We start from the raw sequence: 72,089 nt of genomic DNA on the forward strand, positions 1-72,089 counted from the left end.
TGTTTTCTATTATGATGCATCATATGTATTCTGAAGACACTGGCATTAAATAATCTGCTCTTCAAATCCTGGTTCTCAGATCTACTAACTGTGAATTGAGCAAATTAAATAACCTTAGTATGCCTCAGTTTTCTTGTATTTAAAATGAAGACATTTATGGTTTCTAGTTCAAAAAGTTTTATGAGAATTAAAAGAAATAGCATTTGTGAAACCCTTAGAACAGGTTCCTGACATACAGAAAATGGCCAATAAATGTTAGAGATGATTGTGATCTTTACTGTTGGGGAAACATAACTGTGAAGTAAGGTCTAAAATTAAATCTACAATATTATGTGCAGCCTTGTCATCTAAATCTGGGAAAGGCTTGGATGACCTAACCCCAAGTTCCCTCTGTCTCTGTCCCCCTGGATAAAGTCCCCTAGCCAAATAACCCTCTTTGTCAAGTGATCAGCACAGTCTGGCTGATCTCTGAGGACTGGGTTTCAGTTCTCTGTCACCCCACAGAATTATTCAAACAAGATAAGCACATCCTCCTGTGAGAATCAGCAGTCATCCCACCCTCTTGACCATACAATATCTGTTCCCTACAGTCCATGGTTGTTCACTCTGTTCCCAGGTGCTACTCCTGTGTGGCCTATGTAGTGTCTTCCTCCCCTGGGCTGTGAGTATTCTTCCTCCCCTGGGCTGTGAGTATATGTGACCAATAAACTGTTATCTATCTTATCTGTCCAGTGTCAGATGTCACACATTTGGCCATCCCCATAGCCAGGACTGCCACTCTCACCAAGTGAGTGACTAGCAGGTGATTAAAACGGTAAAAATATACCCCGATTCTGAGAACCTGTCCTCAAGCCCTTTGATCAACTAGTCTGCAATCTCATCTGGCAATGGCATTTCAACCTATATCCAACACAAAAACATGTGCTTCATTGGGCTATCCTGCTTTGCTTCACAGGAGACTTGACAATGCACAGTATTATATATAAATCTAAAACCATCCATATTTCTTCCCTGGAAGTCCTGAAGGGTCTTATCAGAGAAAACAAAACTGCTTATATTAAGACATATTGTCATCTATTTTCTCTACCATATACCACCATGCACTTTATATATAAATAACATCCAACTACTCCTATAATCTTATTTCATGCTTTCAATTTTTGTGATATTATTCTATCTTCTTAGAACAATGTTCTTGCTTTTCTTTGGTTGAATAACTTTGGTCATATTTCAAGAGTCAACACACACATAATTTTTTCTAAAAAAATCTTTCTTGAATTGAAAACTTGGGCCAACATACCTCATTGCTAGCCTTTAATAAACATCATGGATTGACATCTTCTTTCTCCTCGTCTTCTTTCAATGAGAAGCTGTGTCTTATTTAACTCCGGATTCCCAGGGCCCAGCAAAGTTCTCCGAATGACAAACACTACCTGTGGTGAAACTGACCTGATTCACCATTTTCCTCTTTTTGTGGAAGCGCTTCTCATCCACACTACTCTCCACTCTCTATTAGTCCATCACTTCAAGTATATCTAGACTAAGCTCAAACTCAGTCCCACATTTAACTTCAATTCACTCTGTGTCCATATTCTATGTTCAAAAAGAATCAAATCTTTTCTATGAGAAAACACAAGTATAAATACAATGAAAATATTTTAATACACTCTATCATAGAAAAAGAAGCTACTTTTAAGACAATTTATATCAAGACAATGTGGCAAAGTTACTTTATACTTTTTCCAATAGCTTTAAAATAAGATTTGGTATATGAATAGACTCCGCATAGATGTGACATCAGGAATACTGGGAGTCTGTGAATAAATATTTTGATTGACTAATTTCATTTATTCTCATCACCTCTCTACTTGCTTGCCCTGGCCTTGGTAAAACTATTTGGAAAGAGAATCAAACCTCCTAGAATAAAATTAAAAATTGATTTTTAGTAAAGTTTCATGTATTAAATTATACTCAGTATCAGAGAAGTGAATTTTTTTATGTTTTCTCTGGGAATATGACTACTTATAACTGTGTATATTAGTGTGTATATACATGGTGGGTATATATACATATCTATTAGATTTAATGTAAAAAGTCATTGCAACTATTTAAAATAAGTGATGGGTTGAATTATCTGCAGAGGCAAAATAAAATAGCTAATTTCAGAATGAACATTTTCAACTTTTTAGGCCTGACTAACAGTTTAAAAAACAAGAGTTTGGAGACAAATTGGTTTACTAAACAATCAAGAGTTTGGGGTGGTAAGAAGTAGCCAGTCATTTTATTTTGGCAATATTTTTTATTTGCTTCATCTTTCCCCATGAACATGTGGAGTTAGGTATGGCTGATGGGAGTCTTTTTCGACTTCTCAGAAACTCCGTTTCATATCCTCAATCTATCATTTCTAAATGTCCTTTTTTTTAACCTGTCTTCAGATCATTCATGTGTTTCATGAGAATTAGACATTCATTTTCCCCGTTTGAAGAAACACTGTGTTGACTGACACATCCACAGTTTTAAAATAACACGGTTTACATTATTTAGGACATCCTGGTGTATTTGTAGAAAAAGAGAAGCAAAAACTAAGGATGGACTGTATATCCAGTTTTTCCTGAAACTACTCAGTGTTGACGTGTTCCCATGAGAATGTGCATTGTTGTTCAAACTCTAGAAAACCAGTTATTTCCCAGAAGAATTTAATTTTCTATAATCCTACCAAACAGAAACATTTCCTTGCTCTGGAGAATTAAATCATGTAAGACTATTTGTTGTTTTCTTTAAGAGTCACATCTGGAGAATAACTGTCTTTTACCCTCTGACCCTTTTGATAGAGATAATAATCCAAATTCTTTTTTTTTTTTTTTTTTTTTTTTGAGACATGACCTCTGTCTGTGACCTAGACTGGAGTGCAGTGATGCAATCACAGCTTACCACAGCCTCAATCTCCCAAGCTCAAGCAATCTTCTCACCTCAGCCTCCTGAATAGCTGGGACTACAGGTGCATATCACCACACTTGGCTATTTTTTTTATTTTTTATTTTTATTTTTATTTTGTACAGACAGCATCTCTCTATGTTGTACAGGCTAGTCTCAAACTCCTGGGCTCAAGACATCCTACTGCTTCAGCCTCCCAAAGTGTTGGCATTACTTGTGTGAGCCACCATGCCCAGTCTCCAAATTCTTTTCACACAAATTCATTCTGTACAATGACTTCTGATTATTCTTCCAGTAGCATCATGTTTATCATATTTATGTAACAAGCTAAATTAATAAATGATGCAAGGCTGAATAAATTAAGGTCATGAACAACAGTACAGGCTGTCCAGCAGGGCTATGGAGGTACAAAGAAGTAAGAATGACTTTTCACTGCTTTCATGAAGCAAGATTGTACAGAAGACTTTACATGGACATGTAGGGAATATATACATACATACATATGTGTGTGTGTGTGTATATGTATTTATATGTTTTATATATGGACACAGAAATCCCAGGAGAAAATATACAGTTAATCGCCTGTAATCCCAGTGCTTTGGGAGGCCGAGGCGGGCGGATCATGAGGTCAGGAGATCAAGACCACGGTGAAACCCCATCTCTACTAAAAATACAAAAAATTAGCCAGGCGCAGTGGTGGGAGCCTGTAGTCCCAGCTACTTGGGAGGCTGAGGCAGGAGAATGGTGTGAACCCAGGAAGTGGAGCTTGCAGTGAGCCGAGATCACGCCACTGCATTCCAGCCTAGGTGACAGAGCGAGACTCGGTCTCAAAAAAAAAAAAAAAAAAAAAAAAAAAAGAAAAGAAAATATATAGTTAACCAAAAATATTGAGGAGGACAACAACATCTAATTAGGTAAAAGGAAGTTGATAATTTGGTGCTCCGATAGATTTTTTAATCTTTATTGTTGTATAATTAACATTCAATGAATTGTACAACCATAAAGTATACAATTTGATAAGTTTTGATACATGTATACACCTATGAGACATCATCCCCATTAAAATAATAAACATATGCATTGACTCCAAAAGTTTCCTCACACCTCTTTATAATCCATTTCTTCCCCAGTCCCCAGCCAATCAGTTGTACGCTTTCTGGAACTATAGATTAGTTTGCATTTTCTAAAATTTTATACAGATAGAATCATACTTTCTGTGGTCTGGCTTTTTTCATCTATCATAATGACTTTTAGATTCATTTTTTGTTCATGCATCCAGTGGCATGATTATAAATATTTAACCACCAGCTCTCTGGTGGCAGTGTTGGTAGGGGTGGGTGTGAGCGATCTGTAGCATTTGTTGATTTTCATGGTGCAAAGATTCCCATCATGATGGATTTTAAGCTACCAACATGATGTCTCTGAACTCACAGTAGGAAAGAAATGCACACAATCACATCTTGTGAGCTAGTTCTAGCCAAATCCAGCTCATCACTATATGTGTCATTGTTTCATTCCTTGTTATTATTGAATAGTATTTTATTGTGTGGTTTTACCATAATTTGTTTATCTATTTACCTGTTAATGAACAATTAGATTGCTTCTGGTTTCAGGATATTCCAAATATGTAGAGATGTTGTGAATATTCTTGCTCAAATCTTAGTTTGGACATATGCTTTCATTTCTCTTAGACAAATACCTAGGAATGAAATAGATGAGCCATATTGCGGTAAAATATTTCCAAGGTGGCTGGATTATTTTATCCTCTCACCAGCAGTGTGGAAATGTTGTAGTTGCTCCACACTCTTGCCAACACTTAGTATCATCAGTATTTTTTATTTTTTCATTCTAATGGGAAGTAATATATCCCATTGTAGTTTTAATTAACATCTCCCTAACAATGAATGATGTTGAATATCTTTTCACATGTATTTTTGCCACCTATATGTCTTCTTTGGAAAGTGTCTACTCAAATATTTTGTCTGCTTTTTTATTGGGTTGTTTGCTTTCATATTATTGAGTTGTAAAAGTTCTTCATACATTCTGTACAAAATTCCTGTGTCAGTTATACATTTCATAAATATTTTCTCCAAGTCTATGGCTTGGTTTTTCATTTTCATAAGTTAATAAATCTCTACCAAACTTAACATCACTAAGGTTTTCTCCTTTTTTTTCTAGGAATTTTAGAGTTTTCGTTCTCAAATTTTGGTCTATATTTCATTTTGAATTAATTTTTGTATATGGTGTGAGTTGAGGACCAAGATTCATTTATTTGGATAAATGGCTAACGAACTGACTCAGAACCATTTGTTCAAAATATGATCCTTTCCCTGTGGTTCAATAGATTTTATTTTTAAATTCAAGATACTCATATATGACTCTAATAAGTTGAGAAATGCTAAAGCTATATCAATATTTTTAATTGTATTCATTCTCCATCTAGAGATTCGTGTACACGAGGTTATGAAGTACAGAAGTGTATCTATTAATTTAACACAAGAAAGTTCAAATTTAAGAAGGAGATGGACTGATACATGTCCTAAGAAGTCAGGCTGCTTAATTTTCACTCCTCTATTGTATAAGGGACAGGGAAGAAAGTGTGCATGCTTGGGATAAGCAAAGATGTGGGAAAAAATTGACCCATAGGGTTGCAATGATTGCTGCACTCCAGTAGCACTCAAAGAGGTCTCACAATATGATAAGGATTGTTCTAACAAGTCTTGCTTGACTTCTGCATCATGAACCTCAACATACAATCCCTCATCTCCCTATACTTCTCCCAATTCTGCAACCTAGTCATTAAGAATATGCAAAGTAATTGCATATCAAAAGCCACCTATGAAGTATTAAAGACAAAATAAACCAGTGTAAAAACCCAAATGAAACAAAGCTATTATGATTAGCTTTTCAAAATGTTTTGAGGTAATTGTTTAATTGAGCAGACATCTGTTTGGTACCAGCAGTAACACAAAACAGTTTTATTTGGTAACTTAAAGAAAGTTAACCTCAAAATCAAAACAAAGCAAAACAGTTAAGATGGTTGCAATTTACTGCTGAAATTATTGTAACTCTACTTACCTCCTTCCCTTAGAGAAAGTCAAAGTAAGCTAGCTTTTTATTTATGCTGGTTTCAGATATCCTTACCTATTTTCCTCATATACTATAGACATTCCCTGAAAATTCAAATATCATAATTAGAATAAAAATAATTTATCTTAAAATATTTATTTTGCAGACTGAGTTTTCAACATCTGTATCAAAAAGTACAGCAAACCATGCAATTGGTTTAAATACTCATTTTAGTGATCATTTTATAATGTAAATATATAAGTAAATGTGAATTTAATTTTATAAAAATTTAAGAATTTTCATATAAATACATCATTTATTGGAAGAATTTTCTTTGCTAGTCCCCATGTTTTGATTTGTAAATTGAAGTTACTGTATCTGAATAGGTTGTCAATTTGTTCTACCTCTTTCGTAGATCCTAACTGAATAACTTCCAATCAAAGGATTACCTACAGAAAGAACTAGTACTTCTGAAATAACAGAAAACCGATAAGACATGAAGCTATACAGCAAGAAGCGGCTGAATCAGTAGATGAGAAATAAAACAGTAAATAGCAGGTAACAACAGATATGATATATTCTTGAGTGTATGGGGGCAATTTTCTGCACATTCCTAAATCAGTGAAGAGGAATGTGACAAGGACCTGGGTTTTGTATCCACATGTGAGGGTTACACAGTAATTAGTGCTTGCCCCAAAGTAGAAATAGCCACAGGATATGTGCTTCCAGGACCAGCTTTACTCATTGGCATGAATTGTTGAAGGGTCCTAGACAAGGGCCTGATGCCTGCTTCCTCCCATCATCACATCCATGCACAGGCATGCTCTATCCATCGCATTATGCCTGAAACTATACTCCTACAGTTTGTTTTTTAGCCTTTCTCCACCCCCGTCCTTCTCAACAGTTATCTCTCAGTGTAAACAGATCAGAAAGCAGACTGAGACTCTGAAAGTGGTGATGTTGGGGCTGTGGGTGTCGAGGCTCTAATGAGGAAAGGGAGGAGGTCTCCCTGAAGGGCTCCCTCTCACCTTCTGTCTATAGCTTCCGGAATAAAGCCCTGTTAAAGCATTTGCAACTCTGCTGTTTTCTTCAGTGCAAGTTGTTTACCCGTCTGTCTCCTCTTACAGCCTGTAAACTCTTCTAGAGTAAGAAATACGGCATATGGTGAGAGCCTGGTTTAACCAATACATTAATTTTAAAAACTTTGATTTCCAAGTTTTAGTGAGGATCATTTTAGAATGTCCTTAGAAGACTCATAACTATCAGTGTTTAATATTAGACATTTGTGGGGAGGAAGGGAAGAATCTCAGGAATTTACTGTTCAATATCCATAGTTGTGTTATCTTCTTTTGGTTGTATGTGGTTGCAGGTGTGTGTGTGTTGCAGCTGGGGCAATGGTTCTGAAGAAGAGAGAAAGAATCTGAAAGACAATTTTTGTGTCCAAGGTATTTCAGTATCCAAATTCCTTATTTCGGAATGTTACTTGAAAAAATCTCTCATCTTGCCATGATAAAAATTGGTTCAGATTTAAAACACCCCCATCTGGAACCAATGTCTTTCTCTGTGTTTAACTATTTAATTGTCTGCTCAAAAACAGACACCCCTATTTTCTGTGAAGAAACCTGCTCTTCCTCATGATAGATTCTGGGCCACAAGTACCTCAAAGCTTCCAAAGGACTCATAAGCACACATTTGTTTTTTATCTGTAAAACATATCCAAGTGGTTTCTTCCCAGCTTAATGGAAGGTATGATTTAGAGCTAAAAGACTGTAATCCATATGGCTTTTAAATAGGTTATTTCTTTGTTTTGGTTATTTTGAGAGTACATAAGTTTCAGCTCCTGAGTAAATTACAGGCTTTTAAGGCTTCACATAGCTATTTTGCTTTTAAGCAGACAGGATTTCACCTTTATTCCTCCTCAGTTTGCTTTCTTATTTACAAATGAAAAACAGCAGAGGGTAGCATTTATTTACTTTCTCCTGAATATCAGCCACGCAATATGCATGGGAAGCCTATGGAGGTGGGACACACGGGCCTCCCTTCTTAGATGCTGGCTTCTGAGGCTCCTGTCTATAATATCAGAGCAAGTGCATAGGAAAAGAGGCCTGTAGAAAAGATGGCTATGAGATGTGAATAATAGTTCTGCTATGTCAATAAGTAAAAAAGTAAGTGGATAAAAACCAAAGGAAAACAAATAAAAGGGCTGAAGGAAGAGATGATGAACTTTCTGTGATATCTTGTCCAGCTTTTCCTTCTTCAAGATAATAAAAATTAAGAAAGTAATAACAAGAAGTCTACTCACCTATTGTTTGCGTGGTATGTATTAGGAACACTGTCATGTGAATCTAAAGAGCCATTTGATTGAGGAATAACAATAAATAAAAAGCAATTACATCCATTTCTATAATTCCATCTAATTGATGCTGGCAAATAAATGAGGATATGCAGAGAGAAGATTTTTCTGATGGTGAAGGTTGAAAATGGATAAAACAGGAAGCACTGAGATTTTTCTATTTTATTTTTACTAGTAGACATTTATCTCAGTCTTATCCTTCTGTAGTGCTACATGACCTCACCAGGCTTACCTTCTCAGTGTGATAGTGACATCTTGGGAAGTCGTGTCTCCAGGCCTCACGCTGGTAGTCCCCTTGATCTGAAGCATTCTCCCACCCCTTGCTGCTCTTTGAACTCACTCGCTTATGAGTATATTAAAACCCCAGTTTCTCATCAAAGCTTCCCTTCAGTTCTACCACAAAGAAATTATAGAAATTTGAGAATGTCACTTCTCTAAGCCTTCATTTCTCCAACTTTAAGATTAGCAAATGGAAGTGATCTTTAATATCACTTCTGCTTCTGGTCCTTGAGTTAATTCTGCAAGTGTAACAATGTCCATGCTTCTTGAAAACTCCTACCTCTCCTGATTTTCTAGGCACATTTTCTAAACTACTTGTGCATAACTTATACCATGGTTAAGTAAGAATATTGCAAGTATTTAGGAAACTAACTTTTCCCTTCACTAGAATGTGAATTCATTTTGGTTGTACCATTTTATATATTTAATTTTTTGTTCTCTGACATCGTAAATTTTTAAGGTCCCAAATGTTGTAGAACGAATGATATACCTAATCAATTTTGAGATTAAAGACTATTAGTAGATACAATGATGTGTCAGCACAAGGCTTTATGTTTCAGGTTTACCTGGAAGGGAGAGCAGGTAGGGAGAAAAATGGCTGCTTCAAATATCTTCAAATTTCAGCCACAATATTATGGTTTTGAACAGATGAATAACTAACATTTAAAACTGTCTTACCATAGGAAATAAAGCAGTAAATGTCTGTCTTTTGAGAAGATTCATCAGGGATTATATGACCACTTTGTGGAGTCACACATGAAATAAAGGAGTATAAGTGATTTCTGTGGCCTCTTTTTACTACAATTCTTGCAGCCTATGACTCTATCATGTTTCTTAGAGTGACACATACCCATATGAACATTGTGCCCTGTTGAATACCCACAGAAGATGCTGTCTAGTGGAAATAAGAATAAATGTAAGTGAATCCAGAACCATTTGGATATGATTGCTCATATCAGGGCATGGAAGGCAAAGGTGGTTATGTCTTTGCACTGGTCTTGGTATCAGAAACTTGAACCCAGCTCAGGCTTTGCTAATAAAGAGCTGTAAGCTTTGGGCAAGTCATCTTACTTTCCATTGTTTCAGATTTATTCTCAAGAAAGTGAAAGAGGTTGAACCAGATAAGTTCAAACATTCTCATTAACTTTAAGTGATTGTATATCAATAGAAACAGAGATATACTGCATTTCTAAAAATCCTAAAAGATGACTATCCAAAATAATAAACCATAAACATTCATTTACTTCACAAAATTAATCTTTGTTTTATAAAGGATTGAAAAAGCAATCTCATCTGCATTTATTTATGCCAATTATATATTTAATAAAGCTCTGCTATCATGAAACAAAGTTGGACAGCGTAGGGTGAGGATGAGAATATTATAAACATTATCATTTACCATTATTGTATGATTTCCTATTTATAAACTACAGTAATTAAAATCATTTTACAACTCTTCCATTAGTCACAGAGCTATTGATTCATTACTGAGTTTATACCTGCTTCATGAAAAATCCTGATGACTGAGAAGAAGATGAAAATATCGTGGATGCTTGGAATGAACTCTAATTGAAAGTGTTGGCTTCAATGAGCTTTATGGTTTGAAGAAGGCGTTCATTTTATGGCTTGCTTTATTTTTTTCAGGGATAAATGTTACTTCATTTCTCTTATGGATTGCATTTTATCTTAAGAAATTAAAAAATCTCTATCAGAATAAAGTAAGAAATGACACACTTGGGATAGAGAGAATATGTTAAATCATGGACAGATCTCAGAAAGATTGGAGATCAGATGGTAACCCTTTCCACCCTAGGTCTACTTTCCATACCTTTACAAGCTTCCAGTATCCCTACCTCTTTCTCAATAGTTCAAGGCCTCAAATTATCCCAGGTTTCCATGTCATTGTTAAACGTGGTCTTACACATTCACACTTAGCTATTAATGGTTTAAATTATTTAAAATAGCAAATCCATTATCCACCTAGAACTGAAGGAATTATAAACAAATTACTAATATTTGCATTAATCTTTAGAATTTACAAAGTGTTCATACATACACACACACACACACACACACACACACAGTGTAATCTCATGATAATCTTACAATATTCCCTTGAGATATGGTACGTATGTTAGATATTATTCATACCACTTATAAAAGGTGAGGGAAATGATTCAGAGGGTTTAAGTGACCTATCCACAGCCACTGAGCTACGGATATCAGTGGAAGAAGATAAATTGAAACTCAAGTTTTTCCATTCTAAGACCTAAGCCTTCAAAAAATGTGTTTCCTGTAGTTATCTATGCCAATCATAAGTGATTTATTTCAACTTATCTTCTCAATGTTGTTTGACTTTTTTCTTATTTATTCATTTATCACATGAGCCTCCTTCTTTAGGATCAGAAAAGTTCTAAACTAGAAGAAACATACACAAATAATGTTTGGGCCAGACATCTAATTTTCAGCAATAGATTAGTGAAACACCCAACATGTCACCATCTATGCTCTTATAGATTTCACGAAATATTACAATAAAGTGACATCTCATTGCTACCAATGTTTAACAAATTAAAAAACAAAAACAAGCCCAAAGATTCTAAACGCCTTTGGGGTATGAGGTCAGACTCATTTCTGGAGGTGAGGCTTGGACTCTGGGGCAGAATGAAGACTAGCTGAAACGTGGAAGAGAAAAAAAGAACCCCTCTATAAGACATGTCCACCAGTGCCATGTTGGTTTACCACTGCAATGACAGCACCTGGAAATTACCACCCCTCTCCATGGCAATGGCTAAGGAGTACCACCCTTTTTCTAGAAATTTCTGCATAATCTGCCACGTAATTAAAAGTAGGTATAAATATGACTGCACAACTGCCCCCAAGTTGCTACTCTGGGCACAGCGCCTATGGGGTAGTTCTGCTCCACAAGGAACAGTGCCTCTGCTGCTGCTGTGCACTGCCACTTCAACAGAAGTTGCTGTCTAACACCACTGGTGCATCCTGAATCCTTTCCTGGGTGAAGCCAAGAACCCTCCTGGGCTAAGCCCCAGTTTAGGGACTCACTTGCCCTGTATCACTTTGAACAATGTCATACATCTAACCCATAGAACTAAGGCAAAAACTGAAGTTGCCAATACAAAATCTTATAGATGTTTTTAGTTTTTAATAAAAAAATTATTATTTTTTCCCCTTGAAATTCTCTAGAAAAATAATTTCCACTAAATTTGTTAGTATCCTGTTCGATTATGTTTTCTCACTGGAATCCTTTTTGTCTGTCCAGTGAAACTAAAAAAAAAAAAAAAAAAAAAAAAAACAGTATTCTAGTGGTAACTAAGTTTGTCCTACTCAGAAACCAATCAAGAATTTCTTGAGGGCTTCCTGAGTGTAACAACACTTTGTGTAATGACAGTGCTCTGGGTGTGTAGTTTCTAAGTGCTCTATTGTGGGGAATACACAGTGTAAAGGACCATTTCTCTCTACCAATATTTACAGTTGAGTAACTAGACAGCCTGTGAATAAAATCAGCAGCTGCGGAGTGAGCATACATTCACGAGGACAAGAAAATCAGAGTGTGGCCAACATGGAGATGCTACACCCAGATCTTTTTTTGAGGAAAGACTTACTGCCAGCTGCGGAGAGTGTGGTCAGCTGAGAGGCTCCTGTTAACCCTTCTGGATCAGTCTTAGCTCTAAGCAAGAGCCACCTTTTCTTGAAGTTATGTTCTTTCCACTTCTGGGGAAAGTTCGAATCCTGTGCCTCAGTGAGGAAGGAGTATGAAGGTGCCTGCTGGGGGACAACCCTTATGGATAATCTTGCTCCACATCTCCCAGCTAAGGTGGATAAGGCCCTGTTGAGCATGGGTCACAATTCAACATTTTTCCTCTTCCCAATCCTGTTTTCTCCCCATTTCCTTTGTAGGTGATTCCTGATAAATATCTTGTATCCCAACTCTATTTTAGCATCCATGTCCCAGAAACCTAACCTGCCACAGAGAGCTGCAGGGCAGACAGAGCTGAATATTGCAGAGACAGGCACAGACAGACAAACATCAGAAAAAGAGCCATGATAGCTTTGCATTTTTTTGCTGTTATTCTCCTGAACCTGGCTATAATTTTTGCCTTTTTGTTCTGTTTTCCAATCTTGCAAATTACAATAAATCGCTCTAATTATTCTTAGTGTATTGTTTAATTTAATTCAAATAAATTTCTACTTTTAACAGCAGTAGTCATAACTGTATGACCAAATAAAACACAGTGTCGTGTTTTGCAGCAGTGATACAAAGTACAATAAAATCTAAGAGAAAGAACATATGAGTTTGTAACAGCAAGGAAATAAACATGAATGCCAGGATTTTAACCAGTTTTTCTTCAGTCCCCTTCTTTTCTTTTCTCTTTTCTTTCCTTTTCTCATTTCTTCCCTCCTTCCTTCTTTCCTTCCTTCCTCCATCCCTTCCCCTCCTTTTTCTTTTCTTTTGTTTTCTTGCCTTTCTTTGTCTTTCTTTCCCTCTCTTTTTCTTTCTTTCCTTCCTTCCTTCTCTTTATTTTTTCTTCCCTCCTCCTTTCCTCACTTCCTCCCTCCCTCCCTCCCTTCCCCCTCCTTCCTTCCTTCCTTCCTTTCTTCCTTCCTTTTTCTTTATTCCCCTCTGCTTTCTTCCTGATCTTTGCAACTCACTGTTCCTAAACAATAGCCCAGTGAGATTTCTATGGTGCCAGATCAACAAATGGAGTTTCTAAGAGTAGTATGTCGATAGTCTGGGGAATTATAATGGACAAATACAGCTAGAATTTTAGCAGATTCTGTAAGGCATAGCAAGGGCTTGTATTAGAGAAAAGGAAATAAATCATAGACAACAAAATTCAGATTGTGCTACTTTTCCTTTCACAAAGAGAAAAATATAGTCTATATCTTTTTAAGGCAGCCTGATCCTTCACGTTTTAGCCTGCATTCTTCTGTTCCTCTATCTTCCCAGCTCAATGAAATTTTTCTCAACCTCCAGATCCCCAATTTACTAAGTTGGAAGCTCCAAAGAGGGATAAGTATATCTATCACTGTTATCTCAGTATCCCGAGTGCAAAGCATGGATAATAGGGGACATTTTGGTGTATATTTGCTGAACAGCTAGGTTTATTAATAAGCAAATGTTTAGCCTTTTGTTATTATATTTAATAGAAGCTAAGTGATTCACCCTTAATAACATGGTTCATTGTCGGGTAAATTAAGACGCTGAAATACTTCAGCCCTTAGGCATATTAAGAGCATAAAGCCAGTGGGGTCTTCTGTGTTAATAGATTGTTAGCTTTTGATAACACACTGCCTCCTTGTGAGCAAAAGCAGTAGTGGCTGTGGAGAGATTTCCTCCCTCAATCAGCTGTCTCTAAGAGTGAGTGGTATGTATGACATAGCAAAGCTTCCTAAAATACAAGCAGATTAAAATGACAGGCTTCTGCTCCAAAGATTTAGCTTTGTTTTACTAACATGCAAATGAATGAAAAACAAAGGTAGTTCTTTTCTTTGGAGTAGAGAGTACTGAAGACACCATCAGAGGCACCATCAAAGCTCTCAACTTCAAATGCTCCAGGAGATCTGTAGTCCCTTGGAAACCAGTTAGGTTGGTGGAGCACCAGGGTCTAGGGCAGCTGAATGCAGCAAATGATGAGTGAATGATTAAGGATGAGTAAAGAAGACATCTAGCATCCTAGAAAGTACAAAATATCAATTGATTCTTAAAACAAATTTGTAACCAGACTGCACAATTCACCAACTCATGGAAAACCAGTGCAGAGCCTTTGACCTCCTGTGGTGTCTCCTGATTGGCTGACACATAGATTTTATGCTTTTTTTATTTCAACTTTCAAGCCCATGTGGTAGGTTTGCTCCCACCACATTACTACTCCTCTCTGCCTCCTCAGTGAATGAGCTGGCCACTGCCACAGTGCTCACCCCTGCTGCCATGCCCTGCTTTGAGCCCTCCTCCCTTTTTTGTTTAAAAATGATAACTGCCTTCTATTTAATCTATAGTTTCCCTTATTACTACAGCTCATACTTATAAGAATCGCACATATCACCTGAATGACACGTAGCTCAGCATTTTCATCTGTACTGCTCTTCTCTCTGCCCATTTTTCAAGAAAATGTGTCTACAGTGTATTGAAGGACAGAAGTTGCATCTTTTAATTCCTCCAAGTGAATTAGTATGTTACATGGGTCACTAAGACATATCTAGTATAAAGTGACAGGTTCATGTGTTATCAAGCATTGTATATGTAAAAATGATTTGCTCTTCAGCACTTAAAAAATGTTCCTTATCTCTTTACAAATAAATATCTTTTGGCATTTTCAAGATGCTGTTCAACATGAAAAAGGTCATGCTCTGAACATGAGTAAAACATAATTGTCATCAATAAAAAGACACTGTAAAAAAAAAATGAAGCCCCCTAGTGAATGCAACCATATTTAAATTTTTCTGTAGATGTGGTACATTGTCAAGCCTTTTAATGCCATCCTTTTCATATTAAAGTTTGCACATTAGTATAAATGCACTTTTCAAAGTAAATTTACTGAATAATTTCACCTTACTCTTTTCTTTCCTAAATTTGCACTCAGATTGGTATGGTTTAAAAACAGGTTTTATATGAAACACTTTGAGCTGCCTTAATGTAATGGAATTGCACAAATCGCAGGGTGAGTGTGAGCTGGAGTGTAGCAGGATCTTCAACTCCTGTTACTATGCCAATGATGTCTGACTGCACCATGACGCAATGAGAGTTATCTCGTTTAATAAAAGACAATTTCTCATTCAGTACCTCAGAAGAGAGATTTCAATCAGCTCACAGTCTGGGGCTTACAGTCTACTTGCAGGTTGAAATCATGCTGTTGACAGTATCGCAGCTGGCCACTAAGAGTGCTGTTGAAAGCATGTTTGCTTGGACAAGCTCCAGACTGAGAAAGCCCTCAGCAAAAGATAAACTAACAAGCAAGGACAAGGACGTTTTCCAAGTAGTGATGACTCCTGATTGCATTCTTAAATTCTTCATCCTCTCTTTGAATGTGGGACATATGGACTTTCATGTAAAATCAGTCCAACTCCCAGAAGACTGATTTGTAGGGAAAAGACTGTCTGACGTGATAAACAGCAACTCTCCATCAGTTCAATGCAAATCAAAATTATCTATAAAAAATAAAAATATGAGGAAAAAAGAAACTCTGTACAAAAAGGATACCCTGTGCTTGGCTGAGAGTCTTGCTGACTGCAAGAATGTGGACCACTAAGACCCAGCAACCTGGGCTGCCCTATACTTGCCACACCTTTTCCAAGTTACAAACCTGTATCGGTTTCTTGCTATAGGTGGGAGCCCCAACACTCAAAGGAAAGAATCACTCTTCTTTGAGCCCGTTAAAGCTCACCTCAGAACTTTGTTGTCACAAAGCAAAGGGATTATTAGTCTCTACAATTGCCCATCAAATCCTCTTGACAGATCAGAAGACCAAGGCAGCCATTCCCAGGATGCTGGATCTCTACTGAAGCAAAGACGGGATCATTGAAGCTGATGGGCCACAATCCCCTTGCTTCTCCTACACGTTGCCCCATGGTGTCTGATGCTTGTCATTTCAGAGATAAGAAGATATTTCAGAGACAGATGATGAAGCACCTACCCAGCACTAAGCACAAGTAAGCCTGAGTCAGACATGGGGAGAATAAAGTTTAGATAATACAAGGTTTACCTGAAGAATTCTTATTTTGTGTATCATAAGGGATTCCACAGGGCCAGCTGGGCCATTTTCCCCCTGCATCTGGGCCATTCATAATATTAGCTTAGTAAAGAGAGATCTGCAAGCTTGCTATAACTGGAAGGGTAAATCATTGATAATATATGTAATTCTTAATGTATTTAACTCAGTTTAGTTCCTTTTTGATACTGTCATCAAGACCAGTAATTTTTCTTTGAAAAGTATGGTTAGCAGAGAATTCTGCTAGAAATATGGAAAGCTCTGACTCGGTGTTAAATGCAAACTTATAAACAAAACCAGTTAGAGAATAAAAGCAATGGTCGATCTCAGTGCCCATGATAACAATGATTTAGCATATTTGTAAATATGTGAAAGACAATACAAGAAATTAGAGCAAATGAGCATTTTTCTATGTTTACCTGCCATCTTCATTAAATGTTTTTTCTGGATCCACACAACATATAATTTCTACTGTGATATGAAGTACATAAGGCTCTATGTATATGTGAATACACACATTAATAATTAATTACATTAATTAGTTTATCAAATATGTTATTTGTTCATTAGGTAATCAAATTAGGCTTATCCTTATGGAGGTATCATGTGCCTATGTATAGGAAACAGAGCATTGGTAATTGGTTTTATTATTTTATAAGTCTTTAGAAGTTTACATGCCTCTTTTGCTTGGCCAAGATACTTTGAATAGTGGGCTCAGCTGGGTTGCTGTACCACCCATATCATGTGCAATTGCTAAAATGAATAAAAAAGTATTTTCTCTTTTCAAGTTTTTTGACTGTTGTTTGATTTTCTATATGTATGGTGATAGAAAACTACTGATATGCTCAAATAAACAAGAAATTTCCAAAATCTCTCTGAGTCCAGCTCTCTGTGGGATGCTGTTGCTGGGGAAGCTTAAAGAGAGACAGTGTATAATCAGAGTCCTTGATGAATTCATCATTTACTTCTGGTGATAAAACTCATACATAAGAAACCAGTAGAAATCAATATAGAAGTGCATATATTCAGCTATGGGAAAAATAATACTATCTTGACATGGGAAATTAATTACCTATAGTTGTTCTTGAAATACAATATGCCAAAGTGCCCAACACAAGAATTAGAAAGTTGAATGGAAGATATTCATCACCCATCCCCAGAATAACCTAGAAATGTGAGGGAATTGAAGTGTTTTAGGTCATCACTGTAATAGAAATTTAAGTGGCATGCTAACTTTTTCAGTCAAAATTAGATACAAATTATCTAACTAGTGCAGATTAGGTGGTATATTGATTTTAACTTTTTCATTTTTTTCTTTTTTCTTATTCTTCTTTTGTCGTGGACATAATATCATGCAGAATTTCATTCATTCTTCAATAAGTCAGATGTAATTAATAGTTCTCTTTGAATCTTTGTTTTAAACACCATTCCACAGGAATTTATAACCTGATTTACTCTAACATCAAGTAGTAAGAAAGGAAGATAAATATTTATTCAAATTAAGCATATTAAGCAAATCTAAAAGTATCTAAAATTTTTAAAAATGTTTAGTTTTAGGGAACACACTAAAAATGATATCTTTAAAAATTAGGAAAAAAGCATGATTGGCTCTAAACTGTTATTGAGAACAAAAAGGATTTTATCTTCATAGAATGCTCTTTTTCCACCAAATGAGAAAACTGAGTCTGCTTCAATGAGATTACACCAATCAGTAAAAGTCATACGTTTGTATGTCCTAAAATGAGGACATTTGGCTCTCAAATCAATGCTGTTCCAATTATAATATGTAATTTTAATAGAAAAAGAACCTATCAACCAATTAATTAATCAAATTCATAAAGTAATAAATCATATGGTAATTAAGTAACTTTTAATGGGGTGTAGAAATGCTACCCCCAAACATGGCCCTTTGGTGTTCTGAGTATTTTAAGCTGAAATTAATTGAGGACCTTCTTCCACCTCCCTCTCTCCTGAAACAGGCCATAGAAATGCGGCAGGAAATGCTAGCATTCCTGTACGAAATGATACCCCAAAACATGGCCCTTTGGCGTTCTGAGTATCTTAAGCTGAAATTAATTGAGGACCGTCTTCCACCTCCCTCTCTCCTAGAACAGGCCATTGAAATTGAAATTCCCCTCTTCTTTTTCTTTCCTGAAGTAGGCCATAGCACCTAGGAAGATCCCTCTGACATTCTCCCTTCTTTCTCCCCTGAAGATCCTCATGTTACAGGTATCCTGACTTACATTTGGACAAAAGAAATATTACAGAGAGGCCAAGAAGAATTAGCAAATACAAGATTAGCAAATGCATCTTGCTAATCCTCCCCTGCATCCTCACACCCAGTTTATTATAATTAGATCAAATCCTTCTTCCTCCAATCATACTTCTGCATGACTCTCCATAAAAAATACAGTTTTCCTTGGTCTTCGGGTCTTTATTTCTGAAAACTCAGGTAACATGTAAAATTTATATTGAATAAATGTATATACTTTTCTATTGTTATTCTATGTTTTGTTATAGGAGATTCAGTCATGAACCTAGCTATGGTTGAAGGAAAATAAATGCTACCTTTTCCTCTTACACTTCCATGAATATGAGGGTGGAAGAAAGTTTAGATCTAAAGGGTTGTATGTTTGGGGTCAGGCTATTGTAGGGGACTCTGCACATCCAGGGATTACTAGGAGAGCAGCATCAAAACTAGGAGGCAAGAGGGAAGTGAAGGCACTGAAGGCAGATGTAGAAAGGCAGAAAATAAAAACTGAGGCCGGGCGCTGTGGCTCACGCCTGTAATCCCAGCACTTTGGAAGGCCGAGGCGGGTGGATCACGAGGTCAGGAGATCCAGACAATCCTGGCTAACGCAGTGAAACCCCGTCTCTACTAAAAATACACAAAAAAAATTAGCGGGACGTGGTGGCGGGCGCCTGTAGTCCCAGCTACTGGGGACGCTGAGGCGGGAGAATGGTGTGAACCCGGAAGGTGGAGCTTGCAGTGAGCCAAGATTGCGCCACTGAGCTCCAGCCTGGGCGACAGAGCAAGACTCCGTCTCAAAAAAAACAGAGGGCCAGGCGCAGTGGCTCATGCCTGTAATCCCAGCACTTTGGGAAACAGGAGGGTCGCTTGAGTCCAGGAGTTTAAGGCTACAGTGAACTATGATCACACCTCTGCACTCCTGCCTGGGCTGCAAAGTGAGAACCTGTCTTTAAAATAAAATATAAAAATACAAACATAGGCTAGGTTTATAATTTTTCTAAAGACTGGAAACAAAAGCTGTGGTTCTCTAGGGTTGTAGTGCACTACAAACAAAAGCCAGTGCCCCGTGCTGCTGGTGCTAACACACATACACTGTCACATTTAGTAGGTGTGACCTTGGCTGTTGCTCTCACTTATGTTATCTAATACTAGTCTCCCTGTTGCTATGAAGGCATTTTGTTGATGTGATGAGAATCTACAATCAGTTGACTTTAAGTAAAGGAGATTATTCTCAACAGTTTGTGTGAGCCTCCTTCAATAAGTTGAAGGCCTTAAGAGCAAAAACAAAGGTGTCTCATAGAAGAAGGAATTCTGCCTCAGAACTGCAACATCGACTCCTGTTTGAGCTGTCAGCCTATTGGTCTGCCCCACAGAGTTTGCACTTGCAGCTTGTCAGCACGTACAATCATATAATCCAATGTCTTAAAAATAAGTCTGGGAGGGCAGGGTCTCCCCCACTGAAAGTCAGCTGCATGTACTTCTCTCTCACTTATGCATATTCTGGCCTTCCTATTAACTACAGGGAAGGAGAAATGTCACCTAAAACTAATGTTCAAAGAAACAAGGATCCTTTTTAACGATATCTATGTTTACAGCATACCCAATGACTTAATTGTCATCTTTATTCCATTGCCTTTAGACATGAAATAGTGTCAATAGTCTGAATTCTAAACCTTTGAAAATAATGTCAAATTAAATATTAACAATAATCAAGTCAGTATATTTCATTACCACTAAATGGATTTCAGATATAGTATCTCACTGAGCCGTATAACTTATGAGGTGTATGTTATTATTGTTTCTATTTTATGGATGTTGACATTGTTAATTTGGTTTCTCAAGATTTGAACTTGAGCTTCCATTCATCAAAGTCTAAGCTCTTTCTAAATTTAAGGGACTTCTTACCAACTATCATCTATTAGTAGTTTCTAGTTTCTTGTATCTTACACGTAAGTACTTCTTTATAGCATTGATAGAAAATTCATAATTTGTGTGTTTTGATTCATGATGGTATGAATAACATACTCATTTAATCTAATCTAATCTAATAATTATTTCCAAAAAAGAAGCATGCTACCTCAACAAAGTGCAAAAAAAGAATATTAGAATAAATGTTTACATTATTCTAATATTAACTTTTTTCCCCTTATATACCAGTGAAAAGTGTGAAAATGTTGTTGCATATAAATATTTGGCAATATTATTTGTAGATAAGGTTTTCACAGTTTTATACTGTTTTCAAATAAGTCAGTTATTTTCTGATCAGAAATTGACTGTTACCTCCCTATGACCTCAGCACCATTCTAATTGTTATAAGATATGAAAAAGAATGTCCAAATGGAAATTCCTGGCTTTAAAATTAATAATTAACTCTAACAACCAATGGTTAATGAACATTCACTTTTTGTCGGACACTCTCTTCAGTGTTTTACAACCACTGTCTCCTTTAAACCTATAATGTAAGTGTTCTTATTGCTAGTCCAGGGAAGCTTGCAACAATAAAAAGACTCACTCACTATTACATAAATAATAAGTAGCAGTGCAAGGACTCAGACTCTGGCAATCTGACCTCAAACCTTGAACTTGTAACCACTAAGCTGTATGAACACCCTGGAGAAAAACTAAAACATTTAGTGATGCATAAAGTAGCATGAGATGCAAAACTTTAAATATTCAAATGCCAATATTTAAATGAGGCCAAGAAAAAAGAGACATACTTAGACACAACTTATCCTTCACTGGAATGAAGACCACAAGAACAGGAGCATTTATCTGTCTTGTTTACTGTTATTGTCTTAGCCCCTAATCAATAGCCTGACATATAATAGACACTCAATAGCTATTTCTAAATGAGTTATTTTAGAATAATTAGAAAATCAACAGAGCAATGGGCTGTGAATGTATAGAGAAGAGGAAGGGATCATTACTGGTGGTGGAAATTATGACTTTTTCTTTGGTTATTTTATTCAACTAATAAATATTTATTGAGTTTCACTATGCTAGTGGCCCTTGAGAATAATGAGAAAGTTAGTGTGGGCACTCAACTGTGCTTGGGCTGATAGAAGGACTAGAGTTATCCAAGGTTTTGGAGGAAGCAACTGATGCATACAAGTTTTTATATGGACATCTGTAGACACAGCCTGATCTTGCTTATATCCTGAGCAGCTACCATCACTTGTGAGTAGGTTATAACTTGAGGATTTTGTGTTTCACAATCCGATTTCATATTTGCTGAAATAAAATTCTAGCTAGAAATCATTTAAAAAATGGGCCTATGGTTGCCACAATTGATGAAAATTGAATATAGACTATGGATCAAATGCTCTTATTTTATCAATGTCAAATTTCCTAATGTAGATAATACTAATATGTTTATGTAAAACAATATTTTTGTGTTTAGGAAATACAAATTTAAACGTTTAGTGGTAAAAAAGTACAATACCTTCAGTTTATTTTTAAATTTTTCAGAAACAATATGAATATAGAATAAATTCTAAAGTAAATAGGGCAAAATGTAAACAATTGATGAACCTGGGTAAACCATATACAGGATTTCCTTGCACTACTTACGAAGCTTGTTTTAAATTTAAAATTATATAAAAACAAAACGCTTAAAATGTAAAAAGATGTGTAGATAATATTTTTCTACCCAATAATTCGCTTTGAAAACTTGTTTGATGCTTAAACAGGCAATGCATTAAGAAATCATCATTCACGTTATCATTTTGAAATCGCTTGTAGCCTGCATGGCAATTTTTTTTTGGTCATAACTTCTGCTCTGGCAAAACAGGTTGATGAAGGGAAAGTAAGATATTGTGTTAGACACATTGCATAGATTCTGTTTAAAACATTAGAACTAAGTAGGCCGGGCAAGGTGGCTCACACTTGTAATCCCAGCACTGTGGGAGGCCGAAGCAGGCGGATCACGAGGTCAGGAGATCGAGACCATCCTGGCTAACACAGTGAAACCCTGTCTCTACTAAAAATACCAAAAAATTAGCCGGGCATGGTGGGCGGGCACCTGTATTTCCAGCTACTCGGGAGACTGAGGCAGGAGAATGGCATGAACCTGGAAGGCGGAGCTTGCAGTGAGCCGAGATCTCGCCAGTGCACTCCAGCCTGGGCGAGAGAGCGAGACTCCCTTTCAAAAAAAAAAAAAAAAAAAGACATTAGAAGTATTGAAGGATTAATATGTAATAATCATTTAAGTTAGAACAATTACTCCTATTTTTAGGCGGGTAAAAAGCTGAAAGCTAAAAGTGGCTAGCTAAACTGGTAATTATCCATTGGCAATTATCAATAAATCATAAAGCAAAGAGTCTCAAGTTTGGCGACACAGAAAATGCTAAAGATAACTTTGAAAAATTACCATTTCCTGGGTCTCAACCTGAAAATTCTGACATAGTTTTTCTAGTGTAGGTCTTGAGTACAGTTCTTTTTAAAGGTTCTGTAACCACCCGATAGATTCTTCCTGCCTAGTGCACAAAGACTATATGGCATTGCGTGGTTTAGCTTAACTGATTTGAGGCTATCACACCACATGTAGGATGGAGTTATTACTCGAATCAATCTCATCTAAGCTCATATGTTAAGAGATTTTCAAAGGCAGTTTGGAGGAGGGGTGAGGATGACATAAAAATGGGAGCTTGCTGCTGATAGGATGGGGAAGAGATGAAATCACAGAGGGTCAAAGCTGTCCCCTTGAGCTGAGGTACTTCTAGGTGGGGCCACAGGAGGTATGGTCAGTGGGTCCAGGCAGAGTCGTGGGTGTCAGACATACAAAAAAACTGAAAAGATACCTCAAAAGGCCAATCTATAATAATGATGCAGGACATATCTCATGACAACTTTACAACTTTACATCTTAGCAGAATTCAGGTTCCTCTTCTCCCCCTAGCCTAGTAGCATTTCATTAGCTTTATAAAAGTAGTTAAGTTTTAGGGAAGGGCAGTTATCATCTAAACTATAAACTAAATGTTACCACATACAAAATCCCAAGTAATGAGATCTTTCAACTACAATATGTGCAAGACACTAAATTAATAATTACACCTTACCTAGATAGAGTTTTTAGTTCCACATTCTTAATAGTTTGGATATTGACAAAAACATAGGAAACAACACAAAAACAGCTAAAAATTGCCATAAGACCTATACACAATAATTATTGCAAATATTACTCTCAGGTTGTTACTTCTTTTTATTTTATTTTATTAGGCCTAAGCCCAGGAATAATTAAGGCCACTTGAAAGCTAAAGACAAGTGTGGGGGTGGGCTACATCACATCTATTTCACTGTCACAATTTTCTCACTGATATAATTTTTGCACAGGCAGTTTCAGTTTCCAGGTGACTCTAATATACACCTTGTGTTGAGAAACACAAATGATCTTCAAATAAGAGATTGGATTTTCAAATAAGCTGGTAATCTAACCCCAAATCCTGAGATCCTTCAATCATAATATGTGCAAGAAACTAAATTAATAATTACAACTAACATAAATAGAGTTTATGGTTCCACATTCTTAATAGTTTGGACACTGGCAAAAACATAGGAACCAACTCAAAGGCAGCTAAAAGTTGTCATAAGACCTAAGCACAATAATTATTGCAAATATTACTCTCAGGTAATTAGTTATTCTACTTTCATTCAGTTATACATAGCTTTAATGTACAGTTTCTCAGTTATTGGAATTATTAGAAAATAAAATGAAAATACAAAAGATTATCTGTGGTAGAATCACATGCCTTACCATTGGAACAGCCTAAAGAAACATTTCTAAGAAGAGGCTAAAAGTAGACTGCCTTTGCCAGAGAATAAGTACAACCAATTCTGTTAGAGAATGGAGTCCTGATCCAGACCCCACAACCTGTGCCTTGTGCCGACCTCCAATCTTATTCTGTCACTTAGAATGCCTAACTGTCTGGAATGCAACCCAGTAGGTCTCACCCTTATTTTACTCAGCCCCTATTTAAGATAGAGTTGCTCTGGTTCAAATGCCTTTGACAATTATATGCCTGAAATCCCTGTTTGTCTCAGGTTTTGAAAGAAATGTAAGATCTTTTTATGATCACTAATTACCTATACTCTTGTTACATTGTAGTTCCGAATATATTTCTAAAATGGCCAACAACCATGGCCTTCACAAGCTGCATACTCATTCACAACATCTTCTAAAATTCACTATCCAGCAAAATGTCTTCTTCACCATCCTCTTTTCTAAAATATCTCTGACCTTCTTGCTCTAACTGAAGTCTGGCTGTTCTATGACCTCTGATTCACCATTTGCCTTTTTACCTGGTATCTGCTTCCTCCCTCACAAATCTTGAATTGCTGAGCTTATTATATGTAAAACCTAAATGTCAATGCCCTGTGATTATTAAGGATAAAAATTGTTCTGGTACTTGTTAAAATGGTAAGAAAGACTTTATGAAGAACATTTGAAAAAGGTGTCAAGACGATTGCATTAGAGGTAAGAGATTGAGTTCAACTGTGAATAAACAAAGACAGCTGGAGAATTACATCCAACAGTGAAGGGGTCAGTGGATAAAAAATTAGTAAGAGGAAACTTCTAGAATAAGTGGGTTCTTGCTAAATTGACCTAACAGGATTCTTGCTGAAGGCAGGGTGGGGTGATGAGATATCAAATGTGAGAGATTCTTAATACTAAACTGACTTAGCAAGGTTCTTGCTAAAATGAAACATGTCAAGAATAGAGATCAGGCATATTAACTCATTTAATCACCATTTTAAAAAAACAATTATATACAAGAAAAGTGAGACACAGAGATGCTGAATAACTTGGCAGAGCTAGGGAAAAGCAGTGCACAAATCCAAACCCAGGCCATCTAGCTTCAAGCTTCGAGCTCTTGACCACTGGACTGTGCCGACTTTTTCTGGTAGCATGACTTCTTGAAAGGATAACTGACCACCTTGCTTGAGGAATACTAATGAATACTAATGGGGAGTAATAAAGGTAATTTTATCAGTAGTTTTTAAGAGCTTGTATGCTTGTAGATTAATATTGGGATTACTGTTTAACAATCTCCCAGGGGATCAGAGTTTCCATTGGGTATATTGAAATTTGAAAGTAAATAAAAACTCAAGAATTATTTTGATGTATTGCCATATTTGCAAATTACTTAAGGGTTTGTTCTTGTAAAGCAAAAAGAGGCTATTCGTTAACCTCTATTATTATACCAATGATAGCACAGTAGAAAATAGTTTAACATAATAAATATTGTCATTTTAGAGTGGAGTCTTAGTTCTTGCCAAAGAAATCTGTTTCAGTCATGTGATGAAGGTGAAACATCCCAGGGATATTGACTCTCCTTCTTGTTAGCTTATGGAAATGTTAAGACTATACTTAAGGACATGTAAAACTCCAAGGAGAATTATGTGTCATATTTATTACGTTGTTATATTGATTTTTGGGATAAAATAAAAAATTATTATATAAATATATATTTATCTTTACCAATAAATATTCTTTATTCCAGCTAGCATACAAAATATTTCAAAAGAATCCTAATGTATTATTAAGTGAATGAAGATTGAGCAGGCACTCATAACAATGGGATAATTTAGTTCAACAGACTTAATTAGTATCCATATTCTTCACAAAGGCTTCATATTAACCTGCCCTCCAGGAGCCTTAGGTATCACTTATATATGGTACTCAGTTTAACATGGCCACATACTAATACAACAATAAAGCATATTGTCACTTTAAAATGGACATATTATAGAGAAGTTTACACAAAAATTGAATAATAACATAGGTGATATCAAAAGTCCCTTTTACATTTCAGTGCTAAAACACTTCATTAGCAAAACATGCAATTCTGAAAAAAGAAAAAAACATACACACCTGGTGCTGGCATTTCCACACATACATTTACAAAATGCTTCCAATTAGCATGAAGATGATAATATGACCAGTCTACAGGGCTGTATAATGAATGGTGTTGTTTCAATTAGGAATAATTGATGTATTTATATGCATCCTAGGTGTAGTAGAGCCCCACTAAGGAGTCATCAACTCCATATGACATACTCAAATCATACCCCAATGAAAGCTAATGGCATTCATTAAAATAAAACAGCCCTCATAGAAAGACATTGAGAATTCAAATTCTCTCCTGTAATACAGGATGTGATTACTGGATCACTTTAGCTACAGAGTGACAGGAGAGTAAATATGAATATTTGGAGGAAGGAAATATAACAGTTGCTTCTTTGTTATATTTCTTATCTGTCCACATCAAAATTGACCTTATTATAGTGCTTCCTCTATGTCCAAATTCTCCAAAGCTCTAGAAAACCACCATCGCCCTTGGGATAGCCTCAAATTCATGCTAACTTCAGTATTCAGAAGCATGAACCCTATACTTGTCCATAACTCACCATCATTTTAGATTAATTTCTCCTTTCCTGCATCCAGACAGTTGTGGTGTCCTGTGTATTCTGGGTTACTGAAGTAGCTTCTGATCAGGTTCTCATCATCCCTTACCCTGGAAATTGTGGCAGTGGACTCCTGATTGCTCTGTTATCTCTCCTGTGTAATCTTTCCTGCTCACTGTGGTCCAATTTATCTTCTTAAGTCTCAAGTCAGATAATGTCTGCCCCCTTTAAAAGCACTTGGAGATTCCTTGTTTTCTAGAGAATAAAGCCAAAAATACTATAGTACTCAGTGGTCATGGGATTTCCTTTTTACTTTCAATTATATCCAAATATTTTCACCTTCACTTCCTTACACATCACTCTATCCACTTCCTACTCAAGAAAGAAAGAAAGAAAAGCAGATTTCGGGTATTTCTTTCTACCCAACATTAGAGGCAACTTTAGTTATAAGGACAAACACTGTAATCAATTTGTCAATCTATAGTTATACACTGACCATACACTACTCAATTATTTCTAATCATGATTTCATAAAAGAAATAATTAACTGCCATTACTAGGGGAAACCTTTTCTAATTCGTTGGGAAAGGAAAAGCTAAGATACAGTTACACACACTAAACTTCAGGCAGTTTCTGTTGACCAGAACCTGAGCAAGTCACAAAGTGATTGTGATAGGGAATACACTTAGGACTGCAGGTAGCTGAGATGAGAAGCAAGAGATGGAGGGATATGAGGAAAAACAGTGCATGCATATGTTCTTCTACCCTTCATCTTTTGCCGTCTATGGAGAATCATATACCTGACACAAATGTATGGCTGACACAAGAAGAGCAGGGGTTTGAACTGCTCGGGTCCACTTACAAGTGGGTATTTCTCACCCAGAAATACAGGATTCATAGGATATAAAACTTACATATGCAGAAGGCTGACTTTTCCTACATGCCATTCCATGGGCCAACTTTGGGACTTAAATATGCATGATATATGTGGAAATTCTGAAACCAATTTCCCTTGTAATGAGGGATGACTGTATTTACATAAAACTATATTAATGTTTTAGTGGCTAAAGAGGTTCTATGGTGCAAAGAGGATGAGAATGTCCCTGTGACAAGAGGAATGGATTATGTAATGTTTCTGTGAAAACAACATGGAGCACGTGGAACTGTCTGGACTTGAGTATTCCAGGGTGGCTTCCAGAATCAGAGGCAATGAGTGGAGGAAATATAGTCCCAAGACTATGAAGTAAAGCTCAGATCTAGAGGCCACTGAATAAAGAGGGTATTGGGTACATTCATTACTTATTTTCATAGTCCAACACCATTAATTATCTAATACCAAATTCATAATACCAACCAGGTTACCTACAGTTCAATTCTGCTCTAACGCTACCTGGAGTTAGTGTTAGACTCCACAAGACAAAGGGCTCTGTTGCACAATATCACCCTCAATTCAGATGTCAGCCACAATCCTCAGGGACCATCCAAACTTTTGACAAGCCTGGCTATAAATGTGGGGGTTTCTATGACTCTCTCACTTTTGACAATTCTCTAGAATAACTCAAGGAACTCACTGAAAGTGCTATGCTTGCTTTTGCAGTGTTATTGTAAAGGCTACAAATAGGACATGATTTGGAAGGGTTTTGAACACACAGGTTCTATGCCCCCTCTCTGTAGAGGCAGGGCATATCACCCTCCCTGCACATAAGTGTATTTACCGACCAATCAGGATGCTCCACCAAGCTTCAGAGGCTTTTTGTTTGTTTTATTGGAAGGACATGCCGGCATGATAAATTAGATTAAATCTTGGCCATGTGATTGAGTTCAATCTTCAGCACCCATCCCAACTTCTAATCACATAATTAGCCTTTCTGGGGACCAGCCCTCATCATGAAGCTATCCAGGGGACTCACTTGTCACTTCATTAGTATATCAAAGCCACTCACTCCTATCACTCAGGAAATTCCAAGAGCTTTAGAAGTTCTGTGCCAGGAATCCAGTGGAGAGAAAAATAAGATGTATTTTTTATTATATCGCACCATTGTTTCATCATAGAACTTATTTTGTTACGTACCAAATTTTGCACTACTTTAAACTTTTAAAAATGTGTTCAATGCACATAATGTGGCAGAAATAATAGTAGAAAAAAATCCATATACCCTTTATTGAGTTTCATCTATGATTAACATTTAACCCCATTTGTTCACTGCATCATCTCTCTCATTCCCTCCCACTTCTTCTACACACATGTGCATGCATGCACGCACACAAACCCACGCACATATTTTTGTCTCTCATCTGTTTGAGGATTCATGACATGTGTCATCTGCACTATTCTTAAGGTTAATATAAAAGGCTTTTCTACTTTACTTTCTTCTTTGTCCTTGCAACTGTGGTTATATTTATTAAAGAAAATATTTTTCTTCATTTTGTATTTTTTTTAATATTTTAAATTTCAGGCCAGGTTGCTTTATATTAGTTGTACTAATCAGTTGTTCTCTACTTCTTAAAACAATTCTTTATTAATTTTATACATTGTGAATGCATAAAATTTTATACAAAGTTTATAACTTGTCTTCACTTTAAGGTGTCTTTTAATTTTAATATTTAATATTCATATAGTGAAATATATTCATCTTTTTTAAACTGAAAAGTCTTACAAATTCAAAACCTTTCTCCAGATCAAAATCCAAAATATTTTATAACATCTTTTATGAAGCGTCTTTTCAAATGTTTTTCCCATTATCTATTAATTTTTTTATTTTTTATTTTTCAGTTTTGTGGGTACATAGTAGGTATATATATTTATGGGGTACATAAGATATATAATACTTTGATACAGGAAGGCAATGTGTAAATCAAATTATGTTAAATGGGAGTCCATCCCCTCAAGCATTTATCCTTTTTGTTACAAAAAATACAATTACACTCTTTTAGTTATTTTAAAATGTACAATTTAATTATTATTGACTATAGTTGCCCTGCTGTGCTTTCAAATACTAGGTCTTATTCATTCTTTCTAACATGTTTTTGTGCCCATTAACCATCCCCACTTCCCCACCACTGCTCTAATACTCATTGCACCCTCTGGTAACCATCCTTCTACTCTCTATCTCCATGAGTTCAATTGTTTTAAATAAGTGAGAATATGTGAAGTTTGTCTTTCTGTGCCTAACTTATTGCACTTAACATAATGACCTCCAGTTCCATCCATGTTGTCACAAATTACAGAATCTAATTCTGTTTTATGGCTAAATAGTACTCCATTGTATATATGTACATTTTCTTTATCCATTCATCTATTAATGGACACTTAGGCTGCTTCCAAATCTTGGCTATTGTGAACAGTGCTGCAACAAACATGGGAGTGCAGCTATCTCTATGATATATCTCTTTGGGTAGATTTGCAGCAGTGGGATTGCTGGATTATGGTAGTTCTATTTTTAGATTTTTGAGGAACCTCCAAACTATTCTCCATAGTAGCTGTACTAATTTGCATTCCCACCAGCAGTGTATGAGGGGTTCCTTTTCCCCAGATCCTCAACAGCATTTGTTATTGCCTGTCTTTCGGATAAAAGCCATTTTTACTGGGGTGAGATGATATCTCACTATAATTTTTATTTGCATTTCTCTGAGGATCAATGATGTTGAGCAGCTTTTCATATGTGTGTTCGCCATTCATATGTCTTCTTTTAGGAAATGTCTATTCAGATCTTTTGCCCATTTTTTAATCAGATTAGATTTTTTTCCATAGAGTTATTTCAGCTCCTTATATATTCTGGTTATTAATCCCTTGTCAGACAAGTAGTTTGCAAATATTTTCTCCCATTCTGTGGGTTGTCTCTTCACTTTGTTAATTGTATCCTTTGCTGAGCTGAAGCTTTTAACTTGATGTGATCTCATTTGTCCATTTTTGCTTTGGTTTCCTGTGCTTATGGAATTTTACTCAAGAAATTTTTGTCCACATGAAAGCGGGGGGTTTCTTCAATGTTTTCTTGTAGAAGTCTCACAGTTGAGCACTTAAATTTAAGTCTTAATTCATTTTGATTTGATTTTTGTATACAGTGAGAAATAGAGGTGTAGTTTCATTCCTCTGCATACTGATATCCAGTTTTCCCAGCACCATTTATTGAAGAGATTGTCTTTACCCCAATGTATGTTTTTGGCAACATTGTAAAAAATGCACTGTAGGTGTATCAATTTGTTTCTGAGGTCTCTATTCTGTTCCATGGGTCTATGTATCAAAGCCACTCACTCCTAACACTCAGGAAATTCCATTTTGTATTTTTGGTAGTTATTTTAATTTTCTTTTTACTCATGGTGGTGGGTAAAGATGTTAATGTTTACATGTAGATCTCCAACACCCATTTCCTATTATTCTGAATTGGGGGTCCCCTGGGAGCCAAGGTATCTCTGCTTTTAAAGAAATGCCTCCACATTATCTTGACCCAGGTAATCTTTAAAAACCTGCTTTGAGGAAGTTAATGCTTTTAAATCATCCCTACATCTGTTGTCAAGTTTATAAAGTTTTCCATAAAAACTTTTGTAAAGGAAAATATTTTATAGAGCAAACTATTTACTATGCCCATAAAAAAGAATGAGATTGCATCTTTTGCAGGGACATGGATGGAGCTAGAAGCCATTATCCTCAGCAAGCTAACAGAGGAACAGAAAACGAAACACCACATGTTATCACTTCAATGAGAATACATGGACACAAGGAGGGGTGTTGTGGGAAGTCAGGGACCCCGAATGGAGGGACCAGCTGAAGCCATGGTGGAAGAACATAAATTGTGAAGATTTCATGGACATTTCTTAGTTCCCCAAATTAATACTTTTATAATTTCTTACACCTGTCTTTACTGCAATCTCTGAACATAAATTGTGAAGATTTCATGGACATTCATCACTTCCCAAGAGTATTGATCCAAAAATCAATACTCTTATAATTTCCTATGCCTGTCTTTACTTTAGTCTCTTAATCCCATCATCTTCGTAAGCTGAGGATGTATGTCACCTCAGGACCCTGTGATGATTGCGTTATCTGTACAAATTGTTTGTAAAACATGTGTGTTTGAACAATATGAAATCTGGGCACCTTGAAAAAGAACAGAATAACAGCAATTTTCAGGGAACAAGGGAGATAACCTTAAGGTCTGACTGCCTGCGGGGCCGGGCAGAACAGAGTTATATTTCTCTTCTTGCAGAAAGCAAACAGGAGAAATGTCGCTGAATTATTTTCCCAGCAAGGAATAGCCCTGGGAAAGGAATGCATTCCCAGGGGGAGGTCTCTAAAATGGCCACTCTGGGAGTGTCTGTCTTATGCAGTTGAAGATAAGGGATGAAATACACCCTGGTCTCCTGCAGCACCCTCAGGCTTGCTAGGATTAGGAAATTCCAGCATGGCAACTTCTAGTCAGACCAGTTGTCTGCTCTCAAACCTGGTTTCCTGTTAAGATGTTTATCAATGACAATGCATGCCCAGCGGGACATGGAACCTCATCAGTAATTCTAATTTCGCCCTGGCCTTGTGATCTTGTTCTGCCATTTGCCTTGTGATATTTCATTGCCTTTTGAAGAATGTGATCTCTGTGACCCACTCCCTGTTCATAACCCCCTGCCATTTTGAAATCCCTAATAAAAATAAAAACTTGCTGGTTTTGTGGCTAAGGTGGGCATCACGGAACCTACCAATAGGTGATGTCACCCCTGGAGGCCCAGCTGTAAAATTTCTCTCTTTTGTACTCTTTCTCTTTATTTCTCAGACTGGCCAACACTTAGGGAAAATAGAAAAGAACCTTTGTTGAAATATCGGGGGCCGGTTCCCCTGATAGAGGGGAACAATGCACACTAGGACCTGTTGAGGGATGGGGGAAGGGAGAGCATTAGGATAAATAGCCAATACATGGAGGGCTTAATACTTAGGTGATGGATTGAGAAGTGCAGCAAACCACCATAATGATAGCAACAGGAGGCAGCCAAATGCCTAGGCAGATAGGGGAGGGTTCCCAGTGAAACACCACCTCCAAGTTGAAAACAGTTTAAAGCCTGAAAGCCAAGCTACAAGTTAAATCCTCAGACTGGATTGAGAACTTGTCTTCCTATTTGGTGTGCTTTCCTCTGATTGATCCCCACTCTTCACCTATTTTACATATACGTACTCTTTCCTAACTGGTTTTATACACTGTTGTGTCCACCTTTGAATGGTGTTTCTGCTTTAACCTTTTTTGCATACTCACAAACAAATCAATACACATTCCCCATTCTGAGGTCATAAAAGCCCCGGGATCCAGCCACACAGGGGATTTTCCCACCTTCAGGTAGGGGAACCACCCACCAAGTCCCCTCTTTGCTGAGAGCCTTCCTTTCACTTAATAAATTCTTCTCCTCTCACTCTCTGGTGTCTGCATACCTAATTTTTCCTGGTTGTGAGACAAGAACTTGGACCTAGCTGAGCTAAGGAGCAGAAAGATCACAACAATGACACACGTTTACCTATGTAACAAAACAAAACTGCATGTTCTGCACATGCATCCCAGAACTTAAAATAAAATAAAATTTTAAAAACCAGCATGCAAATGAAACAAAAAATAGAAGAAAACAATTTAGTGAAGTTCTTTTTGCTCTTTATTGTGCAAATATCAATAAATTAGATTGTATCTACTGTATGCTTCTCTCATTTGATGAAATATGGCAGTTTCAGATACTACAAAGTTTAACATGTATTCTCTATAGTAAAAAATACTGTACACAAGTATTTTTAGTTTAATCTCTGTCTGAGGCTGGATTTTCTGTAAGCAAAACCTAAGATAAGGATTTGATTCCATGTGATATTTTTTTAAGATAGTGCTCTCAGTAGGCACAGCTTGATGGAATCAGGACAGAGAAAGAAACTAAACCCATGAGTGTCTCAGCTAGAGTATAGCTCCAGCCTGATCCCCAGGATAACTCTGGACAATAAATTTTACAGCACAGAGGAAAAATCCAAAGCATAGAATCTGGGCTTTTGTAATCTCATGCCAGTTAGTCATTTGATACCACCAGTAGCAAGGGTAAGGGACATAACTTCTCAAGCAAGGCAGCTTCCATTTGGCAGAGGGAAATTACCTAGAGATGAGTGCAGCTGTGTGAGCATTAGCAAACAATAACCATTGCAGCAGGGGGCAGGTGCATCAACTCTATAAAGGGGATCTGGGAAAAGCACCAACCGGGTCCACCACAATCTCAGTATCCCAGTGATTATTTGTCAACTATTTAGCAGAGAACAATCCTGTTCTGAACACCATGTTATCACATCAGATGCCCAGAAAATGTTTAAATTAGGCATCATAATTTTGGGTAGCCCTTGAAATATACCCGTTTGCATGACTTTAGTAATTAAACTTTAAAAATGAGCAGACAGCTACTGTAAGAACATTTTTAAGGTGATGCATGCTGTAATGCGATGTTCCAGAGTGGAAACAGAAGGCTGTTAATCTGTATCCTCAATGTCACCAGACACTGCTTCTTCTCTTTCTACTCACTATCTTTAATTGAAGCTATTTATTCATCGCTCCTCCACTTAAATACACCTGCTTTGTATTTTATTCAAATATATGTTCCTGTTTCTTTTCTATTCAGTAAATGCTCAATTCATGGTTAATGAGCAACTAAATATACATATGAATATACCTAGGTATATTATAAATATACATATATATATTACTGTAACTGTGATACGGCACTTGTCTCCAACATTTCTTTTATGTGACAAAGAAGGAAGACAATCATATAGAACAGTGATTAGTTTAAATAAGATATAATTTACTGCTATAATTGGTTAGATGGGCTGTGACTAGGAAGCTAATGAAATGAAAAGCAGTCAAACTTGGTGAAATATTTTTTCTCACTAAGTATCAACAAGTACTAGAAATCCTGTTGTTATCTAAATAAAGCAATAATATTCCTACTTGGAGGAAAAAAACAGAAACGAATGGAAATTGTTCATTCATAAATTCAGTGTAAATACATATTTTCAGGTGGTGGGCTAAATATGGAACGGGGAGAAGAATCTGTTTTGCTTCTAAGCTAACACGTTCACACATCTTTTTTTTCTTTTCCAATTTTTCAGATTCTTAGTACAGATGGTATACCAGGTGGTTTAAAAATCTGCCTGACAACAACAACAAAACTCAAGTAATCACTCCTCTTCTGCAGATGTTGATTTTTGTTCTCACGGCAGCTACCAAAATCAGAAACTTCTTTTCCCCTTAACATAAAAACATGCATTTTTAGTTTATTTATACTCAAACCTTAATCCAGAAATGATTTCAAGTGGCTTATAATGATATCTAAAAACAAACATTTTGTTCACTTAATTATGTTCTGAATCTGTGTTAGTTTCTATTTTCTGAATATTTTAGCAGTTGCCTAAATATTGATTGTAGAAACTAGGATTTGATTTTTATCTCTGAACCTACAGGGATTCCCATTTTCTATCTTGCACCGTCAGTGGCCAGAGCTTAATATTTATGACTCATCATTTAGAAATAACATCTCTGATGCAAACAGATGGCATTTATAGAAATGGTGTTGGGGCTCTCTGCCAACACTGGGACATTACATAGCAAAGGAGGCATGTCAGGAACAAGCATGAAAGTTGGAGATGAGACAGCCCAGGTAAGCATTAAATTGGACATCTAGACATGTTGATGAGACAACTAGATACTTGACATGATTGGAAGATTATGGAAACATGTTACCAATGACAGTCAATAAAGTACTGCATTCAGCCTAATTAATCTTTTTTCTTTAAATGCTATACCTGTTTGCGTTGTTAGTACCAAACATTAACTTTTATAGGATCATAATTTGATAAATGTTTATTAGCAGTAAACATAGACTAAATATTTTAACCAGTCAAAATGACCTATTTTTATTAAGTTGGATGCTGCATATGCTCATTTGAAATGCACTAGTACATAAACTTGGTATTCCAAAGAACTTGAAATTCAGAGGTTATAGAGAAGAATAGTTAGTTTCTTCAGCTCTTATTTCATGGATACTTATAAGGGATGGGTTTTGAGAGTCAAGGAGAAATGCACTAATGGCTACGACCTCCATCAGTACTTGCTAAATAAAAATTAAAATTCACTTGAACATGCTCTACTTAATTTGAAAAATATTTAATATCCAGTGGTATATAACATAAAAAATTGAGCTGATACTAGGATAAATCCTGCTGTAATAAACAGAAAGCTCTTTCCGTATGGCTGATACTACACTAGGTGAAGAGGATTCAGTAATGAAAGAGTAAGACATGGTCTCCTGTCTGGCTTCATGGGGCTCATAGTCATGTGGGTCACAGCCAAGGGTGATTAGCTTCCTTAGGTAGGATGTGGACGAGAGTCAAATAGTGTAGGTGTGTGTGTGCCTGGGTTGGGGAAAGGCGGTGTGTGCTACTGATTGACATAATGACTGAGCAGTGCTATAGGTCTTCAATAGGTAAGGCCTAGTCATGGTAAACATCTTGTGCTGCCTGGGAGAGACCCATGCAATGAAGAATTGCCTTCCCAAAATGCTTATAGTGTCCCTTTTGAAAAATACTACAGGAAAAAAAGACAATGTGCACTTAAAATATGGTGTACTCATATAAAAAATAAAATACAGAATTACAGCACAAATGAACATTACAGCATATATTAGAAATGTCTAATCCAACCTTACAGCTTTAAAGGATCAGGGATGGTCTTTCAAAAGAAAATGCAACTGAAGAAACAATAAAATTGAATCACATGAAATGTAGTTGGAAGGAGGTAGCTACAGTCTTGAGCAAAAGCCTGCAGGCAGGAGAGATGTTCCATATAAGGAACAAAAGTTAACATGTATAGCTGAGATTAGACTGCCAGGTAGGAAGTGCCAAGAAATGAAACTGGAACAAGGACCAGGGCCAGGTTTTGCAAGGTCTTATAAGGTGTGCTATGGAATCTGCAAGTTCACTGGAGGAAAACAGAAAGTTACTGAAGGAATTTCATTCAGGAAGGAATATGACCCTAGCTGAAGTCTAAAATTGTTTCACTTTAATTTGAAGAAATAATGGGATGTTCTCTCAATAGCTTTTTATCTTTGCACTAAATTATTTCTGCTACTGCTGTCAATAAGCATTAAAAGTTAGGGATGCACAAGAAAGTAGAGAAGAGGAGATAAACGTTGTATCAGAACATCAATTGGATGCCTAATGTGGATGGGGCATTTGTACAGCCAGGACTTACACTGTTTCATAGTAATAAAATGCAAGCCACCTAGGTAATCCTAGATTTACTAGTAGGCACGTTAAAAATTTACAAAGGAATAGGTAAAATTAATGTTAAAATATATTTTATTTAAATCATATATTCAAATATGATCTCAACGTGCAACCAATATAAAAATTTACGAGATATTTTACTATTTTATTATTTACATACAGAATCTTAGAAATGCAGCAAACATATTACACTTGTAGCATGCCTCTGTTTCTACTACCCACTTTTACATGGTCAACTACCACATGTAGATACTGATTCTCACACTGGACAGCACAGGCATAATGCTTGTTCGTGATGAGAGAAGAAAAAGTTTGATTATTTGCTATATAACTGAATAAAACAGACTTTTCAAATGCTGAAGTGGGAACTAAGCAAAAGTAGAATCCCTATTTGTATCAATTGATTAGAAGGGAGAAAAAGGGAAAACATCATGACTCATTGTTTTCTCCCTGCCTATGGATAACTATTAGGCTGACTTTATGTAAACACGGATGATTGTTCTCTTCACAAATCAGGGCACTGTGATTTCTTTTTTTCTTTTAAACCAAACAGCTACTATAAAACTAAACAGTAAGTGAAAATTTGTATTTATTATAGTGCTTTGTTTGATGTGAATGTTCAAATACTGAGATAAGCATAAATAGATTGGAAATAGTATTCATTCAAAACCTAATAGCCTGATACAAATTCAAATATTACCATCATTTTAATTCAAAATATTATATACTATTTGAATTCTGGCTGTGAAGAACAGAAGAAAATTGCCAGTTCTGTGCTCTATCACAGTAACTGAGATATATAACGGTGACTAGAATATAATAAAAATATCTAAAGTTTCAAGAGATTATATAAGGTAATATAATCTTAATATAATAAACATTAAGATTAAATATGTTAATTCATTTAATCTTCATAACTGTTCTATGAGATGGACATTGCCATTAAAGTCATTTTATGGATGAGTAAATAACAGTTCCTAGAGACTAAATTATGTATAAACATAGATACAACTTAATAAAGATCATTAATTTTATTGTAGGTGGGAAATTCAGGGATTTGAACCCACAGAGTTTAGTTCTACAGCGATTTTCTTCATTATTACTGAATATTGCATTCAATAGTTATTTGTTGAATGAATGAAGCATCAATTTTCTCACGAAATGTGTTGCATTTGAATATGACACACAATGATTTTAAGGGTAAGAGAAGGAAGCAATACAGTTGGGTCGTGAATGGCTTCAAGGGAAAAGTAGGACTTAAGTGGAACATTGGGGGATAAGGAAGATTTAAACATGCTGAGTACCATATCCAGTGTATTTTGTGCATAAAGAAGCATAGAAGTAGAGTGTGAAGCAGGTGATTAACTTGGATTTCAGGCAACAGTGCAGTCACAGTTCAGAATGGTCCACATGAAAGACCAGACTTAACAGTGGTTCAGATGTGGGCTTTGGAAAATGCAGTGGTTCCCTTCTGTCTTCTCTGTTTAGTCCAACATAAAAGACTATTTCAAGGGGAGAGTGTCCTCAATCTATGGACCTCCTTGTTGTATAGAATATATTAGCCTGGCTGTTGTCCCTTTTGGGTTCATATGTTTTTGGCATGAATCTTTCCAATATGAAATGCACAGGCACATGATACATAAGGCAAGATTGAGTAAATACTAGGGCTCACAACCTGTAAAGTATCCAAGTGTTCCAGGAATTCTTCTTGCATGTTCCAACCTCTTTCCACTGTACCACCTCCAGATTTGATTTGATGTTCTGGCTTTTGTGTTCTGCTCCACATTTCACCATCAAATCTTATCTACCCGGACAGATATTTTGCTGCGATTGAAAACCCTGTCATAAGCATCCTTGCATTCCCGATGCCTAGCACTGAAGGTGGCATATTGGAATAATTAATTGTACCACAGTTATGAGCAAAGACTCCATGTGCACCCTGTACAGCTTTGGCTCTTGTCACTGCCACTTATCAGCTGTGTGACCTTGAACAAGTTACCTACACATAGAGTTATTGTGAGGACTAGGTGAGTTAAATATATGCAATGCCCTAGATCAGTACCTGGGTCATGTAAGTGTTATATAAGATTCACTGTTATATTCGTTATTGTTTTTGAACTGAATTTTAAGGGGTAAAAGAACTCTCTTTTATGCAGAGATCTGTCTGCCTTACCCTTCCCTTATATGGAAATTTTTAAAATTTTTATGCTAAATGTAGTAGACTTTTACTCTATAGTCATTTGTTTCCATTATTAGGACTGTAATTAGAGGAGAAGCACCAAAATGGCTGTCTAGAAACAGTTAATACACATTGATACAGATTGCTTTCATTGAGAAGAGACAGAGTGGTGAGTAAACATTAGTTCTTCAAGTGGATCATCCAGGGGCCCACATTGGGGTTCATCAAGGAAGCAATGGTGACCCATGGAGAGCAGAGACCAGTGAGACATGATGGCCACCCACCTGGGATTGGCACAGATCCAAGGGAGGCTCCCTACTGGAAGGGAAAGTGTGAGTAAACAAGAGCCCTTAGGTACCCACACTTCTGCCATAAGCCTTTACAACCTTTGGCATGGGAGATTCCCCCTGACCCTCTGGGACTCCAGACTAACATGGAGAGCTGCCTGGAGTCTGGGGAGAGCTGCTGGTGAAGCCCACATGAAGCTCCATGGGTCTTGGATCCCTGAGCACCCCAGCACCAGCTGCCGTAGCTCCACAAAAAAGGAAAGCCAGGCTCTTTCACACATCCCTAGGAAAGGGACTGAATCATGAAGCTGGGGAGCAGATAGACTGCAGGCCCTGGCCCCACTGCCCCTTGCCAGGTAAGGCCTACTGGCCGGGGCCCCAATGCAGCTACTCCATCCTTACCTGAGCACTCCAGCTCATTGCTGTCCTGCATTTCTCTGGACTTGAACCCCCAGAGTTAACACAGGCCTGCTGCAATTACTGCTGCCATGGGCCCCATCCCTGTTGCTGAGAACTGTCACTGACTCCCAGCACACTACAGCTGCCATCCATATGGCCAGACTGTTTTCCATGTGGGTGCCTGTCTCTGCTACTCCTCACTGGGCAAGGCCTCCTGGTCTGGACCACCAGCACAGCTGCCGCATCCCTGTTGACGGCAGCTGTGCCTTTCTCTGGGGTGGAGCTCCCAGAGACAAATGACAGTCTCTCTGCCATTACCACCCTTGCTCATGTCAGGCTAGCGAGAGAATAAACAGCCTGATTGCTTTTGCATGCCTAGAACATTCAGAGGCCATCCTATGGAGAAGAGGCCAGACTATCTTCTGCATGAACTCCTGATATTCCTCCTCTTCACCAGGCAGAGCCCCCAAGCTTGGACCCTCAGCATGGTTACCTTATGCCCAGCTGATCATCTCATTGGCAGAGAGTCTGCATTTCCCTCAAGTGGAGTTCCCTGTGGCAACTGACAGCCCCTCTGCCACTACCCCTACTGTGATACCTGCCCTTGCTACCTCTAAGCAGTGGGAGGGCACAAAAATCCTGATTGCTTTACTCACATCTTTAGCATGCCACCATCAACCTACAGAGAAAAGGACAGGCTGTCTTACCAGTAAGTCCCTGTCCACCACTCTTCACCAGGCAGGGACCCTCAGCTTGCGCCAGCAGCAGCCATTCCATTCCCAGTTGATATCTCCAGTTGATAGTGGCTCTGTGTTTCTCTGGGGTGGAGCTGTCAAAGGCAACTGACATCTCCTCTGCCTTTGCTGCCACTACAGTCCCTGCACCTGCTACTACCAAAGGGAACAAAAAGCCTGGGTGTGATGTGCAGCTTGGGAGTGCTGAGCAGAGATCTGTGGCCAGTACTTGAGCACAGACTCTCAGAGCACTGAGAAGAGTGAGTCAAGTGGGTTCGTGGGCTGCTGCAGCAGTGGGGCATGCCTTCCTCCAAACGGCCAGCCCAGAAAAGGTGTAGTCTGTCTCCCTGACATGATGTCTGCCTGAGGGAACCCTGTGGCCTGGAACACCTAACAAAAGAAATAAGCGAGCACTGCCAGTGAGTGGAGGGGGCTCCCCCAAGGCCTAGGAGTGAACCTGGTGAGTAGGTCTCCTCTCCTCTGTATAATAGAGTCACACGGCTGAGTGAGAGCCTATCTACTGCCATTTACTCTTAAGCACTTTCTACTAGATTACATCCCAAACTACACCACCAAAAAAAAAGTGTTGCTAATATACTCCCCTGTGAAATCAAGGGCAAGAATTCAGCCACACACACATCCTTGGCCATCTGAAAACTTACAGAAATGAAGTACACTGACAATACCCAATTTATATTACAGTTAAAGGAATACAAACCCTCCCAGATGAGAAAGAATCTACAAAGGGCTAATATTCAAAATCTACAAAGAACTTAAACATATTTACAAGAAAAAATCAACCCCATCAAAAAGTGGGCAAAGGATATGAACAGACACTTCTCAAAAGAAGACATTTTTGCAGCCAACAGACACATGAAAAAATGCTCATCATTACTGGTCATCAGAGAAATGCAAATCAAAACCACAATGAGATACCATCTCACACCAGTTAGAATGACGATGATTAAAAAGTCAGGAAACAACAGGTGCTGGAGAGGATGTGGAGAAATAGGAACGCTTTTACACTGTTGGTGGGAGTGTAAACTAGTTCAACCATTGTGGAAGACAGTGTGGTGATTCCTCAAGGATCTAGAACTAGAAATATCATTTGAGCCAGCGATCCCATTACTGGGTATATACCCAAAGGATTATAAATCATGCTACTATAAGGACACACACACACATATGTTTATTGTGGCACTATTCACAATAGCAAAGACTTGGAACCAACCCAAATGTCCATCAATGATAGACCGGATTAAGGAAATGTGGCACATATACAGCATGGAATATTATGCAGCCATAAAAAAGTATGAGTTCATGTCCTTTGTAGGGACACAGATGAAGCTGGAAACCATCATTCTGAGTAAACTATCGCAAGGACAGAAAACCAAACACCGCATGTTCTCACTCATAGGTGGGAATTGAACAATGAGATCACTTGGACACAGGGTGAGGAACATCACACTCCCGGGCCTGTCAGGGGGTGGGGATATGGGGGAGGGATAGCATTAGGAGAAATACTTAATGTAAATGACGAGTTAATGGGTGCAGCAAACCAACATGTCACATGTATACATACGTAACAAACCTGCACATTGTGCATATGTACCCTAGAACTTAAAGTATAATAATTAAAAAAAGGACAGAAAAAATCAATAATTTATAACAATTAACAAATAGTAAGAAAGGTACCAAATTGTATGAGGGTGCTTATTTCTTCAAATTTTACTTTAATTCAGGTTTTTTTTTTTTTTTTTTTTTTTTTTGGATAGAGTCTTGCTCTGTCACTCAGGCTGGAGTGCCGTGGAGCGGTCTCGGCTCACTTCAAGCTCCGCCGCTCCGGTTCACGCCATTTTCCTGCCTCAGCCTTCCCAGCAGCTGGGACTACAGGCACACGCCGCCAGGCCCAGCTAATTTTTTTGTATCTTTAGTAGAGATGGGGTTTCACTGTGTTAGCCAGGATGGTCTCGATCTCCTGACCTCGGGATCCGCCCGCCTCGGCCTCCCTTTAATTCAGGTTTGTCATAAAAATACGGTATTGGCCGGGCGCAATGGCTCACACCTGTCATCCCAGTACTTTGGGAGGCCGAGGCAGGGAGATCACAAGGTCAAGAGATCGAGAACATCCTGGCCATGGCCAACATAGTGAAACCCCATCTCTACTAAAAATATAAAAATTAGCTGGGTGTGGTGGTCCGCATCTGTAGTCCTAGCTACTCTGGAGGCTGAAGCAGGAGAATCGCTTGAACCTGGGAGGCAGAGGTTGCAGTGAGCTGAGATTGCACCACTGCACTCCAGCCTGGAGACAGAGCGAGACTCCATCTCCAAAAAAAAAAAAAAGACATAAAAATGGCCAATAAACATGAAAAAATTCTCATCATCACTAATTATCAGAGAAATGCAAATCAAAACCACAATGAGATACTAATACCAATCATAATGCCTATTATTAAAATGTCAAAAAAGAAACAGATGCTGGTGAGGCTGTGAATAAAAGAAAATGGTTATACACTGTTGGTGGAAATGCAAATTAGTCCAGACACTGTGGAAAACAGTGTGGAGATTTCTTAAAGAGCTTAAAACAGAGGTAACATTCAACACCACAATCCCATCACTGAATACATAGCCAAAGGAAAACAAATCATTATACCAAAAAGACGCATGCACTCATATGTTCATTGCCACATACTTTGCTATTCACTATGGCAAAAACATGGAATCAAACCAGGTATCCCTCAATGGTCAATTGGATAAAGAAAATGTGGTACATGTACACCATGGAATACTATGCAGCCATAAAAATAATAAAATAATGTCCTTTGTAGCAGTATGAATAGAGCTGGAGACTATAATCCTAAGTGAACTAACACAGAAACAGAAAAACAAATGCTCCATGTTTTCACTTATAGGTGGGAGCTAATCACTGAGTACACATGGACATAAACATGGGAACAATAGACACTAGACTACTAGAGGGTGTCAAGAGGGGGCATAGGTTTAAAAACTACCTATTGAGTACTATGCTTACTATCTGGGTGCAATATACCCATGTAACAAACCTGCACTTACATATCCTATATGCATAGTTGACATTTTTAAAAAATCTCATAACTTGAGTAATTTGTATTTTTGATATGTTACTTTTTTGTCATTCCAAATTATAGCAAGTTAATCTCTTATACATTTATTAACTTTTTTACTATTTGTAAATAGGATATACGCTACTAAAAATTGAGACAGTAATTAATGAAGTAAAATTTTAAAGCATTAAAAAATAAGTCAATAAAAATATATACTTTTAATGTAGGTACAATATCTTCTATAAACAATTCACAATCCTGTACATAATTTGTCGATGTTGCTTGAGCATTTTAGTTTCATTAATATGGGCTAATATGAAATTTCTGCCTTTCATCATTTTAGGGAAGCTTTGACATATTTCTTCCTTGTTTGCCAAGAGAACTTTGGTGTCCTTTAATGCCAATGCTTTTTAAAAACATGGGAGAAAATTTTCGCAACCTACTCATCTGACAAAGGGCTAATATCCAGAATCTACAATGAACTCAAACAAATTTACAAGAAAAAAACAAACAACCCCATCAAAAAGTGGGCGAAGGACATGAACAGACACTTCTCAAAAGAAGACATTTATGCAGCCAAAAAACACATGAAGAAATGCTCATCATCACTGGCCATCAGAGAAATGCAAATCAAAACCACTATGAGATATCATCTCACACCAGTTAGAATGGCAATCATTAAAAAGTCAGGAAACAACAGGTGCTGGAGAGGATGTGGAGAAATAGGAACACTTTTACACTGTTGGTGGGACTGTAAACTAGTTCAACCATTGTGGAAGTCAGTGTGGCGATTCCTCAGGGATCTAGAACTAGAAATACCATTTGACCCAGCCATCCCATTACTGGGTATATACCCAAATGAGTATAAATCATGCTGCTATAAAGACACATGCACACGTATGTTTATTGCGGCACTATTCACAATAGCAAAGACTTGGAACCAACCCAAATGTCCAACAATGATAGTCTGGATTAAGAAAATGTGGCACATATACACCATGGAATACTATGCAGCCATAAAAAATGATGAGTTCATATCCTTTGTAGGGACATGGATGACATTGGAAACCATCATTCTCAGTAAACTATCGCAAGAACAAAAAACCAAACACCGCATATTCTCACTCATAGGTGGGAATTGAACAATGAGATCACATGGACACAGGAAGGGGAATATCACACTCTGGGGACTGTGGTGGGGTCGGGGGAGGGGGGAGGGATAGCATTGGGAGATATACCTAATGCTAGATGACACGTTAGTGGGTGCAGCGCACCAGCATGGCACATGTATACATATGTAACTAACCGGCACAATGTGCACATGTACCCTAAAACTTAGAGTATAATAAAAAAAAAAATAAAAAAAAAAAAAAAATAAAAAATAAAAAAAAAAAATAAAAACAGTTTACCCTCAGTTTTGTAGAAACACAGTAGCCAGGGCAGATGTGGGAAGGGTGGAGTTTGGGAGTTAAAGGTAGCCAATGGGGAGGAGGGAAGGGATCCTTTCCTGTGATCACTGACAGATTTCTCTACTCTCAAATAAGATGCCCTGCAGGCTCAATGGGATGCCACGAATTCTCACTGAATTTATGATAATTGATGACTGCCTCTATGAGTCTCTTCATGTAAAGTTTCTTCTCATATATTCCATCCCAACTATTTGGGGAGGAGAAGCCTATAGAACACTATATACACTTTTTTTTTTTTTTTTTTTTTTTTTTTGAGAGGGAGTCTCGCTATTTTTGCCCAGGCTGGAGTGCAGTGGCGCGACCTCCATTCACTGCAATCTCTGCCTCCCGGGTTCAAGAGATTCTCCTGCCTCAGCCTCCTGAATGGGACTATATATACCTTTTAAATATAATACCTTGTGGCTATCTGTGCTTTTACGTTTCAGAATTCCTCCTATTATCTGTTTTAATAATTCTGGCAAATCTCATCTTTCCTTATCCAGACATGGTTTTTATTTTTCAATTTTATTTTAGGTTCTGGGGGTACATATGTAGATTTGTTACATGAGTAAACTGCATGCCACTGAGGTGTGGTGTAGAAATGATCCCATCACCCAGGTAGTGAGCAGAGTACCCGATAGGTAGTTTTTCAACCCTTGCTCCCCTTCTCCTCTTCCCCCTCTAGTAGTTACCCCCTCCAGTGCCCAGTTTTTATCATTTCCACCTTTAGGTCCATTTGTACTCAACAAACGTACATTTTCATGCTCTAATTTGAGACGCAGCTCAGACTTTTTGGCCTCTAAACTAATAAGCCTGATCTGGACTCTATAGCTGCATGAGGTGCTCTATTTGTGTACAGTGTGCATACTGATTAACAGGTCAAAAAAATTTTACCTACTTTGAGGTAGTATTACATTTCATGGATCTCCACTTTAACACCATATTTTGTATGTAGTTATGTTTTATAAATTTTTCTTATAAAATTTCTGAGTAATTGAACACTTTTGTAATCTTTTTATTTTAAACTAAAAGAATTGACATTAACCTACAAAGAATTCTGTACTTGAAATAATTATGTATAACTGCCTCCAAATAGAAGTGATGCGGTGACAGAGGTTTGGAAACTCTGAAAGGCAATTTTTTAAGTGACTCTGAGCAGAGAAGTGTGTTAAACAAAAGCTCCTTCTTCATAGATATATTATCTGTTGGCACTGTGTTTTATATTGCAAGTACTGGAATATATGTATTTCCAGAATACAACAGATAAAAATTCCAAAATGGACTTATACTTTACATGAAAATATCGAATGTGTTGAAATTTTCACAAAGTATGGATATACCTGATGCAAACATATTGGAACTGGGCTATCATGTAAATAAATAACCCTATGCCATAGATGTTCTGCTTCTATGACAATACAACTGTAAATGAGCAAGAGTAGTAGAAACACAGGTAAGAAAGTTGAAAATCCAAAATTGTGCATTTGATCTGAGCAGCAACTCATTTAATTTTCATTTATTAATCTTATGTTTTGTTTTCTTAAAAACATGGAAAGAGAATAAAATACGGAGTATGGAACTGTTTTCATCTTTGGGACTCACTGACTGGTGAACTTAATCAGGTCAATTGACCTATTAGATTTCAGTCTCCTTATCTGTAATATGAGGACAAGAGTGTAAATTCTTCAGGTTCTCCTCCTCACTTTTTAGCCACTTTAAAGGCCAAGGTCATCCATTATAATCTTCTCTTTGCATGCTGTCTTAAAAGTGATGGGAACTTCTCAGTTCCTGACCCTGGTGTATGATGTTAGCTAATCCCAATTTTGGTGATGCTAACTTCAATCACTTGATTAAGGAGGCTTGCACCATAAATCTGGACTATAAAGTTGACATTTTACACTTCAAGATAATCACTTTGGGGGATATTTTGAAAAAAAAATCATGCTTCTTGTCAAATAATCATCTACCAGTTTTAAAATATCTTGATGATTTTCTAACTCAATCATTCCTTTTATTTCTAAGACAGCTTTTCTTTCTTTCCATTTATTTATTCACTGACTTATAACAATATGCTTTCATGAAATCTTGCTTCTTTTTTATTGTCATTATTTATTTTGATGCTCAAGTTGTCCCAGGTTTTTCCAATGGGACCACCTTCAACCTAGTCCCTGTGTATTTTTGATGTGTCCGTGAACATTTCCTGACTTTCTGAAGTTACAGCTCCATCAGTACCTCAATGGACTCAGTGCTTGCATGAGCCTTTCTTGTTAATGAGTTATTTTTCCTTTTAACTAATGATAGTATTTAGAAATGAAGATCTTGGTACTATGAGTACTCTTTGCTTCCAGCGTGTCATTGTTTATTGGCCCTCTTTGGCTAGGGGTTTTCATGATGAATGGATATTTCTGCCTCCAGGAAGAAAGGAGTCTTACTTATGGGGCTTACCTAGTGTTTTTACCTTTTCTCAAAGATCACAGTCCTGTGCTTCATAGTATAACAACAAACAGACATCTTCTACATTTTCTGCATTTTTTACTTTTGTATTTTTAAAAGGATTAGCAGGTACTAATTGCTGTGTCATGAGATTGGAGTAAGCTTTTGTTTATTTTAAAGCAGATGAGAAACTTTGAGAGAATAAAATTTTAACAAATGTTTTGTCTAAATCAGTTCTGCTTATCAGAAACAAAGAAAATAAGTGGGTCATTAATTAGAAAAACTATTCTATAAACATGGAGAATTTCTCATGAGCTAAAGCTCTAAATATTCCACATAAATCCCCCAATGGCCAAGATCTGGCCTCTGTAGGACACCAATTAAAAATGACTCTGCTTCAATTAAGTTAAACTTGTTATTCTGATACAAGTATGCAAAGCCCCACACCTCTTCAACTGTAGGCAGAGAAGTGAAGGAAGTGAAGAATGGAAGTTTATAAATTTCACATCTTTCAGTTTGTCCTCTCTTTATGAGTACATCAGAGTTAGAGGAATTCACCTTTTTTAAGGTACCTTAAGACTAAATAGAGGAAGGCTGGAAGGCTGGATAGATGTAAAATATTTTTCCAGGCACAGCAAGTTCTTTCCTTCAAATAGTCAATTCCATCCAAATGGTAGTTACATCCAATTATTAAATATAATTTTTAATGTAACTTCCTGAAAGATATTGGTGAGTTGTATTATTTTATATTACTAGGTACCTAGTTAATGTACACTAGTCAAGTTGGTATATGCCATTCAATGAAGATGAGAGACATTAATTTAGTTATCTACCCATTATTTAATAAATAGGTGAAGAGTTGGGAATATAAAATTCTGTGATAAATCTTGGTTATACTATTATGGTATTTATTTAATTGGGTAAAATAATTTACTTATTAGCATAATATACTCAGAGTGATTAATTGCTAATATTTCATTAATTTTTATAGGCCAATAAGAAAATTTACAGCCAAGGCAAAATTTAAGGGAAAAAAATGTGGAAAGGTAAAAACCTGGTATCAGTAATTCTTATTATTTTGTATATCTACTCTAATTGTAGTTATTCTGTTTTCATTTATTTCTTGATATTTAGTTTGTAGATGAAATTTGCAAGGGAAATGGGGGAATATATAAGCCTACTATATCATTTGCAAAGACAACTGGGAGCTAAAGTTATATTTATTTAATACATATTTATTGATTCTGTGATAAATAAATAACATTGTTTTAGATACATTGGAAAGCTCATAAATACAAAAGAGAAGTCCTTGTGGGCATTATAATTATATCAAAAAGCTAAATGATACCTTGGCAAAGTATTGCAAAGTATTTTAAAATATTCTAAGTTCTGATTGCTAAGTATTAGTAATATTATCTAATTTTATATTGAAATATTGATGACAGATAATAACAATAATAACAATAGATACCCTAATGTAAGAACATAAGAATCCTTTCCAGGACTACATTATTCATTTGTAGAGAAGCAGAAGGGACATCTTCTGATTTAAAAACCACATACTTTTAAATCAATAGCACTAGATGGCAAAATATTATATGATCCCAAACAAATGATTGTTGAGATCAGTGAGACTTGTGAGTGGTTTCTGGATGTTGCCTGTACAGAGATGATGAGATCTGGACTAGGACCTGAATGGAATTTCAGAGAAAATGGAGAATGAGGATAGCCTTGGGAAGAGGAAAAAATTATGAGCAAAATTACTCAGGAGACAGCAGCTCCTGTATTAATGAGTATGCCATTGAGAAGAAAGAAGCAGTAAGACTAAAGGGCCAGAGATCAGAGAATTGTCTGGACCATGCATCAGTCTTATAAGAAAAGGTAGCCATTCTAAGTTCTGATTCTAGGGAAAGGAAGCCTGTATTAGTGACCATTATAAGGAAGGGGTCTGATTATACAGCCTCAGGATCTTGACTTAACTCTACCATAAGAACCATTTCCTATCTAGCAAAACCACTCTCCTCTGACTCTCTTTTAACTCTTTTAAAATAGTCCTGGGCCTTTTCTTAGGACCACCTGTTTTTAGGGTATGAGAACCTTGATGACAGGAAAGGGTATTTTCAATTTCATCTGAAACTCCCACAGAGTCTCAGCTTTCATCCTAGGGAGAGAATGACTGCCCATTCATTGTGACCCCCAAAGTAGCAAATGGAAAGAGGAGAACCAGAACATGAAAGGCAAGAGCATTTAAAATTGTGGCACCATGAATAAATCACTAAGTTATTTCAGTCTCCATTTCCACATTTATTTTAAAACTAGAATTAATACCTGATATGATTTGTATGTTTGTCTCCTCCAAATCACCTGGTGAGACATGATTCCTAGTTTTGGAGGTAGGGCCTGATGGGAAGTGTTTGTGTCATGAGAGTGGATATTTCATGAATAGCTTGCTTCTGTCCTCATGATAATTAGTGAGTTCCTGCTCTGAGTTCACACAAGATCTGTTGTTTAGAAGTGTGTGACACCTTCTCCCATTCTCTCTTGTCATGTGATGTGCCTGTTCACCCTTTGCCTTCTGCCATGATTGTAAGCTTCCAGAGGTGTCTGAGAAGCAGATGCCAGCACTATACTGACTATAGAGTCTGCAGAATGCTGAGACAAAATAAACCACTTTTCTTTATAAATTACTCAGCCTCGGGTATTTTTTTATAGCATGCAAAAATATTCCAACACAATACCTTCCTGACTCACTTCCCAAATTTTATGTAACACTTAAAGAGCGTCATATAACTGAAGGATTTTCCTTGTTCATGAGTACACGTCTGTATTAGTCTGTTCTCATGCCGCTATAAAGAAATACCCAAGACTGGGTAATTTAAAAAGAAAAGAGGTTTAATTGACTCACAGTTCCACATGTCTGGAGGGTCCTCAGGAAACTTACAATCATGGTGGAAGGCACCTCTTCACAGGGCAGCAGGAGAGAGAATGAGTGTGGCAGGGAGAATGCCAGGTGCTTATAAAACCATCAGATGTTGTGAGACTTACTCAGTATCACAAGAACAACACTGGGAAAACCACCCTATATGACATAATTACCCCCACTTGGTCCCATCCTTGACAGGTGGGGATAATGGGAATTATGGGGATTAAAATTCAAGATGACACTTTGGGTAAGGACACAGCTAAATCATATCACCATCTCATGGTATTTTTAGTTTTGTGGGTCTTGACATAAATCAATCTTTAGGCTCACCTCTCTATAGTAACAAAAGGCACTGTGTTTACACCAACAGGACATATTAAAAATAAATATATCATTACTAAATTTTAGAATAGAGAAGGGGCTTAGTCTTTGTCAATTTATGTTGATCCAAGTATTAATTAAGATTACTGTTTCCTTTTCCCAAGATTTTTCAGTTTCATAAATTATTTACTAAACTTTTTGTATGAGCAGAACTATGTTACTTTGTTTGTGAATCATAAGAGCAACTTGGACAGGTAGGAGGAAAAACTCACATATTATAATTAGAGGTTAAAGTATAATAGCACATAAAAAAGCATCAACTTGAATTCTAAACAATAAAAACATATCTGATGCAATTATGAAGAACCTTGGTCACTTAGTGGGAAAAAGTAAATGAGGATTTCTTTCCCTCAAAGGTATGGGGAAGCAAAATTTTATTAGACCTTAAGCACTATAATGTCTAATGTATGTAATTCTGTGTATCATAGTAATTTAGATGACAAAATTAAGTCTGAAACATTAAGCAAACCAATTCTACATAACACAATGTGTCCACAGTCACTATTTGTGCTCTGCTCAAAAGGATAACTTATTTTAATTGAGTCTTTGATTTAAATAGATATAAGGACATTTAATAAAATTTTCATTAAATATTTCTCTTAAACAGAAAAGACAATTGAACTTATGAGATGATATAAGGGTTATCATAATAAATTTAAAATTGGTAGTTGAGTTCACTGTTTTCCTACTGTAAAAGTAGGATTATTGAGGATGGCATAAACAGGAATCAATGTCCCATCCTATCAAGGGCTTCTGATTCTCTTTTCTCCTCATTGATCTCTTTTTCAACAGGATCAGTGAGGGGAGGTATGCATCATGGGGGAGAAGGGAAGGGTGATTGGAGAAGGGAAGGATGTATTGTTTCTTCTGATTTTTTTAAGTTATCTATCTGTGTTTTCTTGTAGCTCTCTAAGCTTCCTTAAAAGAGCAATTTTAAATTTCTTGCCAGGCAATTTGTAGATCACCAATTCTTAGTGGTCAGTTACTAAAATGTTACTATGTTTCATCTGTAGTGTCATATTTTCTTGATTGTTCATGTTCCTTAAAGTCTTGTGTTCCTGTCTTTCCATTTGAAGAACCAGTTACCTCCTGCAGTCTTTACTGACTGGTTTTAGGAAATAAAATCTTTAACCAATCAGCCCAGCTAGGAATTTTTTAAGAGTACCTTGAAACTTTTCTATGAATGTACCCATTCCATACTTCTTGTTTCCTCTTGGTAGGAATTCTTAAATTATACGCTTTCTATAAATTCCAAAAATCTAGGCCAGGTGTTGAGAGCCTATTTGTTTTTCTTAAGGTGGTGCCCTGTAATGCTCATATTTGTGTAACTTCTCCCAATTCTACAGAGTTGAGCTGGCTGCAAAAAACACTGATATATATATGCCAGAATATATATATATATATATATATATATATATATATATATATGCCAGAATATATATATATATATGCCAGAATATATATATATATATGCCAGAATATATATATATGCCAGAATATATATATATATTCATATTTAACTAAGAAAATGTTAATTAAATCGCAGCATTCATGAATCCAAGTGAGTAGTTCTTGACACATAAATTTTCCTAACTTAAATTCAATTGATATGTTCTAAGAAGAGAGCTTAAATTAATCTTTGACATGAAGATGAAATTTTCCCATTTTCAGAGGAACTGGTGCTCTATAGCCATGCTCCTTCCTGATACTTAATTATCTTCTCTCTCACCTGAATGAAATTAACTGTCTTGGACACCTACATTCAAAAGATGTGTGCGCTGTGTAGAAGAAAGGAAGATAATAAATTTCTTTTCACTACTTTCCAATTTATGTCTCTTGTCATTGATCAGTTCTGCTGGTATATGGGTGAGTATAAATTTCTTATTTGTATAGTACTTGAAAAATTTTTTTCAGTAAAAAAGTAGCTGCTGGCACAGCCTTTGGGAGCTCTTTGAATGTGAATTTACTTAAACCAAACTACTTGTGGACACTCTCCCCTCTGGATTATTGAGGCCAAGAAGGAGTCCTCGTATGAACTTGCTGAAAACATTTCTGAGAATGTTCTTTACAATGCTAATATTTAAAGACAACATGGAAAATCTCATATTGACCCTTGCTTTGCAGAACAAACACTTTGCTTAAAGTGTATAAGTGGGGTCCAGCAGAGGAAACCCTCTGGTGACATCTTTTGGAATTCTGGTTCATTCTGTAAAGTAAAGCATATTCTACAATTGGGTGAAAGATGAACGTTATAACCTAGAACTCAAAGTAATATTAGAATTCAAAGTAAATCAATTTGTGAAAGTGCACGATTATTTTGGAGATAGTGATTAGAAATAGTCAGGGGCTATTATGTGTTTTATTTTTGTTTTGTTTTTCTTCACCTACCACTTCTTGCTATTTACCATTTTCATTTTTTGTAATTAAAAGTTTATTACAGAAATGTCCAAATGCTAAGATAACAAAGGTTCATATACACACTCCTCAGAACAAATATCAATATTTATAAAATATTTTATATTTTATATATTAATAGAATAATATATAACTTGAGATGATACCTGAAATTTGTTACAAATAATGTAGGAGAGAAAATGCGTGGGAGTAGGGATGTAACAAATTGACTAAAGCTTGACAATTGTTTAATACCAGTTATGGATATGTGACTTTCCAGTGGAATTTTGTGAATGTTTGAATTTTTATAATAAAAAGTTTTTAAAAATTATCTAAGTAGCTTCATGTTTTTGCTCTTTTAATATATATACCCTACTTTGTTTTTAATAATGACCCCATTTAATTGAACCTTGTACAATTTGCAGAAAAATAACACCATAAATATATTTAAATACCCCTGATTTTACTCATCAGTCCCATATTCTCTTTTCTCAGTGCACAAATATAATGTTTTTATATCAGTCCATACTTTTTTAGTTTTATTACATATGGTGGGGATCAGAAAATGACACCTCAAAATGAAGGCCTCACAAGCAGCCTCAGAAGCAAAGCGTCCCTCTGACCTTCTTCTGCCCTCCTGTCTCACACCCCATCTCTGCTAAGGCAAGCCGTAGAAACTAGAATTTCTCTTCCCCAAGGCAGGTATAAAGACAATAACCTCTTTTCCCTAGTGCCAGATATAAAATGTAAAACATTAATTTGACTTTCCCCACTTCCTGCATAAGAACTGTCCGTTACAAAATTCTCTGACCTATCTTCTTTGATTGTAGGTCATAAGACCATTCTAGAAAGGGTCCTGCCTCTTACTGGGAGAAAGAAATGCCACACAGAAAGACCATTTGCCAAGTTTCTCCCCTCAGTCTAGTATTAGATCAGACCTTTCTTGCCAAATAACAGTCCTACAAGGCTATCTGTACTCCACTGAACATGAAAATGGGTGATTTTCCCAGTATCTTTAGGTCTTCATTCTTAATATTTCCATATCATTTAAAACCATGATCAAATATATTTATATATATTTTCTTCTATCAACCTGCTTTTCTTTGTCAGTTGATTTTTCAACAAACCTGCAGAGGGCAAAGAGGAAGTTTTCCTTGTGCTCCTATACATACATGTATATCCAGAAATAGTATATTATTTTCAGTATTTTAAAATTTTACATAATGTTATATTCTGCCATATGCAACTTATTTTTCCAATTAATAGTTTACTTTTAGATTTATCTGTACTGACACAAATAAATCTAATTCTTTCATTTTATATGATGTAGGATAGGCTATTACTAGACATAGCCTCATTTTATTTTTGTAATATTGCAAATACTGCTGCAACAAACATTTCAGTATACAACTACCTGTGTATCTTTGCAAGAATTCCCCTTGAGTACACACCTAGAGGTAAAATGGTTGAGTCACAGGCCATTTCATGTTCATCTACACTAGATATAGCCAAATTGCTCCTCGGAGTAATTGGGAGAGTTCGCAAAGTGGGAGAGCTCCTGCTTTTGGTACATTTTGCTCAATATCTAGAATTGATTAGTTCTAACTTTTTTTTTTTGGCTAATCTGATGGTATCAAACATCATATCATCATCTTAGTTTAATTTCTCTGGTTATTAGTGAAAATAAACATGTTTTCAGATGTATCTTAGCCATTCAGATTTTCTCTTTTGTGAATTGCCATTTCATATCTCTTTTTTTTCTATTACAACGTTTGATTTTTCTTACTAATTTATAAGAATTATTTATAGGTTCAGGATACTAAACTGGGATAACTATAATGTAGAGATGATGAAGATGAATGCAGATATGTTTCATTGCCAGTCCAAGGTCACTCAAGTGGTAACTATACCCATTAACTATACTTAACTATAAACCCTTTTACTCCCACATTATGCTGCCTTCCAATTATCAAATAATAACTCTAAAAATGACTTCTAATACTATTTCTATTTCTGAAACTTCATGGTTTTTTCAACTGGCAAGTTCCTGAAAAAGTAATTTTTCTTCTATGTAAAATAGTACCTTGTTGATATCGACAAAGGTATGAGGATGCCATCAAGAAAAGCAGAAAATTCAACACCTCTTTTTTTGGACAGAGACATCCTCCCAGATTTGTAAGGTGTTTAACAATTTAAAATATGAGCCACAGTGTTCATCATGAAATTATTTTCCTGCAGTGGATGCAGCTCCAGCAGTGTAACAGAAAGGATGCATTTAGGGAGAATGTTAATAAAATGGATCAAATTGCTATGGGTTTCCTGAACCATGTTTGAGTAAGCATAAAAGAGATAAATTTTAACATTGTATTTATTTAAAATATAATAATATTAAAAAGTTTATGCTTATTGACATCACCTGGTAAGCAAACCATGTAACATATTAATAAAAAGTTTAGATTAGAAGTTTGGTACAGGTGCAAGTTGCCAAGCAATAGAACTCTTCCTGTTTCTCCTTTTCTTGTCACAGAATTTTTCTGTTTGTAAAATAACATGATCCTCGTGTCACTTTAAAGACTTTGAAGCATCACCACAGGAAAAAATAGTATTCTTTGTTCTCTGAGCAACTCATAGAGACACAGAGAACTCCAAAGAATGGCTGGTCCCATTTGGTTTTGCGCTGAGGCAGAAAATAAACCTAAGTGTTCACTCCAGGATTTATCTTTTCTTTTCTTTGAGTATTACATGGACCTTTATCATTCTTACAGATCCATAAAGATCTCTGATGTAATGAGCAGCACAGGCATTTCTAGGAGGAGTACAGAAAGTAAATGACAGAATATCATAGATATTCAAGCTTAGGAAATGGAAGAACAGAAAAAAAGTTTTGAAAGGCAATAAAGATCTTTGCCCTTAACAGTCCATCTTGTGTCACTTTACACGTAATCTGTAGCTTAATAATTCCAAGTATGCTGAGTGCTTCTTACAGCTCAGGCACATCCATATGAAATAACATACAAAAATTAATGTATCTATAGACCTATAAAATGAACAAAGGGTTTCTGATGTCACACTTTTTTTAAGAATTTATCAATCTGGTATTTTATTTATGTTGTTGCGACAATGAACAGCTAACATCACTTACTGCTAATGATGAGTTCATCTAAATATCCAAAACCAAACCAATGAACCTCTACCTCAAGCCTGCAACTCTTTTTCCATTTGCTTATTATGTCAATGACTTCTACCATTTTTTAGTTATCTAGGCTTAACAAAAAAACCATAAAGTTATTAGTAAATCCTTTCAGTCTTAAATTTTCTATATCAGATTAAATGTAAGCTTTCTTCTGAATAACTATAATAGGATTCAAAATTTACTCACACTGATAATCTGATGTGTTAAGAAAATGTAGCCAATTGGTCCAGTATTGTTTACTAAGATATTATCTGTTTTTTCAGAATTGCTCTGAGGTGCCTACATTGTCAAAAATAAGGTAGTCCATACATACACTGGACTGCATTTGAGCTATCCAATTTTATCTGTCAGTTGGTCCATCTTTGCAACATGATCTTATTTTAATATATCTTTACAATGGGTCTTATATCTAGTGTTGTGTGTCCTCCAGATTTTCTCTTCAAAGTTGCCAAGAATTCACAATTCCAAAATAATTTTAGAACTCACTAGTTATATTTTGGGGAAAAAACTTAGATTTTAATTGGGTATATAGATTAATTTGGGGAAAACTGATATTTTAATATTAAGTATTTCAATATTAATTATAATACATCCCTAGTTTTAAATTTTACCCCCAAAATATTACAAAGAAATCACTGTAGAGGTCTTTTTACCTTCATTAGGTATTTAGACATAAAAAATTTTTGATAAAAGAGAGTTTATACTGTGACAAAATAAAGAAAAATTTGGGGAAGGTATTAGTCCATTTGTGCATTGCTATAAAGAAGTACCTGAGATTTGGTAATTTACAAAGAAAAGAAGTTTGATTGGCTTCATGGTTCCACAGACTGTGCAGGAAGCATAGCTGAGGATGCCTTGGGAAACTCACAATTATGGTGGAAGGTGAAGGGAAAACACATCTCATGTGCTGAAGCAGGAGGAAGAGAGTGAAGAAGATGTCACAGACTTTTAAAGAATCAGATCTTAGGAGAACTCATTATCATGAGAACAGCAAGGAAGAAATCTGCCCCCATGATACAATTACCTTCCACCAGGCCTCTCCTCCAACATTGGAAATTACAATTTGACATGTAATTTGGGCAGAAACACAAATAAAAACTGTATCATTCTGCTCCTGTCCCCTCTCAAATCTTATGTCCTTTTCATATTACAAAATGCAACCATCCCTTGTCAACAGTGTCTCAAGTCTTAACACATTTTCTCATTAACTCAGAACTCCACAGTCCAAAGTCTCATCTGAGACAAGGCAAGTCCCTTCTGCTTATGAGCCTGTAAAATCAAAAACAAGTTAGCTACTTCCAAGACACAATGGGGGTACAGGCATTGTGTAAATACACCTATTCCAACATGAAGAAATCAGCCAAAACTAAAGGGCTACAGGCCCCATGCAAGTCTGAAACCAGCAGGGCAGTAATTAAATCTTAAAGTTTCAAAATAATCTCTTTTGACTCCATGTCTCATATCCAGGCCACACTGATGCAATGAGTGGGCTCTCAATGCCTTGGGCATCTCTGCCCCTATGGCTCTGCATGGTACAGCCCCCTAAGCTGCTTTCATCAGCTGGCATTGAGTGCCTGTGGCTTTTCCATGTATACAGTGAAAGCTGTAAGTGGCTCTAACATTCTGGGGTCTGAAGATTGATGGCCTTCTCACAGCTCCACTAGGCAGTGCCCCAGTGGGGACCCTGTGTGGGGACTTCAACCCCATATTTCCTCTCTTCACTGCCCTAACAGAGATTCTCCATGAGGGCTCCACCCTTGCAGCAGACTTCTGCCTGGACATCCAGGTATTTTCATACATCCTGTGAAATACAGGCACAGGTTTCCAAGCCTCAACTTTTGCCCTCTGTGCACCCACATGCTTAACACCATGTGGGAGCTGCCAAGGCTTATGGCTTGCACCCTCTGGGGCAGTGGCCTGAAATGTATCAGGGGCCCTTTTAGTTACACCTGGAGTTGGAGCAGCTATGATGTGGGGAGCAGTGTCCTGAGGTTGCTCAGTGCAGCAGGGCCCTGGGCCTGCCCAGGAAACCACTTTTCCCTACTAGGCCTCTGGGCCTGTGATGGGAGGGGAGGCTACAAAGTTCTCTGAAATGCCTTTGAGGCATTTTCCCTATTGTTTTGGCTATTAACATTCAGCTCCTCTTTACTTAAGCACATTTCTGCAGCTGGCTTGAATTCCTTTCCAGAAAATGAGTTTTTCTTTTATATCACATGATCAGGATGCAAATTTCCTAAATTTTTATGCTGTGCTTCCCTTTTAAATAAAAGTTGGAACTTCAGATCATCTCTTTGCTCATGCATATGACATTACACAGTTAGAAGCAGCCAGGTCACAGCTTGGACACTTTGCTTCTTAGAAATATCTTCCACATGACACCTTAAATCATCTCTTTCAAGTTCAAAGTTCCACAGATCTCTAGGAAAGGGGCACAATGCCTCTAACCTCTTTGCTAATGCATAACATAGGTGAGTTTTGCTCCAGTTCTCAGTAAGTTTTTTATCTCTTTTGAGATCACATCACACTGGATTGTCCACATCACTATCAGCATTTTGTTGATAACAATTTAACAAGTCTCTAGTAAGTTCCAAACTTTCCCTCATCTTCCTGTCTTCTTCTGAGCCTTCCAAAGTGTTCCAACCTCTGCCTGTTACCCAGTTACAAAGTCACTTCACCATTTACAGGTGTCTTTATAGCAATGCCTCACTTTCTGGTACCAATTTTCTCTATTATTCAGTTTTTGAATTGCTATAAATAACTACCTGATAGTGGGTAATTTATTTAAAAAAGAGGTTTAATTGGGTCATGGTTCTGCAGGCTTTATAGGAAGCATGGCTGAGGAGGCCATGCTTATAATCATGGCAGAAGACAGGGGAAGTCAGCATGTCTTACATGCTGGAGGAGGAGGAAGACAGTGAAGGGGAAGGTGCCACACACTTAAACAAACAGGTTTCATGAGAACTCACTCACTATCATGAGGAGAGCAAGGGGGAAATACAACCTCATGATCCAATGACCTCCCACCAGGCCCCTCCTCCAACACTGGGAATTACAATTCAACATGGGATTTGGGCAGGGAAACAAATTCAAACCATGTCAGAGAATGACCAAATTGAGATAGAAAGAAAAGCAACCAAAAGCAAATATATAAGTTCAAAAAATTCAGAGGTAAAATAAACTTTTTTTGTGTGACTAGCTATGAAGAATGAAATAGTCAAAGGAATTCATAAGGGCTCAGAAATTTGGGGGTGAGTTAAACTTGGTAGATTAAAAAATGTGTTTGATTCAGCTGTAGAATGTCATCCAGATGATAATTTCCAATTAGGGGTTGTGAACACAAGTCTGACTATATAAAGTGGTCACTTAACATGTAAATTCTATGAGATTAGTGAGTTTGTCTTGTTCACCATGATACCCCCAGTTTTCAGTGCTTGGCATATAACAGTTCTCAATAAGAATTTGAGGAATGAAAGAAAGACAAATGTATTTTTAAAAGAAGGCAGGAAGGAAAGGGAGATAGGACTGGATATGGAGAGAAGAAATAAAGAGAGAGAGAGAGAGAGACAAAGAGAGAAAGAGAGAGGTAGATGTGGGAATAGAAAGGGAAATGAAAAGAGAAAAGAATTCTTAGTATATCTCAGAAAAGAGGCAGGCCCTTTTCCAGTAACATAAGTTATTTTCTCTTAAATAGTTTCATCCTCACTACTCTGATCACGTTTTTCATCTCATTTTCATCTGGAATGTTTAATATGAACATAGTGTAAAAGGGAAATTTAGATGTCTTTATTATTGTGAAAATCCTAATAAAAAGGAAATGTGATCATTCAATGAATATTTATTATTTCAGGTTAGTAAGTATAATGATAATAATTTTTACATTGCAATAAAGCAAGGAATTAGAATGGGTTATTGCTTTTATAGCCCAACATTTATTTCACTTGATTCAGAGGCTTTCACATTATTGCATTTAAGAAACAATTACTGTAGTATCAGGTTGTCATTTTGTTAAGGTAAAGTGATCTTAAAACTATGACAGTTAAATGCAAATTTTAAAGTAGAAAAATCTCAAATTTAAATGAGACTAAGTTCTAAAAGTTGTAAGAGTATCATTAGTTTCTCTAAAATAAAAAATAATTTTGAGGCATCTTTTCTATACTAGGAACTAGAAATAGAATATAAGGGGATTTTTAGATCAGCCTCTCACCTACAAGCAAAACAAACCCTATTTTATTGCAGAAAGGTAAAACCCTATTCTATTCTTCTATATTTTCCTTTATTCTTGCCTACACCAGGCTCTAAGTATCCGATGGACCTTTTGCATGAATAATGAACTGAGTCCAAATATCTTTTACACACAACAATTTCCCAGGCCAGTGACAGAATAAAGAAGCCAGTAGGGAACAAGAGAGAGAATGGAGGCCTGGATAAATCAGGAGTCATTTTAATGGCAGTCAACTATAGTTGTGGCTAGAAGTGATTATTAGGGAAAGTTTTACTATTACTACATCATATTCTAAGCAACATGGATGGTTTGGTAATGTGACCATAATAAGAAAGATGAAGAAAGGTTATCTATAACATTTTAACATGGTAGTCAACTTTTCAGAAGGGTAGAACCAAAATAATGGATAAAATTGCAAAAATAGAAAGTATTTAGCTTTAATTCAATCCCAGTATATTGCAAAAGAAAATCCAAGAGGGAAGAAGCAAATTAATGTTAAACAAAAAAACATGCTGTGTTACCAGTACATTCTCTATTAAAGTTGTTACATGGGTTATCTGATTTTTCTTTTACTCCTAAAAATGTGACATTATCTCTGTATTGGTTTCTTGGGCCTGATATGATGAATTACCACAAGTTTCCTAGGGCTGCTGGAATAAATTACTGCTAACTTGATGGCTTAAAACAATAGAAATTTCTTGTCTTATAGTTCTGGAGGCCAGAGTCCTGAAATCAAGGTATAAGCAGGACCGTGCTCTCTCCAAAGTCTCTAAGAAAGAATTCTTCCTCATGTCTTTCAGCTTCTGATGGCTCCAGGTGTACTTTGGGTGAGGGCTTCATGACTTTAATCTACTCTGTCTTCACATGGTTTTATCCTCTGCATCTCTCTTCCTTTTTCTTTTTCTCTTCTCTTGTAAGAACTTGTCATCAAATTTAGGGCCCATCCTATTCCAAGGTGATCTTATCTAGAAATGCTTTAATTAATTCCTTCTGCAAAGTCCTCTTTTTTCAAACAAGATTATAATTTTAGATTTTAGAATTTAGGACATATACATAAGATTTTTGAGGGTCATTATTCAATCTCTTGCAATCTCTATTTTTACCAGTGAGAAAAACGTAACCATAGAAGGTAAATGTCTTCTCAAGAACACGTTGGAATTTCCCAGGGGGAATTTAAACTTTGGTCTGTCTGAGACCAAATACTTTATCATTCTACATGACCCAGATTGCAAATTTCAATTGTGATTATACTGGCATATCTATTCTATGAAGAAAATCAAAACTGTACTTTTCAGAATACTTTAGTGAGCAGAAATATTAAAATACTACTTAAAATATGAATAATAAACAAAACGAACAGTATATCACAGGTAATCTAAGATCACGTCAAGCAAATAATGCCAAGAAAAACACAGAAGACCTTGGAGCCATTAGCAGAATAAAAAGGGTAAGAATTTTGGAAGAAAATGAAGACTTGTTAATAGATTACTTAAAACCTTGAATCTGATTTAACCTTTGGATTTTCTGTCAGGGAAAAGAATCTTTGAACTGAAAGTGGGAGAAAAAAAATAGACAGAGGACATTGAGGCCTAGGATAGATGAAGGGTTTGAAGGAGAAAAATCAGCTTTTTCACGTCTCCTCACACAGGTGAATTCAACTAAATATTTAATGTAACTTCTGGTTGGTAAAATTACTAATCTATGTTGGTCAAGTTAAAAAATAATGAGCAGTTAGAGTTCAGCTGGAAGAAGAAAGTTGTGTACATCATGACAACTTTTAAAAAGGAAGAGATCCACAAATTATGTATATACTCTTTAACTTTCTATCAACCTCTGGGGATATTAGAGAAACAATGATTAAAGGATTGCTATTAAGACCTAGAGCCAAATGTAATCATTATTACTCACGATGAAGTCAATAAAGGCCATTCATTCTATACTAGGATTATTTTTTCAATTGGTATGCAGAAAGAATCTTCAAAATATATTTAGGCTTGAGAAGCTTTAATGTCCCCCTATAACACTGCAGTTCTTAGTCAGATATTAACAACTAGTTGAATCATTTTAACCAGACAACTGCTTAACACATCACTGTTTTCCATACATCCACTTGTCTGCACCAGTTTTTGCTGACCCTATCTCCCATTCCTTACACAATTTTTTAGCCTTCCCTGTCTCCCAGATTTTAGTATCTACCTGCCAATTCATTTGCCATATTGCTGTCAAGGCAATATCCTAATCTATGGAATTGTTCACCCGAGTCCTTTGTAACCTGATTTTATTCTTATTTTATTTCTTTTCATCAATATTTCCTTATATTTTTATTTTAGTTATTTATTTTACTAAATGAGCCCTGAAACTTATTGATTCTATGACTTTGCTCATTTTTCCTTCTGATAACAACCTAGTCATGCTTTAAGGGTCTAGTACAAATGTTATGATTTCTTAAAGCTTTATTTTTCTGGTTGTCATAACCATCTCAAGTCTATGAATAAATTATACCAACATCTGTTCTTTCACTCAAATTGTATAAATGCATCTATTAAGAAGCGATGACTTTTTTGGTTTATTTTTCATTTTATCTTTCCAACTAGACTCTGAACAATTTTACAATAAACCTATTTTAACAATATCCTTAGTATCCAGACACTGGCACTTAGCAGATGCCAACTAAACATATATTTTACAACAAACATAAATGTTCCTTGTTCACTGGAAGAAAGTTAATCATCTAATTGTTTTGAAAGCATGAATCATTTCTGTGAATAATAGCATTTCTTCACCCAGTATGTGTTTAGTCCTTGGCTAGATATCCACCTGGTAGAAATATTATAAAAGAAATTTTAGTATGATATAGTGGCTAAATTACCCCATGTGTTCAAGTTTTCAAGTCTGAGGTCCTATTTTCACTAAATTCTTTCAAAGATTAAATACTGTCACTTCCTTTCTAACAAATTTACCCATATTTATAGTGTATCATTGTTAATTTTTAATTTGGTTAATATACATATAACTAAAAAATAATATTATATGAGTATTCATAGCCTTCTACATTTTTCTGAGTGTAAAACAGAATTCCATTTGCCTTTCACTTTAGCCTCTAACTCAACTGCGAAGAAAACTATTGTTGCCTATTCCAGTGGAAGGTGTCTTCTTTTTAATTAAAATTTTTATTGTGACAATTGTGGATTCACATACAGTTGTAAGAAGTAATATAGAGAGAACACTTGTACAATTTGCCCAGTTTTTCTCGATAACATTTTGCAAAACTATAATATAATATTAAAACTAGAATATCTACATTGATACAATATACAAATCTTACACAGATTTCTCTGGTTTTACTTGCCAGTCTTTTGATGCAGAATCTGAGCAAAAGATAAAAAAGGAAACAAGGGGAGGGCCTGTCATTGAGGATTTGCATCAGAAAGGGATTAATTTGAGATTTCACATGAGTGAGAAAAATTAAGGGAAAAGCAAGTGGAAGAGTAGATGTCCATGGATGGAGTTATAAGGAAAGACCCTCTTAGTTTGAAGTAACCTTTTACATGGAGATAGAAAATGAGGGAGAATTTTAGGACTGTATGTGCCATCTTGTGAAGAACAGTGAGAATAATTGTAATGAACAGTGAGGATTCAAAGATGTTTATACTTCCCAATTTTGTGTTTCAAAGTCTGGGTCAAAAAAATGAAATTGATATTATTTTTATTTTTCTGTGAGATTGATGTTTCTTCCAATTGTCACTGATGGAGCCAGGGCCAGAGAAAGCCCTGTGGAAACAAACCAAGACCACACAAATGAGAACAATAAGAGGCTATTTAATCAGAGCTTGCTGTGGCAAGGGAATCAAGCATCATCATCTGCGCTTGACAGAGACTCAGGCACGCAGGGGAGTGGGAAAGCTTTCTAGGTATTCCTTGAATGGGAAGGCTTCCGGTATTCCTTGAGTGGAGGTTGCTGGCATGTCATGTAAAGCATTTTATTAAATAAACGTTATTACTTCAACAAGCCATGCTCTCACTTTTCAAAAGTTTAATTTAAAAAATAAACAGTTGCCATTCATATTTCCATGATCTCTTCGACTGAAATCAGAAACATTAGTTCTTTTAGATTGTCTCTATGTTTTACTACACCAAATGAAGTGAAAACTGAGGTTTTTCCTTGGGCAATTCTCCCAATGTTCCCTCAAATATAAAAAAATACAGATATTTGTATACATATTCTCTGTATTAGCTTCTTAATTCATAAATTATCCATTGTTTCTAGCCCTTAGTTTATAAAAGTTTCCTGGTAAAAATAATGTTTTGTAATTCCAAAAGGTTTATTCTACAAATATTCTCCTTAATATATGAGATTTTGAAAATTCATGATAAGGAACTTGGTAGTAATCTTTTTGAGATTGCCTCAGGTAAAAGCATAATAATTGAATAATAACTTACCTGCTTCTTGTAAATGGAAGAAAAATATATGCAATCATTTTAATACATTCCACGTGCCTGATAAGACTCTATGGCTATGTTAGTTTCTAAGCATTCTAATTATCGGCAAGGGAAAAAAAGCTAAGAGAAGCAAGAACATTAATTTTTTTAATTCTCTTCAGAAATACAAATTCAGTGTGTGATAATGACAGCTAGTCATGCTCTTCTCACGTTTATATTAATGACCATCTGTGTAAATGCCTGAGGCATTGCCTTCAGGTTTTCATGGTTCTGAAAGCCAGCCTAAGAAGTGGCTTCCTTAGCTCTATAAAGATTAGAGATGCTATTTAAGATAATGCCACAGGTACATAGCCAATAGCTTCCTCCAATCTGGGAGCATTTCAAATGAATCTTTCTCTTAGGACTCATCAATAAAACATTGGATTCAGCTCATCTTAGAACAATCTTTTAAAGGAGGTACGTTTAGTATAGAGCAAATATTATAATACGAAAACCAGCAGAACTACATTTTGCAAGGAAAAATGAATGACACAGAAAAAGAAGGTTACATTTGATAAATATAGGAAGTTATATTTTCAATATGGGTGTTGCATTTTTTTAAAAGAAGTATTAAAATATTCAGATAAGAACACATTTTTTAAAGTCAAACTTTTGAAGCAAATGGCTTCCTTTAAAGCAAATAGACCCTACCACTTAAAACTATAGATCACAAAGTAGATGTTAATTGAATCTAGATGGATTCAGAAAAAAATATAAATATCAATTTATTGAATAAATAAATGACTAGATTAGGGTTGAGAGTGAGTTATGTATCCATATGTATAATACATATATGTATTATACATATAGAATAATATGTATTATTCTAAAATGTTGAGGCTTTCAGTGAATAAATTCACACATCTATGTGTACACACACACACACACACACTTAGAACTCCTGTTACAGAGAAAGTGATTAACACTCTCTTCCTTCTTATGAGAAATGTTAAGTAACTTAGTTTCATAACAGGAACTTGTATTCTCACTAATATGGGACAAACCTAGGTAGGCAAAGTTCTAAATGTAAGTTTATAGTCAGAGTATTTGGAAGTATGCATTTGGTAGTCAGAAAGCAAGCAAACAATAATAACAACAAAAACAAACTTAAGGCCAAGAGAATAATTTGAGAAGAAATTATATCATCATGGGACAGATAATAAAATTCCAAATGGGAAATAATATAAATGGAGTGAATCTAGGGTGCTATTAAAATGGATTTAGGCAAGGGGACAATAAAAACCCAAATATTGGCTAATTTACATATAAAATGGCTCTATTATTAAAACCCAAATATTGGCTTATTTACATATAAGACTGCTCTATTATTAATTGGATTTTTGCAATTCAGGCAGCTAGTAATTTGTGTTGGACCAATGGAGCAGTGCTTTTCACAAGACTGCATACCCAGGTGGTTTTGGTCTTCTCAATTGTAAATATGAATTTTGGAATCCGTAGCTTCAATGAGATGCAAAACTAATACTTTATTAAGTCAATGTAATTACCCTGGAACCAGTTCTTATGTGAGAGATTTAAAGAGAGAGAAAAAGAATGGAGACAGAACTACTCCATGCAGTAATCACTCTAACTACATGAAATTCATCATTACTCCATTAGAAAATAATATTTATCATCTCCTATATGCCAAGTACTTTTGTGGGCACTATGATTATAGCAGTGAAAAACTAAGTTAGCAACATATGAAGTTCATATGTTAGTTTATAGATATAGAAAAAGCTGCAGAGATAATTCTGGGCAATGGAAACAGCAATAAAGCACAAATAAGTATGTTACAGTGAAAGAGAACTGGGTGAAAGCTTCCATTTCTGACTAAAGGGCAGATTTGGTGTGCCAACCAATGTCTCAGTTGTGTTGGAAAAAACATAAAAATATTTTAAAGGAAATTTTAAAATGTTTCAACGTATTATATAAAAAAGAAGGGAACTTCACAAGCCAAAATTAAGGGCAGGAGAGATTCAGAAAGGCAGGAAAAACACAGGTCTGTCTTCTGTCTTGAGGATATTTGTTGAACCCAGTGAACATGACTTTTGGTTTTTCATTGCCTCACAGGACACATGGGAGAGGAGAAAAGTCAGGTTTGCCCAAGATGGAGAGGCTAAGAGGTTTCTGCATATAAAGCTAAGGCCCTGAAAGCCTATACTCTTAGTAAGTGCAACAGAAATAATCCTGCCATTCTTTAGGAGAGTGCAGGGAATTTTCCGTGGTGAACTTGTTGCTGCATAGAGAGGGGACAAATTCCTATTTATAACTTGAGAAGCTTTCACCACAATCAGGCTCTTCTGTGATTGTTGCTAAAACTGTGTTACCTGAATGGTCTTGGGGGGGAAATAAGAAACTAAACCAATAACTTGTCTTAAACCAGTCCCTGAGACGTAGATCCCCCAAAATTGGCAGAAGCAAATGTAAACCCTCTCATAAAGAACTCACCTTGAGTTTAGTCTTAAGGACTTTTTATACTTCCAATTCTAAGATTTACGGCTGCAGAGACTCACAAAATACCCAAGAAAATGATGCTTATGAGCTACTAACACCAGCTAAAGAAACCACACACACACACACACACACACACACACACACACGTGCACAGAGAATCAGATCTGCAAATACCTCAGATATCAACATTACAGATTCAGAAAAAAATCATTATTTTTAATATACTTTTAAAAAGAAGTATCTAAATAAAGAGTTTCTGCACAGCAAATGAAACTATCATCAGTGAAAAGAGACAACCTACAGAATGGGAGAAAAGTTTTGCAATCTATCCATCTGACAAAGGTCTATTATCAAGAATCTACAAGCAACGTAAGCAAATTTACAAGAAAACAAACCCATTAAAAAGTGGGCAAAGGATATGAACAGATTCCTCTCAAAAACAGACATACATGCAGTCAACAAACATGAAAAAAACCTCAACATCACCAAACATTAGAGAAATGCAAATAAAAAACACAATGAGATACCATCTCACACCAGTCAGAATGGTGATTATTTAAAGGTGAAGAAACAACAGATGCTGGAGAGGTTGTGGAGAAATAGGAACACTTTTACACTGTTGGTGGGAACGTGAATTAGTTCAACCATTGTGGAAGACAGTGTGGTGATTCCTCAAATATTTAGAAGTGGAAATACCATTTGACCCAGCAATCCCATTACTGGTTATACACCCAAAGGAATATAAGTAATTCTATTATAAAGATACATGCATTCATATGTTCATTGTAGCACTATTCAAAATAGCAAAGACATGGAATCAACCCAAATGCCAATCAATGATAGACTGGATAAAGACAATGTGGTACATATACACCATGGAATACTATGTAGCCATTAAACGGAATGAGATCATGTCCTTTGCAGGAACGTGGATAAAGCTGGAAGCCATTATCCTCAGCAAATTAATGCAGGAACAGAAAACCAAACATCACATGTTCTCACTTATAAGTGGGAGCTGAACAAAACACATGGACACAGGTAGGGGAACAACACTTACTGGGGCCTGTCAGGGGAGGGCATGGAGTGGGGAGAGGATTAGGGAAAAAAGCTAATGCATGCTAGCCTTAATACCTAGGCGATAGGTTGTTAGGTGCAGCAAACCACCATGGCACACATTTACCTATGTAACAAAACTGCACGTCTGCACAAGTACCCCAGAACTTCAAATTTTTTTAAAAGAAAAGGGATTGGAAATATAATTAAGAGACTATACAAAATGACCAAGAAATATTTTTGTAATTAATAAGAACTTAGAAAAATAATACAAAACATATAATGATAGAAATTTAAAACATAGTTGAATGGCTTAATAATGTATTAGGCCTATTTAATAAGGGAATTCATTAGTTGGAATATAAAATTAAAGAAATCATCTCAAGTGTAACACAGAGTATGAGATAAATTAAATGAAAAATATGAATAAGAGGCATGGAAGATATAAGAAGAATATATAATATATGCCCAGAAGGAAGAGAATGGTATAAAAGGAACAGTAAAATATCTAATAACTGTGAAGCTTTAATAAAAACAATTAATAGATTTACAAAGTCCGAATAATTTTAAGCAGGAAAAAAAATAAAGAGAAAATTATAAAAGTCGGTAATATATTCAGGTAAGTACCAAGAAATCTCAATGGATTCATAGCATATACACATTATGTAGTTTCATCAATATGGAATTAAGTTAGATGTAAATAACAGGGAGCTAATCATCTAAATGCCACAAATTTTGGAATTAAGCAATGATCTTCCATTGCTTAATTCAAGGGAATTGCTTGAATTCCATTGCTTCTCTTCAAGGGAATGTCTAGCTTATTGACAAAATGTGCTAAGTCAACGTAAAGAGACTGCTTACGGATTCTATAAAGAGGTATTTCTTATACCTCAAAAAAGTGTTACCTGAAGCCTCAGAAATAGTGCAGCATGCATTATTTTATTTAATCTTTATAAACATGAAAGAGTATAAAAGAACATTCCTTCAGCTATTTGAATAGTGAATGATTTTGGCAGAAAGATGGTAATGCTAGACCCTCAATTCTCTGCTTTCACAACGTTCTTTCATTTGCTCTTGGGAGTTACACTTTCTTTTGTTTTTCTTTCTCTTTTACTTTATTTCTTAGCCAGACTTACCAGAACAGCAGCTGCAGCATGATATAATTATTTTAATGGTTTGCATGCTATAAAGCTGTTAAAAGCAATTTTAATTTTTATCAGTAAATAGGTTTTATTACAAAGTTATATTGTTGCTCATAGCTATCCAAAGTAATAGGTACTTAGGAGAGTATTTTAGTCTGAACTGTTATGTCTCCTTTATCCACTATATGCCTAGTCAAGCATTACAATTTTGCCCACAGGATAACAAAAAAAATGCTAATAGGAGCAATTAAAAGATATGAATAATACTGACACCTCTTTATTATCTTCCAGGTACCATTGGAACTGCCCGAGACATTAAATGGTAATGATGTGGTTACAGTTATTTGCCAATTGAAGTGATTCCTGAAGAAGCACAGAGACATTTATTTCCAAGCTTTGAAGGGTTTTGTACTTTTTAATTAGATTTTGAAAACAGAGCAGCCATCTACAGAATTATATATATGGTAACTGATGATGCCAGACTCCTCCAAAAAATTAAGCACACATGGGCTAAATTTTTATACCGGACAATGGAAATTAAACTCACAGTTCCTGTATTGTTTAATAATGTCAACTTATTTTGGTTTCATTTTTCTTGTTTTTTTTTCTTTTCTTTTCTCACCTTTCCTTTCTTCTCTTGTTTATTCTCTCTGTCTCTTTTTTTATTTCTGTGATTTTCTGTGCCTCTCTGCTGTTTTTGCTGCCTTTTTCTTTCTGTAGTTACAGGTACATCCCATTTACTAAATGATGAATATCTCCATATTCATCAATTGATTTCATCATATTCATCAATATCACCATATTCATCAATTGGTGTTGTCTTAAAGTATCTGACCTCATCAACTGTTCATATGTGTTTCAGTGATTAAATGTGGCTTTCCTTAACTGGTATCTTTCTCATGTTTCATCATTAATCTTAATGCCTAAAGTGTAAGCATGACAGTCTTTAACCCTTTGCTTCTTTCTAATTTTTCTCCTATTTTTATTTTATTCCCTTCTTCTACCTTACTCATGTTTTCCAAACTCCAATTCATTTGGAACCTTCCTCATAAATCCCTAATGTGAGATACTCTGTTTGCTTCTACTTAACCTTCCTCCTTATCCATTGTCAAACACACACACACACACACACACACAATTTATAAATCTGTAAAATGAGAGGAGAGTTTATTTCTTATAAAAGGTTATAGCCTGCAAGGTGGCCATTCTGCAGGCTGGGAACTATGCCTCCAGAAAAGACCAGGGACAGGCACTTTGGAAGAGGAGGGGTTGGGGTAGGAGCTTTATGCTAAACAGGTTGGCTAAACACAGATATTCACCAGCCTACAGGAGGAGCTATGAATATTCCTGAAGGCACTCCTGACACATGCATATTGAACAAACATGCCTGTAACATATGACCCATGTTCACTTTGGGACATGTAGGGTAAACACACCTGATAGAAATAATTTAAGTATACCCTTAAATGACCCTCTATAGTAGATGCACCTGAATGTGGTCCACGCTAAAGAATCCAGGAGTAGCCAATCTGAAGATTCCTTCCTTATCAAAGAGGAAAATTTGACCCCCCACCTCAAACCACTCAGCCTATCCCATGGAACAGATGCTGTATAGGGGATTAAGGTCCTGAGTTTTAGGTTTAATGAAGGTTGCCAGATGGAGGTCATTAGAAGGAGGGTGTTAAATGAAAATGCTATATGATGTTTGCAGGAAGCTGCAGGGAGTTGCAGTTTTCTTGCCTAGGCCACCAGTACCGGGCTCTGCGATTATGTTGTCCAGCTCACAGGCATTGGACTTTCTTCCCTGTATGTAAGCCCCTAATAAAGCCCCATGTCTCATTTGCTGGCTCTGGGTCTCTTCTTTGGCCTCTTGAATGTGGTGCCTTCCATACTGAGGTTAATAGGAGTTTGACACAATAGGATGGAGACTTAACATGTAAATGTATTACAGTTAGGCTCTATATGTCAAAAGGTCTTTTCAGAACCC

Source organism: Homo sapiens, chromosome 18 (genome assembly GCF_000001405.40).
Source record: "Homo sapiens chromosome 18, GRCh38.p14 Primary Assembly".
Classification (NCBI taxonomy): domain Eukaryota; kingdom Metazoa; phylum Chordata; class Mammalia; order Primates; family Hominidae; genus Homo; species Homo sapiens.